Source organism: Pangasianodon hypophthalmus, chromosome 15, assembly GCF_027358585.1.
Source record: "Pangasianodon hypophthalmus isolate fPanHyp1 chromosome 15, fPanHyp1.pri, whole genome shotgun sequence".
Taxonomy (NCBI): domain Eukaryota; kingdom Metazoa; phylum Chordata; class Actinopteri; order Siluriformes; family Pangasiidae; genus Pangasianodon; species Pangasianodon hypophthalmus.
Window position 1 is genome coordinate 4,082,071 of NC_069724.1, and position 66,641 is coordinate 4,148,711.

At 38.4% G+C, this 66,641-nt stretch overlaps 3 protein-coding genes across 9 annotated transcripts; all 3 read left to right on the top strand.

Annotated features, from left to right (window-relative positions):
- Nucleotides 1-11,051: 11,051 nt before the first annotated feature.
- si:dkeyp-72g9.4 (uncharacterized) lies at nucleotides 11,052-16,503 on the top strand. 3 transcript variants are annotated; one of them, XM_026938981.3, is made up of 2 exons: nucleotides 11,052-11,291; nucleotides 14,268-16,503. In XM_026938981.3, the coding sequence occupies exon 2, from the start codon at nucleotides 14,270-14,272 to the stop codon at nucleotides 15,011-15,013; it is 744 nt and encodes a 247-aa protein (XP_026794782.1). In that variant the 5' UTR covers nucleotides 11,052-11,291; nucleotides 14,268-14,269; the 3' UTR covers nucleotides 15,014-16,503. The 3 variants fall into 3 exon arrangements, with proteins under 3 accessions (XP_026794782.1, XP_026794783.1, XP_026794781.1); XM_026938982.3 differs by lacking the exon at nucleotides 11,052-11,291 and adding an exon at nucleotides 12,188-13,331; XM_026938980.3 differs by lacking the exon at nucleotides 11,052-11,291 and adding an exon at nucleotides 12,766-13,351.
- Nucleotides 16,504-19,269: 2,766 nt separating this feature from the next.
- kiaa1191 (KIAA1191 ortholog) lies at nucleotides 19,270-29,241 on the top strand. 5 transcript variants are annotated; one of them, XM_026939023.3, is made up of 9 exons: nucleotides 19,270-19,453; nucleotides 21,160-21,278; nucleotides 22,514-22,616; nucleotides 23,436-23,626; nucleotides 25,054-25,168; nucleotides 25,294-25,418; nucleotides 25,520-25,623; nucleotides 25,713-25,894; nucleotides 28,304-29,241. In XM_026939023.3, the coding sequence occupies exons 3-9, from the start codon at nucleotides 22,589-22,591 to the stop codon at nucleotides 28,513-28,515; spliced, it is 957 nt and encodes a 318-aa protein (XP_026794824.1). In that variant the 5' UTR covers nucleotides 19,270-19,453; nucleotides 21,160-21,278; nucleotides 22,514-22,588; the 3' UTR covers nucleotides 28,516-29,241. The 5 variants fall into 5 exon arrangements, with proteins under 5 accessions (XP_026794824.1, XP_053096363.1, XP_026794823.1 ...); XM_053240388.1 differs by having other exon boundaries at nucleotides 22,518-22,616; XM_026939022.3 differs by having other exon boundaries at nucleotides 21,183-21,278.
- Nucleotides 29,242-44,468: 15,227 nt separating this feature from the next.
- Nucleotides 44,469-62,852, top strand: gfpt2 (glutamine-fructose-6-phosphate transaminase 2). Its single transcript, XM_026938708.3, has 19 exons — nucleotides 44,469-44,602; nucleotides 45,170-45,277; nucleotides 45,909-46,004; nucleotides 46,121-46,246; nucleotides 48,828-48,886; nucleotides 49,423-49,557; nucleotides 51,854-51,915; nucleotides 53,805-53,881; nucleotides 54,717-54,831; nucleotides 55,245-55,408; nucleotides 56,515-56,610; nucleotides 56,845-56,942; nucleotides 57,047-57,167; nucleotides 57,989-58,146; nucleotides 58,238-58,352; nucleotides 59,067-59,194; nucleotides 59,588-59,755; nucleotides 60,206-60,367; nucleotides 61,816-62,852. The coding sequence occupies exons 1-19, from the start codon at nucleotides 44,596-44,598 to the stop codon at nucleotides 61,858-61,860; spliced, it is 2,040 nt and encodes a 679-aa protein (XP_026794509.1). The 5' UTR covers nucleotides 44,469-44,595; the 3' UTR covers nucleotides 61,861-62,852.
- The last annotated feature ends 3,789 nt before the right edge of the window (nucleotides 62,853-66,641 follow it).

Below are 66,641 nucleotides of genomic sequence, written 5' to 3' on the forward strand. Positions count from 1 at the left end.
TTGTTGACTTTAGAGGCAATCATGCCTCTATTAATCACATTCGGGGAAAAGAGCCACAGCTTCAGGTTGTCTTAGTAAACCTGTTCTACACCACATTCCCTTCAGGCCTCAAGCATGGCTCGACTTGACCCACCATCCCTCAAAATCCAAGGAAGACATATATCATGTACCGGCTCGGAGGTGGTGGAATGAACTTCCCCCGGCTCTTCAAACAGCTGAGTCACTGGCTATCTTCACACGAGCACTGAACTCCTACCTCTACAGTAAGCACTTAAATGAGCACCAGTTACAACAAAACAAGTGCTGTACCAAGTTATTGTACTACTTCCTCTCTAACAGGGATTTAGTTTGATAATATTCTCAGAAGCTGACCTGTTTGCACAAGCATGAGGACATGTTTTTGATGGAAACAACGAAGCACTTGTGTGCGTCGCTATGAATAAAAATGTCTGACAAATGCTGTGATTGTTATTTCTGAAGAAACATAAGGTATGAACAATTTTACTATTGCACCACTGACAGCATTTTCGCAAGATGCATCATTGGGTTAAGAATGATGTCCTCATATTCCTACGAATCAAACTGCATAAAAAAATTCCTGGCAATGACTTATACCTCTCTAACACTAAATCCAGCCAATTTCAAATGAAGGCTCGATCTTATTTCTGTAAATAACAGCTCAATGAAGTATACTTTCTTTCATATACCAAAATTTACTGTTTCTCATACAATATACCTCTTATACCATAGGATGTCTTATTGCTTTATTCTACCACAGTGCTGTTGAATTCTCAAATCTGATTGGTCAGAAAGTGTTGATTGATTTTCTATAACTGCAGCTCTGACAGAAGAACCAGCCCTAATTAAAATCACAGGTTTATATTAATGCACTCATTTTAATATGTTATCAGTAGTGGAATAATCATTCTGCATAATCTTACTCTAATAATAATACACAGATTTGAAAAGCATTATTTAACAAAGAAAAACATACAGTATAACCGTCGATTGCTGAAGCTTTTTCCAAGGAGATGTTTATTTATCACTTATGAAAGGAGTCTCAAGAATAGTCAGCTCTTTGTAACAGGAATTAAGTTGAATTAAGTAGATGTCCGTAACATGAAATGTAATTAGAAATGGTTAAAAGTATGACGTGTCATTCGTTAATAAATTTTTTTTTAAAAAAAGGTCATTTTTTGACAAATTGCTTTCCCAAAGGAAAAAAGCACTTTGAGACAATTAAAATAATCAACCTCAGGGTGGTACCAGTATCTCCATGTCCAGTCACTGATTATTTTCCTATAGCAGCATGCCTTGTCATGCTTTAATTCTTTCATACTGTATGATGTATATCAGATTGTATTGATTTATCCCTGTCATTCCCACACTATTCAGCAAGTACTCTATTTGAAACTAGTGAAACTAGTGTACCCGATGTATAATAGTCCTTTCTTTTCTAACTTCCCTTCTTCTTCCTGTCCCGAACTTCCCCTCGACACGTATAAGAGTGCCACCTTAAGATAACACTTTCACAGTATTCTTATGCTCACTGTATCATAAGCACATGACAGTAAATGACTTGACTTTCCATGCTAATCAGCACCTGCATTCCTGCACCAGAAGACTCAGTAGTCACTTCAGCTGTTCTGAATGACAGCCTTGAGCACTAATTACACCGCAATTTAGCTTCTCATTTGTTACCATGTAATTGATATGATGTTGTGTAGAGAGGCACAATGCTAAGTAGCCTGTAATTATGTCCTTTAAGATGTGGTGTAGTGCCACTTAGCTTTAGCGTATTCTATCAGCGTGGCTGCATGTCTTTTCACTGGTTTTGTGCTGCTGAGAAAGACAAATGGAGTTAGTGATGCAAGGACCCTTATCTCAACAGACTTTAAAGCTGGCATTATAAGCAGACTCACAATATACATATCCACAGTCATCTGCTACTTTCATTTGTGCTCTACAGGAACATGTGGCACACAACGATTTGTATGAAAATTGATATGTGATTGGTCCATCCCTTCACCAGCCAGACTGTTGTTAGGCCATGTGTTGAATATGACACAAATCAGGCAGGGGTGTTACTGAAGAGGATGAAAATAGGATGTAAATAATTACTGGAAGCCGACCCGATTCCCAATATATCAAAGCAGACAAGAGGAGAACAAGCCGACATGCAGGTGGTGAAGGACACACAAATTTGGCACCCACTTCATCATGTAGCACCTCCCAGGAAAGCTGACAGGTTAAACACGTGGCTAACAAACAACAATGGTGCCATCTGTCATCTGATGTTTTATTGACTGACCTCTAACTACACTTAAAGTGCACATATTGCAAGGAAATCCAGTTTTGTAGATTACAGTGAGGAGAAGATGTAAATAGTACAAGAGCTGTCAATGGTTGACATATTTTGAGCAGAATACCATTAATAGCCTGGCATTGCTTACTGTGGGTTTGTGATGATGATGATGATGATTATTATTATTATTATTATTATTATTATTATTATATAACACTAGATGGCACCTACATAAACCCTTTATGCTTTCAATTTTATGCCAGTTTGGCATAAAACCTGAGTCAAGCAGCATAGATTTCTTTTGATTTATGACCTAAGGTTGTGAAATGAAAATTTTTCTAATTTTCTACACTGGAAAGCTAAGACAACTAGCTTTGTAGCTCAGTGTACTGCTGGTATGCGTGAGTCACTTGATAACAATATAAATGTCACCAGAAGAGGATCGTGACCACATATTTTGGTGGAGCAGGACATCTTTAATTAACGACATAGCCTCACACAAAATTAACTCAAGAGGCTGTGACACTTGACTTATGCTATAGACTTTATATCTAGTAAATTTCCAGAGTAAAATAGGAAGTTGAGAAAACAGAAAGATATATTCAATTCAATTCAATTTTATTTGTATAGCACTTTTAACAATGGACATTGTCACAAAGCAGCTTTACAGAAATATATAAATTCTAGAAATTTTAATGTATAAATTTATCCCTAGTGTGCAAGCCAGAGGCAACAGTGGCAAGGAAAAACTCCCTGAGACGACATGAGGGAGAAACCTTGAGAGGAACCAGACTCAAAAGCGAACCCATCCTCATCTGGATGTAGTCTAGTCTAAAACCCAGCGCCTCCAGCACAGATGAATACCCTTACAAAAGAAATAAAAAATCAAACAATACATATCCCTTAGTTGATCAAACTGAACATCTCATGACAACACTGCTACGTCACTGTTTTAAACTGTAAAGAAATTTAGCTTGTCAATCTTTCAGTTGTGACCATTCTTGATCAAATGTTATAATTTTATAAGCCAGTGGCGCAATTATGATGTTTCAGTTTGCTGATAATAACACTCCAAAGACACATTCAGAACCTGGCTATTTACATACCTAGCTAGATAACAGTGTAGATTAGATTAGCTAATCACATCCTTTCTAATCAAGTATAGTACTGAAACCTATAGGCTAAAAAAAGACGGTTCATTTTGATAATGATATTTTAATATTAAGATATGCAAATGTGTTCAAATTTTTTTAAAAGAAACTCAACAATGGTGTGAGCATGGGACAGAGCGATTCACAGAGTGATTCCTGCCTCTACTAGCGATTACTACAGTTCTCATTTTTGACCACTACTTACAGTTATAACTCTACAGAACTAAATGAATGAATCAAGCATTTCCAAAGATAACATGAACAAAGGATAGCTTCCTAAAAATGAACTTAACACGCTGTATTTCCACTATTAACAACACCATCACAATGCTAACATATTGTAACGCTGTGCGTCTTGTTCTGTTTGGTTCTTTTATTAACTCTGAACTACCAGGATTCTTTGCATCAGGTAATGTTTACCATTTCATTTAGTTATTGATTCTGTGGAGCTGTTCCATGAAGGTAATTGTTTATGTGTGTGAGAGAGGTGCAGGTCATGTGTGTACCCAAAGCATGTTTTTCCAAGGTTCTTCCAAGAATTGTAGTGGAAGTCCACGACTGGGAACAAATCACAGGCAGACATATCTACTGTCCGAGTTAATACAGGTAGGTAAAGGTGAAAAACAGAGGACCCGAAAAGAGAGTGGGTGAACAAGCCTAGGGACCCACATCGTAGAATCACATTAAACATGAGACAGTCTGGGAAAACAGCTAAACTGCAAATAGCTAAAAATGAAGTGACCAATGTTGCACAAAACATACTTTAACACCTCTACTTTAAGAAAGCATAAGTATATTTCACTACAGTGCAGGCATTTGGTTTACTTTCTAACCTTGCCTATGCTGTGTGCCTGCAGAGATCATGTAGATAAACAAACACGACAATAAAAATGGTCGGCCTGCTTAAAGATGTTTTAATTGCTAGCTTGATAGCTAAGTGTGCTATCCTTATGCAATAAACATAATGCATTAAGTTGTTGGATACATGCCATAACGAAATGTACATAAGCCTAACAGATTCATTTGTAAATGATCTAAACAGCTGTCAAATTTACAGCAGTGCTCGAGATTGCAGTGGCCAAACGTGCAGTGTTTGCTAAAAATGTGGCACATTTAGCCAACTCATTAATAAGCACTTATTTCAGCACTGATGTATGAGCAAACAGTGATAAGTTGAGTCAAGAGCGGCAAGTGTGGATTTTTCATCACAGATTTTTAATCTTTGATAAGGTGTCATTAATGCCTTTTCTTTTTGCAAATAGATTAGGTTACAAATGTAGAGGAAGGCAGGCTGTTTGCTTGATATATCCTGTTTTGTTTTGTTTTTTCAGGATAATATTCAATCAGGATGAGATCATTCCAGCTGAGATATGACATCTAGAAATGACATCAGTGTTATTCAGAACTCAAATCTAGTTTATAATCTAAATATAATGAATTCTAAGAATCTGTAATGTACATTTGCCCTTTTTTATGATATTATTAAGGATATTATTATTATTATTAAACATGGAATGACTACTGAGTGAGTAGGACATCTTAATTATATATTATTACATATTAAATTTAAAAAAAAATTAAATTTAAATCTAAAATACTAGAACTCATAATTTTACTTCTATCTGAGGTACATGCCAAAAAAGAAACATATTTCAGTTCAGGAAAACATGTAGCTTTCAGAATTTCATATAATATAATCTTTCACCATTTGGAGTGTTTTCCCAGACCTGGACACAAACACACATGTACAGGCAAGCATGAATACACACTGACTAATGAGGGTTAATGAGAAACTGGTGAGAACATGACAACAGGGTGTGAAAAGCAGGGAACAAAGACTGTATATTTATATAATTATAAACTGTATAAGTGATGGCAAAACAGGATGGCAAGTCAACGAAGACAGAATCAAGGTGGACAAAAAGTGGAATTTGTGGTGCTATTCTTATCCTGATCTTTCATACATTCATCTTTATCAGTGATTTTCCTCTTGCAAACAAACCGTAATGTCAAAGTGGATAACACTTTATAATACTGTTCAATAACTCACATGTAACTGTGCAGAGACTAAGCACGAACAAATGAGTAGTACTATATTAACACTAGATTAAGTCCCTATTATTAACTACTAATGAATACTGGGAAATTACTCACTAATTAATAATAAAGAAATGGTTTGATAGTTCATTATGAACTAAGCAATAAGTACAGTCTTATATCTCTCCTGGAGAACTATTAGCTAGCTAGTCTTTAGTGTTGAGTCATGATTTCTTGCACTTTACAATACTGTTCTAGGTCATCATTAGCTCCGAAGGAAGGACACAGTAACACTGCCAGGGCCTTTTCTTGCTGTAAGTGGTTTAAGCGATCGTATTGGGCTACCAGCCCACCATGGGGCCCCATGATTTTTTAAAAAAAACCTATCATGCCCTTGTCGTGTTAAAAGAATAGCAACTTACATAATTTACATAATTAAATTAGATAACTAACATAACTATCATCAAAAGACCATGAAGAAGTGGCAATCATGAAGGGCTCGTATCTGTCGTGGAAAAACACAAAAAGAAATAAGCAGGAACAATCCGAAGAAATTAATGTTAATTAATGGATTTACTTCATGTGTCTGCTTTCGTGCTTCCGCTTGCTGATGCAATCGAAATGGAAAAAGCTTGTTAGCTATCTAATATCCTGAGTAAGCTGATTAGTGATATACACAAAAGAGATATGCTTTATTTATAGAGATATAGCCATATACTCATATATCTATATACCCATACAGACCGTGTGCTGTGCACATGACAGCATATCTCTGCTGGGGTCTCCAAAAATTAATCATTTAATTAATTTTATCAATATTAACTTGTATGTTCATTGTGAGTGTTTTTTTTTAAAAATTAAAAATGGAGTCTGATTAAAGGATACCATTTTGACTAGCAGCAGGACAATATATCCAGCAAAGTTTTCGGATCAAACCCAAAAACTGTAGTACTTAAGTAATTAAGTAAGTATTGTTGTCAACAATAAACAGCAGTTCTTTCATTTGGGAAAGGAATCACTGTTTTGAAAGATAGTTCCTTAGCTTATTCAGTCACATTAGATAGTAAGATTTCCATTAGACAGTAATAGTAGATAGTAGATAGTTCCACATGGCATCTAGTTAAGACCGATTATGAACTTGAGTGAAATAGTTGAGGTTGAGGAACTGTAGAAGTTCAGGAGTTTGTGGTTATAATCTGTGAATGAATAATAACTTTTGTAACTAATGTTTTCAGCATTTCAGGGTGAATAGTGGAAGGGTTCACTTAAAAAAAAAAAAACCTACTGATTAATTCCTGCTTAGTTACCTATGCACTATTGAACGGTATTATAAAGTGTTGATAAAACACAAAGTGTAAATGTAAAGTGTGAGGTTTAGTATGTGGATCGCAAAAAATCCAAACAATCAAGATAAAAAGGTATCTATAATTGCTTGTCAGTCATGTTGCCTAATAAATCAGAAAGCTCGACCTTTAGGATTAGCATTCAGATCTCCTGAATGTGGGCATGGCTTTGGCCTGAACACTGTATTTGATTGGATTAATATTTGAAGTGCCCTGTTTTTGGATGAGAAAGTAACAGGACGATAGAGATTGGATGATCAACAATATTTCTTGAGCTGTTTGCTTTGGTACCCTCACTAGAGCAATCACAATAATTAAACCTGTTCTGTTATCATTTCTGTAGCCATAAAGGGGCGACAATATGAAGGACAACATGACATATTGATGAAAACAAGGTGAGAAATGGTTGCTAGTCTGCAAATAGGCTGCCAGTGCTTTGGGGTGTGTGTGTGTGCGTGTGTGTTTGTGTGTATGTGTGTGCGTGTGTGTGTGTGTGTGACAAGTCATTAATCATCAACCAGAATTTCCCTTGTTTAAAGTAGTGCGCTGTATGTTTGCTTTTCTTGTGCCAATCTAGTCACACACCTGGCACGTAATATACTGTGGACTCTTACAGACATTTCCTCCATATTAGTATATTAAGATGCAATGATCAAATAAAAAAACAAGAAACTGGCTTGTTATTAAATTTCTAATCTAAGTTGAGGAAATGTGACCTTTATTGTTTGAATGTTCTGACATTCCTGGACTTTTGACACAAATTCATGAGAATTTCTGTCAGGTGTTTATACTGTAATAGTTGTCCATGCTCTGGCCTCGTGGCTTACCCTGTTTGCAGTATCGACCCATATCAGCCAACATGTCTTGCTTTCCTGACTAACATAGCAACAACTCCCTGTGACACATAACAACACATAAAGACAGAACTGGGTCAGGTGTAACCTCTCCCATTTGTTTTCACCAACACCCTGAGCAGTCTGTTTTGACAGATTTGGTTAAAGGTGCATTAGGTAAGTTAGGTCTATAACAGTTAGGTGGGTTCGACATTTAAACAATTTCAGCCCATGTTCACGAAGCTCCGCCCCCAGAATCTTAGGTGGCCTGTAGAGTGTCTGTAAAATGACTGACAGTAAGCACATCCAAGCACAAACAAATATTCCGAACCGGAAGTCCGTTTTCCAAACGGGTTTTCTCAGTGACTTAATACACTTTTGCTAAGGCTACGGCTTAAACCATGATTTTTTTAATCATACCTTCTACATATTTTCCAGGTTATTTGTACCAAGTAAGGAATTTTAAAAAATCAACTATTGTACCTTTAAGTATTTACATTCCAACCCATCCAAACCATCTGACTGAACAGAATGCAGCGGCACTTGAATAAAAAATACAAGTAAGCTGTAAAATGGCCAAATTCCATAACCAAGTTTTAGTGCAATATTACAAAAACATCATATCATGATTCTCTAATAATACATTTGTTTAATATGAATATTAGTATGCAAATATATAATACAAAAATATAATACAATTTTTTATATTCAACCATTTTTTATTTACATAAAAAGCACATAAAAATATAAATATTTAACACAGAAAAAGATTTGTTTTATTATTTTTACCATTTTAAAGACTATTTACAGAATTTTAACATCACATCCACTTCTTCCACTGAGGTTGTAATTATTCTTCAAAAAGAAATTAATAAAATAATATAATTTTATTATAATATCCAATATTTCAAAAAAACTTCATAACGCCCAGCCCTATATACAAGACTAATAATACATGTGAGAAAAAGCTTCAATGTTTCATCTAGGCATATTTTTTACATAAATTCTTCTTTACTTTACCTAATAAAAATAATAATACTAATACTGACATCTGTAGAGATTCTTTTCTGTGGATTTTAGGCCTCCTGTATTTCACACGTGCATTACCCTCAGTCGTCTCAATGGTATGGAATCTGGCCAAGGGGCCAAAACAAGGTTGATTTTTGTAGGCAAAAGGGCACTTACATCTGTTCTCAAAACATATTTTGTCCTCGGCAGGATCAAAATAAACACAGGTGACTTGTGGAGCAAAGAGCAGTCAGGATGACCTCATGCTGGTACGAGTCTGTTGTGAAGCCAGTCAGGCTGGAGGTGCGTGACATCACACGTGAAAACATGATGTTGCAAGTTAATTTGCTCTAATGTAAAGGTATTAAATGAAATGATTTCATTTATGCAAATATTTCAGAAAGAATATCCAACGTGCTCTGAAAGTTAAGCTGTACCCTTTCGAAAAAGTCCTTGAAATGTTTTCTTCATAATGTTCTAAGAAGGTTGCTCAGACAACCAACAGCAAACACTTGCATTATTGAAAGGTTTTTGTTAATGTTCTTGCAACTAAAACTGTTTCAGCAACATTGTAGGAAGATTTAATCACTATGGGTCATATTCAAAGTTGGTGACTTGAGTCCAAACATTATGTCCATATTTGCATAGGAAAAGTTCTGCGTATTCAGACTCGGGTTACGCACTTACTTCAGTCAGTTTTCTGGGTGCAGTATTCAGATAACACAAATTACCTGAGTGTAGTTCATAGCTACAAGGTTGACTGATTTTTCTTGAGGTGAAGTATCTGAGTCAGGCTTTTCAGTAGCGTCTAGACCACCAATTAAACACAAACACTTGCCTTTAAACCTGGAAAAACAATCAGAGATAGAAAATGCAGAATGAAGAAGGAGCTAGCATTTTGTCTATGTTATCAAATGTAATATGATGTACCTTAAAAGCAAGGAACCATTTAAAAAAAGAAAAGAAAAATATGATGATATATGAATGAGAAGATGGCAAGCTTTGAAATAAATCTGAGTCTAGTATATTCTGAGAATTGTAATCATCACATTTATTACTTCACATTTGGTTGAATTTAACAATATGGCATCTACCTTCATTATTCAGTAGCTTATAAAAGATCCAGCACATCCTATTATTTTGCATTTTATTCTTTTATATTGTGTGCCTCCAGGTTACTTGTGCTTAATGAAACTACAAGATACAAAATCAAGGTCATGAAATCCTAATGTGTGTGCAGGATTTAAGCTAATTTATCATGCTTTTATTTCACTCTTTTGAGTTGTCACGTTAAGAAGATAATGCTAATTTTTTTGCTAATTCGATGAGTTCTTTTGGAAAGAAAATGTGCCTACTGTGTGAAGGACAAGCTGACCAAGCATTCACCTACACTTACAGTGCACTTTAAGTAAGTTCATAATTTTATTCATGAGACTATTAATTAATTAATAGTGCCATTTGTAGGTATTTAAGCTCAAATGGCACTCATTAGATTTTTTTTTTTTTTTAGTGTATTTAAAAAAAGACCAAGACAAACATTCTAGCATGACATATTGTGATATATCAGACTTTCAGATGGTGCTGATGGAGGAACACTACTCCTGCAAGAAAAATAGACTTAAGTCCAAGGTCTCTTGTTTTTTTCAGAAAACTACGTGTGTGTGAGACGCTCACTTAAGTTAGCGCTTCAGTGTTAAATCTTCACTATGCATGCTTAACTCTAAATAAGTGAAAATGTTCTCAGAATATCCAGAAAAACTGACAGATTGAATGTTGGAACCAAAAGCTAGCGACTTAAAGTTCAGAAAATGTTCTGCTAAGCAAATATTGTTAGCTGTCGATGGTGTATAATTTTGCACAGCACATATTATTTAACCCTGAACACTGATTCCTTATAGGAAACCATGAACACTTGGACCTAATAGAATTTCTGTGGTTGAAACCAAACACACACAAGGTTTTCCACAGCAGAGTTCTGCTTCTACAACGAAGGCCAAGATTGACGCAGGATTGCTGAATGTGCCAATTCAGTGGAACCTATTCCAGATTCCTGACTGTATATCTCATTTTATCAATTTTTTCATTCGCCTCTACCTGCGTCTACACGCTGACCAGGTTAGAATCCGCATCACTCTAAAGTTCTCCTTGAATCCATTTTTTTCTTTCTGGCTCCTGCATGTGACCTACTTAGACAGCTCAAGGAGACACGCTCCCCCTTTCTCTCTTTTCCTCCCCTCCCATCTCTTTCTCTCTATTTGTCTTTCTTTCTAACTCCATCCTCCTCTTTGAGACACTCTTGTGTTTAACGTGATAGATCACCCATAACTGTGAATTCGATTTGAACGCATGGAGAAAGGCTCTAAATGGCAGTGAGATGGACGGCGAGGGATCGTATTGCATTAAGTAGGTCTGGTCAGTAAAACGTGCCAAACTGCAACTGCTCCACCTTCTCTGCCTCAAACTACCCAATTTTATCCCCACCCCTTTTTCAAGCTCTGCTTCTCAGATAAGACCATAAACAGGAACATAAAGGTGTGAGACGTAAAAACCCTGACTACTGTCTCAGCTTCACAGCAGGAAAGGAAGGAGCTGCAGACGTTATCACTTTGTACAGGTACAGGATTTTGATTTGCTTAAACATTGAAAATATGCTATCTGATTTTTTTTTAATATTGCTCATTTCACGCAACATATTCATATCTATTTATTGTGCTGTATGTCGCATATATACATTTACACTCCTGTGTATTTGCACTTTATGTAGTCCTGTGTACTGCGTGCTGCAAACTTGTCCTGAAGAAGCGACATTTTGTTCCAATGCACACAGCATATACGGAGGAATGACAATAAAATCCACTTGAACATTTTTTCCGGGATTTTCTGTGAATAGTATACATTTTTATGCCACAGCACTACTGAATTCTTGAATCTCATTGGTCAGAAGTTGATTAATTTCAACAACAAAAGCTCTGTCTGTAGTGACGGCTGTAATTCAGATCATAGCTTTATATTAACACGCTCATGCCAGTATGTTACTGTTTCTATAATAACAGCCAGTTCACGAGGACTTCATAATAATACAAGACTAATAATAAAAGAGTTAAAAATGTGTTGTTATTTAACAAAGATGTGTAAGGTGCCGCTTTCTGTAAAGAGATGTTTATTTCACATTTATGGAAGGAGTCTCCAGTGTCAGCGCTTTGTAATGGTCAGTAAGTTTACTGTTGATGGAACAAAAGGTTATTACAGATGTTCTCACATACAGTAAGTGATAACAGGAATAAGAGGAATAAAACACACCAGGACATCCTGTTATTGGAAACTAATCAACTTCAAATCAATCAGATCTCATCACACCACTGCTTTTTGATTCTTTTCCTACAGCAACACGCCCTGTCATGTTTTATTCCTTACTTATCCTCCTGACTACAGCAATTTAAAGTTAAGCTGCGTTTGGGAAAGTCAGTGCTTTGTCAGCAAATTGCTTGCCGTGTGTGTGTGTGTGTGTGTGTGTGTTAGGAGAAAAACCTGACAAAGTTAAAATTTCTTAGAGTGCAGTTAGAAAGCGAATGAGGGAATGTGTTTATTCTGGCAATACATACATTCTGAGGTGCAACATGAGAGCAATCAGCTGTAGTTTTGTTTCTGTAGACACCAAGTTTGTCACGCAATCATAAGCCTTAGGAACATGAACTGAGTGCGGGACGACTATATACTCATTTTACCTGAGATAAGGATCTCATTCATAAGGTTAATATCTTGAAAATTACAGAGAAAACAAAGATCTGAGTAAGGCCTGAACGAATTTAAGATGGCTTCCCATAAAGAATATACTTAGAAGCAGAGTGTTGATAGTTTAAGAGAACGTAAGTGGTCCTTGGGAGGAATTTTGGTATGACAGATCTTGCTTAATATCTCATTCTGGAAACAAATGATCTAATAAGCCTGTGCAGTTTAATGAGTCTCTAGCTACAGCTGGTGAAACAAACAGCATCAACTGAGCGCTGACTAATCTGAGACGAGTTTCCCAAAATCATCGCAAACTTAAGATCATCTTAACCAGAACAGAGAGTGTTCAATGTGACGCTTGCTCTACCATTTAACGATGATCTTTGTGCTGCGATGCTTTTGGGAAACCCGGCCTTGATCTGTACTATAAGGCATATAGTATATCAGTCCTCATCTTCTAATACAATGACAAAGCCTTTTTTCATTCTTCTCCTTCATTCTCCTACGCCTCATCTTCCTCTTAATCCTCCTACTGGCTCGCCTTTTTGCCTTGTCCCTCGTTCCCACCCTCCCTCTATCAACACTCTCCTCTCCTCGCATCAGCCGAATCCATTTTGCAAATGATTGTGCACAGCTACGGGGACGGGAATGAACCGGTGGTGCTATTTTTAGCCCAAGCCAAAGGAGGGTGGAGGAAGCGAGCGAGCGAGCGAGTGAGTGAGTGAGTCAGTGAGTGAGTGAGTGAGCAAGTGAGAGAGCGAGTGAGTGCAGGAGAGTGCATACGTAGGGAAGAAAGAGAAGGAGAGTGAGGGGGGGAAAGCGTTGTTTTTCCTCGTGGAGCAGCAGTTGAGTGCTGGGCTGTGGCAGGGAGCAGTGGCAGCTGTGAAGAACAAGGAGAGAAGAGGAGGCACTTAGAGACCCCCAGGTACCAGACACGTAGTGGAGGTGGGAGCATCTTGATATTTTTGATATTCCTCAATATTCAACTTATCTTCTCTGGCTTGGTGTTTAGCTCTAGTTCTTGAATATTCAGAGAAAGGAAGCAGAAGTGAAGGATTGAAATATTAGGAGATGATAATCAATATGAACCAGACAGCAATTTAGATTCTAAGCTCATGTGAATTTAATAAATGCTCAGGAGAAGACTGCAAGTTGAAGAAATTCTCTTAAATTCAGCCACTGCTGCTTGGGGCTACCAGGTGTGAACTGTGAGGAGGCTTCGGAGGGAAAAAAGGGAAGACGTGTGTTTTTTTGTGGCTTGTTTTTTAGCCCTCTGGTTCTCAGGAGCTGAGAAAGCAACTGCCAGGATTAGGTGGTAAACATTAGGAGAGAAAGGGGTAGGGAGGGAGAGATGGAGGGGGCGTTAGGTTATTTGTTCTTTCACCCAAATGGTGGGGTTGTGCTAATGTTGAGGAGAGAGAGCTGGTAGCCTTTGAGTATATACACCTCAATATAAATATTGAGAGTATATATTGCGAGGATGTGTCTGTGTGTGTTTATTTGTGTGTATGTGTATACGTGTGCTGTGTGCATGTCTGCGCTCTCCAGTTGAAATGAAATCTGAGATGTAACGGGAAGAGGAGTTACCATGGAGACTGGGCTTGCACATTTTCCCGTAACCGATGTCTCACGTTATGTGCATTGATTATTTGCAGTTACAGTGGGGAGTGGGCAAGATTAATGGAATGAATTGTCCAATAACACAGACAATAGATTATTACTTGCACCAAGAAGCTTTATGTACATACAAAGTTTGTGGAGAACATATGTTAATATGGTGACATAATTGTGCACAGTATACGAACACGTACTCAAGAGTATGAATGAGCAGACAATAATGAAGCCATGTTTGTCTATGCAGTGATGCGGCCCAGGTCTAGACTGCTGGCTAAGCGAGGCCTCCCAACCATCCGGGAGGGTTCGGAGGAGCTCGTGCATGACCTGAACCAGACCAACAGCCAGCACAGCAGTGCACAGGACTACTTCCACTCCATCTGCCAGCTGGCCCAGCCTACTTTTCCCTTGCACGAGCCAGACCGTGACATCCTGTCCATCGGCAGGCTGGACTCTCCAAAGCCATGTTTGCGCCCGCACCGTTTGCGCCAGCTTGCGCAACCCCTAACCTGCCCCGTCGACACCTCCACAACCCAGTCACCCAAGGTAGAGACACCAGGGCCTTCTTCCTCAGAACCAGAGCAAGCCCAAGGCTCAGAGCAGGACTGCCCAACGTCCACTGACCCGCTGGAGTACCTCTACGGCTACAGAGAAGCAGAGGCTTCCACTTCCTCCACCAGAAGGGGCAGCATTCCCCTTCGCAGGGCACGCAGCGTGCCCTGCCCTGGTCTTGATGTCCAGAGCAAAAGCAGCTGTCCTGATCTGCGTCTGCCAGAGTCTGTCCCCTCTCCCGTTGTGCCACAGCGCTCGCCGCTCAGCAGAAAGAAGCTAGATGGCGCCAAGGTCGATGGCGCCCATTGTGGTTGGAGAGCAAAAAGCAGCCGCAGCATGGACAAACAAACAATTGTGTCGCACTGGATCTCCGAGTGCCGGAGTGCATGGAGGGAAGCCCGTATCCGTGCCTGCATGCTGCCCGCCATTGCCGAGAAGTAATGCTGCTCCATTTCTCGCAAGCTGTATCTCCACTCGCTGTCTAAAACATTTATCAATATCACAACTAGAGGAATGATGTGACTTCACGGTTTCAGGTTTATATACCTAACCATTTTTAGGTGTAAACTAAGCAAAAGTGACCCTATAGATGGTGACATCTTAATGCCACACCACAGTGTAGAGTTACGCTAAATGTCAGTGATAAAACTGGTCAGTGTCAGTCCAGTCATGTCCAGTTGTGATCAATAACTGTATTGGTTGTTTGAAGACTTTAACATTGTTTGGTGATTTGAAAAAAAAAAAAGACATTAAAACTGCAGTACTAAAATAGAATGCTCTGTACTTACATTTTAGATGGTAGAAAATTATCCAATGTCAGGACAATGCACAAACAGATATCACTGTGTGTTTATTATAAGATTTATTTGCATTTTTTAGTAAAATCCTGTTTGCGCAAGTCATATATGGCAGCTAAGGCAAAGCAGGTCATCAAGATCTATGCTGACAAAGACATCCCAAGATATTTCAGAGAGATTCAAGTCAACTAATTTATTCTGAACCATACCTACAGGGAACTAACATAAAATGCTGTTTTTATACCTTCCTCATATTTGCCCTTGTGTATCTGGAAGAACAATACATATCAGAAAGACAATCTCTGGGTGAATATATTTAGGGATTACGATATTCCCAAAGAGATCCGGTTTTGCCTAGGTTGCTTGGCAAAAATCCAAGTGCTGAAAGAGTAAAAACAACCAAATGAAAGGTTATAATTCAATTTAACACTGACCCAGTGCTTGTGGTATCACACAAGCAATAACTCGCTGCCATCTGCTGCCTACACAGATGTTTTTGAACATCCATAATTGGCCCATGTTGATATTTCTCAATTTTAAGTCAGTCCATATTCATTCTGATTTCATGATCACAACAGTCATCTTTTCTACGTCCTTGAAAGAACATAATTAATCATTTATTTCTACCCAAAATCTATATGTCCCATAAATATTAGCAAAGATGTCTTTTTCATGTCTTTTCAACGTCTTTGCGCTCACTGAGATATATGGGAGACAAATGTGTTAAAGCAGAATTAATCAGCAAATATACCATACTTTAAATTGTACCCCTGCTCTTCAAAACTCCTTCCAAATCAGAAGCATTTATGTCAAAAGCCAATTACGCACTGTACTGTTATCCTTATACGACTGTTCTTACTCACAGACCCTTGAAAAAAAAAAGGTTCCAGCACTGATTTGGCATTCCAGTGTTTGCAGGTAATTTAACTGTTAAATTATGAACCATAGAAGAAATTGTTGCATGGATTTTGTAAATGATTTTCTATTTATGCATTTGAAATGCTGTAAATTATTATTATGAATGCCACGCCTTTGAATAAAAATAACAAATGGGAAAATAGAATATGTTATTTGTACGTCTTTGAAATTGTGTTCATTTTTCCACTTTTTAAATAAAACGGTCTCTGTGTTTTATGTCTTTGTTTTTGGTCTGTTGCTTTTTTTTCAGTAATTTGTTATATTTGTTTTATGTTGCATTTGTGTAGATTGATAAAGAAGGATCACTGAAAATCATAAGTGAAAATCACAGCTATTGTTTATTACTGAATAATCAGATTAAATCAGATCATGCATTAATGAAAGACCTAAGCAGGTCGATCCTGAGCTCAGGTTATTGTCTGTGCTGTGAGCTTTGCATTGTTCCATTGTTCCCATGTCTGTGTGGGTTTCTTCTGGGTACTCTGGTTTCCTCCCACCTCTCAAAAACATGCTGGTAAGTAAACTAGCTACACTAAATTTCCCCTATGTGTAAATGAGTGCATGAATGTGTGTGTGCATGGTGCCCCCCAGTGGACTCGCACCCCATCAGGGTGTATTCCTGCCTCAGACCCAGTGTTCCTGGCTTTGGATCCACCACGACCCTGACCAGGATAAAGTGGTTACTGAAGATGAATGAATGATTACAGACACTGGGACAACCAAAGAAATATTTTTAGTGATGGCTATAAGGATTATGGCAGTTGAACCCTGCTGAAATATCCAGCTTAGGAGCCTGACCAGCCTGACGAGCTACCAGCTGCCAAAACACAGGCTGAACTGCTAAATCTAGTAGACTATCTTTGCCAGTATGTATTACTTGTCTAAATGAATCAATAAGGGTTTGAATTCTAACTGCTTTACAGTTGTGTTATCTTCTTTAAAATAAATTGTCTATGATGAAGCATTCGTAGCAGTAATTCAGAAACTGTTTCCATCCATTGTGACTTAAAAGAGACTAGTGACGACTCTAGCAACTTTCCGAGCAGATGTTAGCAACTGTCCTGCACTCGATACGACTCTCCAGCTCACAACACAGCTGCTGATTATATGAGTCAAAACAGCAGGTTTGGATGACTCACCACCAGTGTAAAGTATGACTAAGTTGCACTTCTGGGAGCCAATGTTCCCAACAACCAATCACTGAAAACCATTGTTCCCAATGACCAGTCACTGATCACCATTGGTCCCAATGACCAATCACTGATCATCACTGGTCCCAATGACCAATCAATCACTGAAAAGCATTGGTCGCAATGACCAATCACTGATCACCACTGGTCCCAATGACCAATCACTGATTATCACTGGTCCCAATGACCAATCGATCACTGAAAACCATTGTTCCCAATGACCATCACTGATTACCACTGGTCCCAATGACCAATCACTGAAAACCATTGTTCCCAATGACCATCACTGATTACCACTGGTCCCAATGACCAATCACTGAAAACCATTGTTCCAATGACCATCACTGATCACCATAGTTCCCAAAAACCAGTCACTAATCACCATTGGTCCCAATGACCAATCACTAATTTTCATTGTTCCCAACAACCAATCACTGATCACTGTTGTTAATACCACCCACACACTGACCGAAATGATAGAATTCCTATCATGTAAGATTAAGCAATAGACTTTGTCTTTCTATAAGAAAGAAGTTATAATGTTACTTTCTATTCTAATTAACTTTACTCTATTGTATTCTATTCTAAGTGTCTTCAGAAACATTATCCTTCCGCATATAACACGGTTTGATAACAATCTCGTCTGCTCAAACATTTTTGCTTCTACCTGCCCTTGATATTTTCTGTATCTGAAAATAGATTTTAAAGCCTAATTCATTTTAACCACAACAACCCAAACGAGAAAAAAGTTTTGATTTGCAAATAACTATGACAATTCTACTAATATGCAAATTAGTTGATGACATCATCTAGTGATTTCTAGCGAATTTTCCCTTAAAGGAGTTGGCAGCACTTTTTTCATTTACCAGCACTTAACAAGGATGGGCTAACGATTATTTCTTAACCATGTTACACATGATCATAACTATGTACAGCACTTTTGTTGTTTTAAATGTGCTTTATAAATAAAATGTACTTATTAACTTATTTACTTACTTACTCACCAGCTTGATCAGTTTATACATCTTCCATACCTGATATGAGAAATATACATCTTCTATACATGGGCAGCCTTCACCGAGATTCAGTGAAGACCTAAAATAGTCTACTGAGCATAACAACTAATGACTGAAAAGATGATGTGGATTTGGGATCAACAGCACACCAGTCCTATAGTCAAATAACAGAAGATAGATAGATAGATAGATAGAGAAAGAATAAGTAAAATAATTTGATAAGCAGTGAAAAATAGCCTAAAATAACCTAAAATACTCTACCGAGCATAACAACTAATGATCGAAAAGGTGATGTGGATTTGGGATCAACAACACACCAGTCCTATACTCAAATAACAGGAGATAGATAGATAGATAGATAGATAGATAGATAGATAGATAGATAGATAGATAGATAGATAGATAGATAGTGAAAGACTAAGTAAAATAATTTGGTCAGTAGTGAAATAATGTGTAAAGTGATGACTGCAACAGCCTGCCACTATGTCATTTGTGTTTGTGCTCATATGTCTGTCATTTTTGTAAGTTACATGGTAAAATACACCCAGGAGATACTCGAATCCTGTGATAAAACACACTAAACTGCTTCAAATAGCTTTCTGAAGTTATTTATTTTATATTGTAGCTACTGTGCTAATAATTTGAGTTAACTGCACTTCATACGACAGGATGCATGCAATAGTCACTTACTGCCTCCTGTGGCAGGTTGCAGTACTACAACTGGCTCAGCAGCAACCTGAAATATCGCGAGATTTAGCGAGAGTTAAAAGAACCACTCTATACCGGTCTGTGTTTTCAATCACACACAGCTAACGGGAAGTTATGGCAGAGATAAAATCCGGTGCTACGCAAATCCCTTGTTTGTGTTTTATAAGAGCTCTATTTCGTTTGTTCTCGCTACATGGTTTGAATTGTTAGCTACTGAAGTGGGAGTAGCTAGCTCCTGAAACATCTGGCCAGGTAAATTAGCGCAATATTTTACTGATCGGGTTGTTGTGCTTCAGGGTTCAGCGGTAAAACAAACCGTGTTTCCTTTCCTGCACTTAATCTCACGTGATTCATGCGATTCCAGTTGGTTGTACTGTTAATTATTATTATTATTAATTAGTATTCGTTTTTGTATTAATATCATTTCAGCCCAGTGACAATGTAAGCTCCATCTGCTAATAACATTACATCATGGTGGCAGTGTGTAGTGCTAGCGTTAGCTAACAGCTCCATTAGAGGACTGCATTGGGTCTCCATGCTTCACTAAACATCTTCAACACAGGCTACATAAAGATTATGTCTGAAACTGTTCCAGTTAAATGAGTTATCTAAGGCATGATCATTAGACCCTGAAGGTTGTTTAAAGGGCGTGTTGTGGTTTGTTGCAGTGTTCAGCAGTGTGAGTCAGCCTCTTTACTCCTCACAACATGCACAGTGGATTTGCTGTAACTCGTCAAGTGTTGTACTAATTATTGTTAAATTTATGCATGTGACTCCTTTACTTTTAGTAGTATTGGTATTTCTCATTGACTTTCTATTGTTGTTTGTCTAGTTACCGATTTTCTAGTAAATTTATTACTTAAACTTTTGAATGGTTTGTCCTTTTGGTGCCACTACATCAAAACAGCTCCAAAGCAAACCACAGGAGGAATCAATGGGACTGTGCGTTAAGCCCCAAGCTCCAATCCCACCAACTCTCACAGGATGTTTGACCAATCCCGCCAACTCCCGCACAAAGTTTACCCAATCCTGACCACTCCCGCACGAAGTTTGACCAATCCCACCCACTCCCGCACGAAGTTTGATCAGTCCTGCCCACTCCCGCACAAAGTTTGACCAATCCTACCCACTCCTGCGCGAAGTTTGTCCAGACCCACCCACTCCCGCACAAAGTTTGACCAATCTCGCCCACTCCCGCATGAAGTTTGACCAATCTCGCCCACTCCCGCATGAAGTTTGACCAATCTTGCCCACTCCCGCATGAAGTTTGACCAATCCTGCCCACTCTCTCATGAAGTTTGACCAATTCCATCCACTCCCATGCAAACTTTGTCAAATCCCACCCACTACCGCACAAAGTTTGACCAATCCCACCAACTCCTGCATGAAGTTTGACCAATCCAGTCCATCGTGGAAGAAGTTTGACAATCCTGCCCACTTGGATTTGTTGAACTTAACAAGTTAAAAGCAAGTAGCAGCCAAGCTGCTTTAAAATATTCAATTAACATTATGCTGTCTGTCAATTCATGCATCTAGGTAGCTGGGAACCAGAGCTAAAGTCTGAAGTGAATGTAATTCCCTTCACCACCATTGCATCACATTTCACTTTCATCAGTTTATTGCAGTAGTGACACACGGAAATACACTGTCAATTTGCAGTTTTAAGCTGTATCTAAGGCCGTGATTGTAATCAGAGAAGGGCATGAAAGCGGGCGGAGTGCAGTTAAAGCGGCGAGTTGAACGTGCAGGAAGGGAAGGGCGACGTTCATGTTGCATTCTCACGTAATGGTAAAGTCAGTCAGGTTGCACTGCTCCCAAATCTGTGCAAAAATACCCCTTTGTGCTTTTAAATGTTATTATTATAATTACTAGTATTAGTATTTTTCTAAGATGAAGAATTATTTTAAATATCACATAATACAGTTTAGTGCAGTTTTAATGATTTGTCTCTCTTACAGTTCTCTCCCTGTGCTCCTTTCAGTATCCCACAATGCTCAGCTTGCAACCTTCAGCTTGTGTGACTCAGCAGGATCCTGCACTATAGCAGCAGTACCTCAGGCCTCAACCCCCTGCACTGGTAAATACACACTAATAACTGCGTTTCTGTCTCAGCGCCATCTGCTTTAGCCACACGTTCCTGGACGCCTGCTCTAGCACAGTATCACCTTTCACCAAGAGAGGGTGAATGTTCAGCATTGACCTATCGTATGGAACAGTAGAGTTCATAGAACATTGCTGTTTGTACTTTTTGCTTGTCCCACTTGGCCTTCTTCCCATTCAGAGCTATACTGCTTGTGTATCTGTGTCCTGACTACAGTTTTTACAGGAAGATGATGTAACTATCTGCAATAACCCATAGCTCTTGTGACTGGCATTTACAGTTTACTCAGGTGTGTTCCCAGCAGATGAGACATTACTGCTAATCACTATTGATACAAGTATCATTATCAGTTACCTGAACCGTAAATTATGCAGGTTCTTTTTTAAAACAGTCGTGAAAGTAATGCTGATCCTCGACGAAATTTTCCAAGGTTAGCAAACACTTATTGGTGATTAGAAAGGAATTTTTATTGATCTACACAGCATTCTTGTCTGGTTCGTTAGGTCAGTATGGGATCCAGGAACACCAAGGATCCATGAAGCATAATCATAAGGTGGTCTGCTATTTTGGAAATTTCCTTACAGTGGTGGAAATCGCAACCCCCCCATTATCAAAGCAGTTACATACATTACTGAGATTTAATCATTATTTAATATAATAATGAATTGACTGAGTTTAATCCAAACCTCAACAACTCAAAAACAAGCCTATAAATGTGTTCAGTTGGTGGAAGTTTCAAGAATTAAAAAGCTCTCTGGCTCTTATAAATAGACAAAAATATTACTATACAGTTTAAATGTTTAAACAACGTTCATGAAATAAATCTGTACTGAATTGTGGAATATATGTGGTTACACGTGGAATTTATTTTATAGCTAAAGGGGTCCATGACTACAAAAACTTTGAGAACCCCTGCATTAGGCTTCATTTTGTTGTGTATTGTATTCATTTGTGCATAATCAGCCTTTCGCAAAGAAATATGTGATCATCTGTCCTGTGTCAAAAACAGAGCTGATTTAGTCTACGAGCAGTGAAGAATATTTGAATTGTACATAAGTGTTTGTAGTGTCATTCAGCTGATTAGTGGATACTTGAAGGAGGTTTGCTGATTGCACTCAGCACTAAGTCAGTAGATGTTAAAACATGCTTTAGAATATGATTTGCTGTGCGTGGTAAACTGGTAATTTTAACATTTTGTCCCCTGTACCCAGACAGGTGGGAGCCAGTCTGCCAGTTCCTACCTTTTCCCACATTTCTGCTGAACACAGACTCTGTCCTGAGTAGTCATGGTGTCCAGACCCGGAGACATTCCAGGTAAGAGTGGACTAATTTTGCTTTAATTTTGTTCCAAGGTTTGTACCAAACAAATTCCTTCAACTGTATAAATGTAGAAACCTTGGAGCCTGAATAAGGCTGGTCTTTAGACACATTTAGTTGATGTTTTATTTAAAGGCTAATTAAGAACACGATTAGACTAAAATATTACACATTTGCAGCATTTTTATCCAGAGTGACTTTGTATTCTCGATCAAAAACATATCCTCATGCTTATACAAATAGCTTAGGATCTGAGAATATGATCAAGTTAAAACCCTGTTAGAGAGATGTTAGTACAGCAAGAAGGTACATACAAGTCCAAGGATTTTTACAGTTTTTTATAGAAATAAGTGCTTGGTGACGAGGTAGGTCTTCAGTCTTTGTGTGAAGACAGCCAGTGACTCAGCTGTTCAGGCAGCCAGGGAAAGTTCATTCCACAGCCTGAGTGTTAGTCTTTGAGAGGTGGTGGGACAATTCGAGCCGTGGTACAGACAGGAACAAAGCAACACGGTGGCATGCTAGAACTTTGAGAACTTGGTCAGATGGAACCCAGGTAGCAAGTTGCAGTAGTCCAATCTCAAGATAACAAGGGACTAAACAAGCCCCCGAGTGCCTCCTTGGATGGAAATGGTCAGATGTTGTAAAGGAGAAACTTGCATGACCGAGTCATGATAGCTATATGGGGACAGAATGATAGTTGATTGTACAGAACTACCCCAAGTTTGCTAGATGGTGTTACACGAGACTAGTCCAAGGATATCACTGTTCTAGTGATGCTTATACAGTCACCTGTAATCTGTGGTGTTAATGTTGCAGCCCTGGAGGCGGGCTCTGGGGTGAGCGAGGGTCTGCTGGGGGGCATGTCTATCCCCACGGGGATGACCCGTCGAGCCCTGAACTACGATGACAACCTGGAGCGGCCCATGTCTCCACCCAGTGACATCAACATCACCAACCTGTGGAGGAGGCCCGTCATTCCCGAGAGGAAGTTCTCCCGACTGGCTGAGGTGCTCTGCTCGCTGTGATTTTAACTTAATACTTCATGAATGTAAATGACTAATGGTGCGAGATACATGTCAGCATCTTTCATGGCCATGGAAAATACTTGTTTGTGATTGGCTGGTGTCCTCTATTTTCTTATTTCTGGCCTAGCTTGGGTCCTGTCAGAAATTTGAATACAGGTTTAATTAACGCTACAGAAGTGTTACTATGAAAACTAGCCTAAATATCTATGTTGCCTTTTCTATTGCAGTATGCAAAAGCCTTGCACAGCAAAATGGAGTATTAGAGAAAACAATTATTAAAAGGCTCCAGGAAACGCAACCATTACAACAGTCGTGTGTTGATATGCAGGGCGCTTGAAAGCTAGCCAAGTGAAAAGACAGTGTGCTTTTTTCATATCATTTAGTTAATAAATAATAAATAAGTAATCAAAATGGCACCCAGTTTCATGTCACAGTGATCTTTGTATCTGCCTTGTCTGTTCATTTCTGGATTGGAAATTATCTTTCAGTCTTATCTAATAAGGTTTCTGTGACAGTCTGCTACAGAATTATTGGCACCCATGGTAAAGGTGGGTCAAAAAGATCATGACGAAATGTCTTTGTGGTTAATTAGCACATATGCAAATATGAGAGGAATCTAAGTTTAATAGAATTTGATTCGTTCTGGGGAAATAAAATCAAAGAATATTATTTTTAAACAAAACCATGTGTGACAATTATTGCCACCCCTGTACTTATTATATGCAATTTGTGAAAATTCCCTTTGCCAGCAGAACAACACTGAGTCTTCTCCTATAACGTGCGATGAGGAGATTACAGAGCAAGCAATCCGAGACTGTTCCTGAATACAGAATCACACCAGATCCTCCAGGGTTCTAGGTCCTCGTCTTCCTCCTCTGTGAATTCTCCTCATCAGCTCAGTGATGTTTAGGTCAGGGGTTTGGGACAGCCATGTCAAAATCTTGATTTTGTGGACATTGAACCATTTTTGTTTGGATTTGGATGTATGGTTTGGGTCATTATCTTACTGGAAGTCCAGCCACAGCCCAGTTGTAGCTTCTTGGCATACATCGACATCCTCTGGCAAATAGCTTCTTGGCATGGAGTTGGTGTCTAATTATAGATGTGGGGATTTTGCTGACTTCACAATGCTGCCATCTTCTGAGATTAAGTTTACGTTAATTAAAGGATAGATCATATTTCGGGTGTGAGTTTAAGCTAATTAACCACAGACATTTTTTCATAATCTTTTGTTTTATTAATAGTTACTAATGGTAGCAAAATTTTGGCACCTTGAATTTAAACTAACTACATGAGATGTGGAAAATACGTGTGTATAAACTGTGCACACTTTTTATTTTGAATTGCAGATTCAGATGGGAACACACTTAAAATGAATTAAAAGCTTGTCTTCTTTTGTTTGATTTCAGGAGGCTGAATCAGAAAACACCATAAAGAACACCTCTGCGCTTGAGCCCCACCAGCCTCCAGCTCCTGTGGTGAAAGCCAAAGCTTCTTCAGTGCTCATGAACTCCCTCATCATTAGTAAGACCTCTGAGTGTTTGATAAGCAAAAAAATAAATAAATAAATCTAAGCAATGCAGACTTTTGTTGCCTCGAGTTTTCTAGATGCTGGTTGAATTGTGGGAGAATTTCTGCGTGTGTTCCAGAGCAGACCCAGGAGAGCATGCAGAGTTTTGAGAAGAGAGCAGGACTCACTGACACAGGCTACACACCACACAAGGGCCTGGCTGCTGAAGAAACCCACTACCACCGCATGGCTCAGTCCCTGCAGGTCAGTTTCCAGGCCATGTCCAAAATAAGTCACAGCCGTAAACGTACCTAATTCTGCTTTCTAGAATTTATGTTGTAACTTCTATTAAATTGTAATTGTAGAAATTGCACATGCATACTGTCGACTTTAAAGAGGAGAAGCAGTCATCCTCTGCTCAGTCTACACCAACAGGAACTCCTCAGTCGTCCCCCAAACAGAAGCGCAGGTATGCAGTCAGTATTATCATGTCTTATTAACTGACATTGGTGATTTACTTGTGGAAAATAGTTGGCTAAGTGTATGTGTGTGTGTCAGGAGCTGGTTCAGCAGCCAGGGCTCAGTGGCCTCCCTCACAGGCTCAGAACTCAGCTCCAGCTCTAGCTCCAGCATGGATCTGGGATCCAGCGAGGGAGGTGTGGAACGCTGGAGCATATTTGGACCCCGGCCTCAGGTCCACAAGTCCATCACTGACCCTGGAACAGACCACGGAACAGCAGGTACATCACCCAGCACATGCTGCATTTAGAGAACTCGTGTGCAGCAGTGGAGGTTACCAAGACTGCAAGGACTTTTGTCGTATCTGCGAACAAAACACCTTTTGTTGATCTCAGTAGGAATAGGTTGACAGACGGGATGCATGTCATGCTGAATCATAAGAATTGCACTGCGTTGTCTGTTAAAGAATTGATCGAATGACAGTACTTGATTCAGTCAAGGCCTAACAAGTTACTTGAGTTCTGATCTTTTTCTGATCTTCAAAATTTGGCCAGGGCCTAATTTTTTTTTTCTATTGTTTAAGTTAATCACATATAAAGTAACTGTGCGTTAACATTTGCTGAAAATGTTATTTAAAAAAATTAGTCATAATAATACATCTTTTCTTTTTAATATGTAATCTGGCCAGGGGTGACCAAACTTTGGCATACAACTGTATGTTTGACAGAAACCCAACACTGCTTATCACCTTGAGAACACCATCCTCAAAGTGAAGCGTGGTGGTGGCGGCATCATGATGAGGGGATGCTTTTCATCAGCAGAGACAGAGAAACTGGTCAGGGATGAGGGCAAAACTGATAGAGCCAAAGAAGAAAATCTATTCTAGTCTGCAAGAAATTATTTCTGAGAGAAAAAAAAAATCCTAAACATACCACCAAAGTGACACTGGAATGGTTCAGAACCAAAAACCTGAATGAGTAAGAATAGCCCAGGCAAAGCACAGACCTCAACTGAGAGGCTGTGGCAATTACTGAAGATTACTCTTCACCAACAGTCTCCACCCAATCTGACAGAGCCTGAGCGATTTTTGCCATGAGAAATCGAACAAAATATCAGGATCCAGATGTGCAAAACTGATCAAAACACATCCCAGAAGACTTGCAGCTGTAGTTTCAGTTAAAGGTGGTTCTACCAAGTATTGTACAAGTGTGGTAAATGAAATGGTCCAAATAAGTCCATATCTTAAGACCATATGGACAATTTCAAAGGGGAGTGAATTATTATTCAAGACATTGTAAGGTGTATCTTTTCTAAAGACTACATAAAGTAGCAGTGGTTTCTTAGTGAATTAATTTGTTTCATGCAATAAGGCGTGTCATGATTTCTTATATGTATGTTATAGGGTAGATCTCCTTTTTCCATTCTTTCTCTCAATTTCTTCTGATATTTTGTATAAAGAATATTCAATTTTTTCTGATATTTTGCATAAAGGATTGAATATTTCATTTGTGCTCACATCTTCCCGCATAGCCGGTTTGGGGAAGTTCTAAAGTTACATCCTGGTTGGAGGTGTCTCCCATTTGCAGCTAAAGTGGCACTGAGCTAGAAAAAATCACACACAACTGAAATTAAGACTCTGGGTTAACTTTGTGCTGCGCATGAAAGCCAGAGAAACTATATTATATATAATGTTTGGTTAATATTTGGTTTGGAGACCAGGACTTTTAAACAATTCAGAGAATAATTAACTCCTAAAAATGCATTATATTATATCCATATTTTAAACGTATGACCATCCCTGAAACCATGATACCATAGCAAGGCTCCATACACAGGGTTACACATTAGAAAGTTTGCTGCATAAATTCCCAAAATGTCACTGATTTCACATTCTTTGGAATATTTATGTTTATGACTTGGCAGAAGCTTTTATCCAGTGCAGCTTGCCCATGAGGCAGAATACAATTCAAGCATTGTGCTCAGCAAGCTGAGCTGTTGAAGGTGAAAAGTCCAGCGATGGCTCTCTAGCAGCGAAACCACAATCTGATCTTTGAGTCGCTAGTACAGAACATTACTGCTGAGCCGTCACTGAATACCTGCAGTAGGTCAATGCTCTCAGCATACACACACTCTGGTTTAATCCTCTTTGGTACTAGTAATGTGAGTACTCCTGAAATAAAACCATCCCTTGTTTTGGAGAGCTTCTTTTTTTTTTTTTTTATTTAATAGTTCTCAAGTCTGGGGGGAAAAGATTGCATTTTTTTAATGATGCGTATTTGTGTAAATCTTGGTGTTTGTCCCGTGAAATGCTTTCCAGAAGCTGTATTGCTCAACAGTAGCAGTTTGTTTGTTACCTAGTTAGCAGCAGTATTGATGTTGAAAAGAAAAAAAAAACAAAACTGTCCTTGTTCCTGTATTCTTCTAATTCTGATTAAAAGACCCATTTTTTTGCTTGATTAGATTAGACGGACTAAATAAAATAATTATCCACTTCCTTCAGCTACATTGACTGATCACTAAACACAGATTGACATTTATTTTTCTTGGGCTGTTTACAAAGCTAAGGTCCAGCTCTATAATGACGCTCAGCAGCAACCGCTCCCCCGTCCCCCTAAATTCTCTGGATGTTTTGCTGATGGTTCAGATGTTGTCTTAACCCTCAATCTCTTCTTTACCTCTGTGTCTCACAGGGGGTTTCGCCTTGCAGTCCTATAAGGGTGCCCAGAAGCCCACCCCCATGGAGGTGATGAAGGTTCAGGCCACTCGGCTGGCCGAGGACCCCGCCACCTTCACAGCTCCACCCAAGATGGAGATTCCCAGCGTGGATGGCAAGAAGCAGGTGACGCGGCCCCACAAGCTCAAACCGCGCGACATGAATGTTCTGACGCCATCGGGTTTCTGAGAACCCATCGCAGACACACCTCACATTTCAGCAGTGCACGCTCTCAACATGTAGCTGGACTACCCTGCTGTTTTTCCTTTTTAGTTTTTTTTTTTTCCTCCCCTTGCTTAAAACTAGTCATGATTCATAATGACAGCTTTCCTCTTGTGTCTTGTGTAAATGTTAAGCCTCGGATTAAGACTGTGTAATGAGGTGCAATGTTTTTTGTTTTTTTTTGCTTCCCCCCCCCCAGTTTGCCTCCTTGTGCTTCAGCCCTTTTATGTGCGTACTTCTAGTATATCGTTTTCATCTGGGTGTGTGTTTCTTCTATTCAAAAAAAAAAAAGAAAGTCAAATTACCTCTGATTTACTTCTTTAATCCATACTGTACTAGCTTCATGTTTTGGGTGTAATCATTGGCTGTGCGTGTTCTATAGTTCAGCGGTGAGTTGATGGTTGGTAGACGCCTAGTTTTCTACCTTGTGACTTGCTGTAACATCATGATGGCTCTGTGGTTGTAAAATGTCTCATAAATATGTCTCGGAGAAATACACAGTATCTTTAGACTAGTTTTCTCATTGCAGTGTCATATATGATCCACAAGAAGGCACAATTTTTCCTTGGCTGAGTATTCATTTTTAGTGTTTAATGTTGATGTAGCAGCTCTACATTAGAGAAGTGTTTTAATTTTGTCTAAAATTTCTGTTACAGCTCAGAAAGTTCAATCTGTAAATAAACCCAAACACAAGTTTGGTCTCTAGCGTCATCATTTATGCAGCCTTTGGCAGCCATGTTGCAGTGAATGCTGGTAAATGAATATTAGAAAACTGTAGATACAGATGGAAACAAGGAAGAAAAGTTTGTCTTGGCTGGTAGTAGTAATAGTAGTGATACACAAAAGCTACCACAAAGAGGAGACATTGTCTCTAAGAGACGTAATGCTACACCCATTACTGAGTCCATGCATGAGATCATCATCCAAGAAACTCGAGCAGGGGCTCTCAAATGATTTCTAGCCAGGAGGTTTTTTTAACTCAAAAATAAAATTCAGAGAATATTTAAATGTGTACAGTTATAGTCTGGGTATTTATTAGTGCTTCCTATTACTGAACTTTCTACCAACAACACATTCCAAGCTGACTGTATTTATAGGCGGCTTGTTTTTTAGTTATTGAGGATTAAAGCCAATAACTTCAAATCATCTGTCAACTAAAAAAATGTTAATAATAACCTTGATAGTGGTGGGTTATGATTTTCACCTCTGTACCGAATGCAGAAATGCTTTATGGACCCCTAGGAGTCCCTGGACCCCACTTTGAAGATACATTTTTAAATTGAGAAGGGTATACTTGTCATTTTAATCTAGTGTCCTGGATAGGAGAGCTTGGTAAACTGCGTGTTGAGACTATAAGTGTGAGTTCTCACACAAGCCCTGCTGTGTTTCTTCTGCTCATATGCGGTGTCGTTGGCAGCCCAGCTTGTGTCTGAGGCTGCCATGGTAAACACGTTTTCCTGGAAGTTCTCCCCCCTTTCGCCACCCCTCGGGCTCGCTCTCCCTCCGTGACGCTGGAGTTGCGCCCTGTGACACACTGTAGGTCATTTCCTGCATCTGGCAGCCTCCCAGCGGCACGTCTGGAGTTAATAGAGAGCCTGGTGGTCCACCCACGAGCAGAGCTTGCCAGGGATTCTGCTGTGTACGATTCATTGTGATAGAGACCATGAGATCACGGTCTGAGCACCACACTGGACGTGTGTTTGGGGTTTTGAAACAGGAAGGACACACGAGAGTTCTTCTACGGTGCTTTGGAAAATTACAGGTTCTCTGCTTCTTAAAGTTATATTACTTGGAACCATCTCTGACTGTTGCAAGGGTTTCCCCAGAAGGACAAGCTGAAAATTAGTTTAGAGTTCTGAAAACAGCACTTCTTGTCAAAAACACTGTTCCTCAAAGGTTCTTTGAATGGTTTGGGGTGCTACCTTATTTAAAAAAAACATTCTGCAGAGAACTTTCAAGCATTTCCCAAGAGAACAAGCCAAAGATCCTTTCAGAGTTCTAGATTTGATTTGTTTTCCAAGAGGGCATTTCTTGCTGAAACAGTGTTTCTTAAGGGTTCTTGGAATGGTTTGTGGTTCTACCTTATTAAAAAAAAGCATCATACTTGGACTGTTTCTCTGTCATAGGGTTCTACATAGTTTTAGGGTTTTAGTTGTACTTATTTTCTAAGTGGAAAAAATACATTTTCAGAGCTTCCTTCTGCTTTGTGTTGTAGAAGGTGACTTGTTGCCTGCAGAATTATAGGAAAAATATTTTCTATATTGATTTTCCTGCTATAGTGAGTGTTTAACTATTATATAACTTAGATCTTTCTGTGATCAGACATGCAGGAAGTTCATGATGAATTCTCAGGAATTTAGGCCTGTTGAGGAAAATGTTCAGGTTTAGGTTATGCTTTCCACACTGGAAAGGAAAAAATAACGTTATTAACTGGTTAAGCACTTTTTTAAAATAATGATTTTTTTGTATGCTCTGGAACAATGTGATTTTGTTGGCAATTTCAGTTAAATTGAGCTCATTTTCTGTTTTCTTTTCTCTTCCCTGTAACATTTCAAATCCCTTCTTAGTTTATTGTTGTGAAAACAAAATGTTCAAAGAATCATGGACCAGCAGGTTCTTAAGGAAACCAAACATTATTGTTCTGTGGTCTTTTCTGGAACCTTTATTTTTAAGGAAGCTTAAAGATTCTGTACCAAAGCATACAAATAAATTTCTCCTGATCATCAACGGTTCCAAGTAGAACCCTTTTAGGAATATACGAATCCTTCATAGCACTTGTGAAGCTCTTATAAAATTAAGATTAAAGAAGGACAGACGAACGTTTAAGAGGTTTTAAGAGTGTATCTTGTACACATGTTAATCTAGATAACACATATCACATCAAGCATTAGAGGAACATTGATATTTTCCATTCATGCTGACGTTTTCCAAAAATCATCCCACACAATGACTGAGGTCCAGGGAAGCACTTCTTGAGCCAGACGCTGCATCTCTACAGGGCTTTTGGGTGGGAAACACGCTGTTGCCTTTATTTCAGACCACATTTTGGCAGACAACTCCCTCTAACAACCATCACAACGCTGCATTTCCTGAGTTGTGATTTAGGAGAAAGAAAGCCCAGGGATGACTGACCTCAGTGGACCAAACACATGGTCCATAAATCACTGTACAGCTCTTGGCGTGTATTTATTTCCCCATTCCACGCTGGCCGAAGAAATGTTGTTTAGTTATTTTCATTTGTACAAGGAGGGCATTGAAAAACATTCTTTCTACTTCCTTAAACTTTTTTTCATTTCCTCATATGGTTGTGATTGCTAGATCAGGTGCACTGTGTGCCTGCTTGTTATCTGGAAAATCAAAATTTTTGCATTAATGAGAAGGTTTGAGAATAAGTCAGTTTGACAGATCAAAGAAAAGGGTTGGTGATGAATTACAGTAATGGGCACCTGATGAGTAAGGTGATTGGAAGTGACTTGCATAAGCTAGAGAATATCTTAATTTATATTAATGAGTTACTAGCTTGTGAGTTTGTTCAAATCGTCGGAGGAAATGTTCATTGTCACGAGAGCAAAGCCGAGCACCCTACGGGTTATCTCAGTGAATTGTATCCATGTTGGCCTGCAATTACATAAAATTGAACAGCACTCCAAATGACCTTTGTGCCATGGGTCTTACAGAAGCTTGCAGGGAATTTTTCTCACAAAGAAGCTGAAGAGTTTAGCTCTTAAAATAATATACTTTGAAGAGCAGTTCCTATTACCTTTTTTTTCCTACTAAAAATCCCTATTGGAATTGAACTGTGTGGAAGGTAATTAATTCCAATAAAGCAGCAAGATAACATTATTGTGAAATGCTGATCTTCAATGTCGACTCATTATTCATTGGTTTTTAATCAGATCTTTTCTCTAGAAAGCTTTCTGAGCCTCTTGTTTGCTACCTTTCTCAGGAAAAATGACGATGAGTTTACAAGTGCACTGTGAAAGGGACCTTAACATCAGAATTCACATAATCTTTCCATTATGTACAGTAGATTCAATTTCAGTACACCTACAGTATGTGGCACAGTTAGCATTATTATACAATTAGCCTCACAGCTCCCTGGTCCCTGGTTCAATCCTGAGCTTGGATTGCTGTCTATGTGGAGTTTCACATGTTCTCCCAATGTTTGTATGGATTTCCCCAAGGTTCTCCAGTTTCCTGCTTCTGTCCAGTGACATGCATAGAGGTGGATTGGCTATGCTAAATTGCCATTGGCTGAATGGTGCACTATCATGGACTGGTGTCACATTTGGGCTGAATTCTCCAACCTTGTGCCCAGTGTTCCCGGGATAGGCTCAGGATCTACCGCAATCCTGACCAGGATAAAACGCTTACCAAAGATACTCTATATGGCCAAAGGTTTGTGGACACCTAACCATCACACCCATTTGTGCTTCTTCTCCAAACTGTTGCCACAAAGTTGGAAGCACACAATTGTATAGGACGTCTTTGTATGCCGTAGATTTAAGATTTTCCTTCACTGGAGCTAAAAGGCCCAAACCTGTTCCAGCATGCCAATGCCCCGTGCACAAAGCGAGCTCCACAAAGACATGGTTTGCGAAGGTTGGACTGAAAGGACTCGAGTTTCACTCCGTCTAACATGATTTTATTCAGTCAATAATCAACCAGAACAGGATGTACTTCATATGTACTTTATTGGTCTCTCCAAGCTACTGTACACAAACGCACTATACCACAGTGCTATATCTTTCAATCTTTCTCTGGTTTCCTATCAAATGTAATGCTTCTTAGCATGTTATAGGGGTTAAAGCCTCTCTGATAGGGACACACTTAGATGTAGGGTTCTACATAAAACCTTTGAGGTGTCCCCCAAACTGGACCCTTGAACCTTTTTTTTCCTAACAGTCTAGTAGCTGGTCAGTTGTGCACAGGCCCACTGCCGCTATAGAAAAACTATATTTTTGGGTTGTCTTGCTTGAACATCTGCTTTAGGTGCTGCAGAGTTTCACCCAGACTGAGGTCTTAACTTAACATGGCCATATTAAAAATAGACTTTCCTTTGTTGTATGACTTCTGTGATTAAAACCACTGTCATGCTGCCTTGCTCAGACTTTTCTGAGATTTAGATTATAACTGTTATGTGGTTAGAACCTTAGGATTATACCCACTGCCCACAGAACCCTTATAAGCCTCTGACTTAGTGATCAGATGGTTGGGGGTTCATGTCCGAACACCACCAAGCTGCCAGTGGGCACTTGAGCGCGGCCCTTAACCCTCTCTGCTCCAGGGGCTCTGACCCCATCTTCCTAACAATCTTTGATATGCGAAGAAATGAATTTTACTGTGCTGTAATGTGTATGTGACAAATAAAGGCTTCTTCTTTCTTCACTGAATCCATTAAGAAGAGTGGCTCATTATTATTTTTGACATTCTTGAAATTCATTGCTGCCTTAGTGATTGCAATCCATCCATTAGGCAGCATAACAGCCCTTAGGAAAAAAGTCCAATCTAGAGCCCTTAAAGGTTCTTCAGTTGTCCTGCTGGGGAGCTCTTAAGGGGTACAAGTAGAACCCTACAACAGATTACTCCATCGTCAAGGGTTCCAAAGAGCTATGCAAAGAACCTTTAATAAACCCTTGAATTTTTCTAAGAGCACCGGGTTCCTTATTATTATTATTATTATTATTATAATTATTATTATTATTGTTGTTATTATTATTATTATTATCATTTTTAACCATTTCTAATTTTAAAAGCTTCAAATATTTTGACACTTTGAAATCTCTTTGGAACAGGATTTGTCGCGAAGAAGATACAGCTTCTATTTGTGTGGCGTTTCTTATGTTCTCCTCATGACCATGTGGGTTTCCATCAGGTTCTCCAGTTTCGTTCCACCTCCTAAAAACATGCTGTCTACTCTAAATTGCCTGTAGGTGTGGATAAGCGTGTGGGTGTGTGGGTGTGTGTGTAGATGGGTATGTAAGTGAGAGAGAGAGAGAGATTCCATGCAATGGAGTAACATCCCATCTAGCATGTATTCCTGCCCCACACCCAGATGTCCCAGGATAGGATACGGATCCTCTGTGACCCTGACTAGGATAAAGCGATTACTGAACTTTAGACTGTACTTTGCATAGTAAAGTGCTTGTACTTGGAACTCCGTTTGACAGGGAAACCCCCTTTTGTAGCATTTTGGACAGAATTATTCAATGGCTCTAGATTTCACCTTTTATAGCTATTGAACACTTGAATCAGGAAGTCTGTTTTGGCGCTTAGTACGCAATGACTTTATATAAAAGCCACTTGATAAGTAAAAGGACATGCCTGTATTCTTAATGCCAAAGTGCCTGATTTTTTGAGATTGTGACTGTAAGAGATCACGCAATTTGGATTTCCTGTGCTGCAAAATTATTTGCAAAAACATGCATTTTATCGTTGATTGATAAATCTGCATAGTTTGATATGATTGTGAAACATACACATAACATATGATTGCATTCACATTGTTATAAGAAGTAGGTATTACTGTCATTCATCGAAAGCCTATGTTTAGCACAGAGCTCTATATAAAACATACAGGCTAGGAAAACTTGCTTGAATTGTTCATCTGAGAATCAGCACCGACTTCAGAAATGAACGTTTCCAAACTGGTTCTCTGAGAATTTCCAGTCTTTTGGCTTCACCTTTAACCAGCAATACCAGTAAAAAGGTGTGCCAAAGGCAAAGAAAAGCAAATGAAACCTGTGCCATGATGTGCAATAAAGCCTGTCCGTACAGTATATTACTAACCTGAGCAGATAATCCTTAGTCGTGCTTCACAGTGTTAACTATTTTATTAAGCACACTTACCTGACTCAGAGGTTAAAGTACCACAGCTGGGAAGTTACAAAGTACTTTATTACTGTAATTAAATCTGTTTTTTTTTTTTTTTAAGTAGCTCTACTTTAAATGAGCTTTTCTTTCCCCAAATACTGTAGATTTTTACTTATATTTTAAAGGAAAAATCTCTATATTCTACTCACTACACTTTCAAAAACTACATTAGTACATCATTCCTCTATAATCATATAATTGTAATGTCATGAGCTAACTTTTTAGCATCAGGTAGCTTCAAGGATTTTAATTCCTAACTATTGTAAAATTTAACTTATGTAACAGCATGACTGAGACCTAATACCAACAAACACGTTGTATTTATCAAGGCAGTTTGTATTGGGATGGCTAGCTAGTTTGTATCATGTATGCTAGCTATCATTTGAGAGATTAGCAGTAAAGCTGTTGTTAGCTAGCTTTAGTTCCTTGATGAAAGAATTTCTTGGTTCCTTGGGACCAAGAAAGAAAGACTAATTTACCATCAGCATCTGAAATCAATGCGATTTGAGGCAGATGTCTTTTTCTTTTGTGAAGTTTTACTTTTACTTTCATAATTTCAGTAAATTTCCATGTATACTTTCCTATTTTAAGTCGAGTGAAGAATACAAAGCTGTACTCCACCTTTTACCAGACTATTTATTCAGCCGATTTTCACATGTACTTGAGTAAAAATTTTGAGAATGTTTGCCAACATTGGATTGTTTTGTCTTGAATAGGTGTAGGCAGTTTTGTTGTCTTTGAATATCTTGGTAGAAAGATAGCAAGATAGCACATTGTGTTGAGCTAAATATTCTTGGGCAGTTGTGATCTTAGCAAAGATATTTAAGGACACCAGGACTCCTTTCCTATTCCATTCTTTTTCATTAAGTGCTTTTTATAATCGCATAAAAATCAATACTTGTATTGTTAATAGGTTCTCAAATAGTGAAAGATTTCAAAGCAGTGATATAGTGGACATTTTACAGGAAGCTAAAGTTATAGTGCTGGTTTGCTGGTGATTTTAAAAGTGTACTAAAGTGCACTCCGTTCAAAATTGTCTTTTTTTTTTTAAAGCTTACCTATTTCCAGCTGTGGCACATCTGTGGGCCCCCCTGGGGAGGCACAACTTTTCAAGTAATAATACAGAGCACTAGGGACCAGTAATTCACATGGGCTTTGAATTTAGCAACAAAGGTCTTTGTTGTTATGCTATATGAGAATATAAAGAAACCAAAGATGGTAATCTGCATACCTGACAATACCATAACTGAAGTAGAGTCTGATTCTTCTAAAGCAGAAGAGTCAGTCTGCTCTGGAATATATCAGTTCACTTAATAACATTATTAATTGAGGGACTTTAAGGAAATGAATATTCATGTACAGTAAGACTAGGTTTGCACAATTAATCTTATCATGACTTTTGAACCTTTCAAACTGTTTTCATTAAGGCCCTATGTGCTTAGTCATGTTATTATCTGTTTATGTGTGTCCATTACCTGAGTTATGCAGGTCAACAACCATTTTACTCTTTTGAATTAAAAGCTCTTCGATAGGTAGCAAAAGGATTTTTATGTGTACAACAACCTGATATCTATACCCTGGGAAATGACACATAAAGACAAAATACAATTCTTATAGGCTGAGAGCAATGTAGCATTTTTGAAGGATGACAATTTGCATTTATTTTAAAAACATTTTAAGGGTTTAAATAATTTTAACATGAGAAGCAAAATGCTATAATTTTTAATAAAAGGCGTTACTTATGTGAATTTTTTTGGAAGTTTCTTTAGTTGAATAATTGTGTGTAATATTTATTTAATTACTTTATTTGTATGTTTGTTTGTTTGTTTATATATTTAAAATTTTAGATTTTCCCCAACAAGGGAGGGTGAAGGTTAACACACACTTCCTTCAAAACACGTGAAACCAGTGTAACACACTCAGAGGAAAGTGCTATCTGCCCTCTTCTGCATACATAAGCTCAGATGCCCAGGAGTGGTTAGTGTCACACTGATTGACAGGGGAGAGAGAGAGACTGCCATCCCACCCGTCCAGTGAGCTCAGCCAATTTTGCTCTCTGCCACGGATGGATGTGGCAACTCGCGATCTCCCAAACCGCTTTTCTGTTGTGTCACTTGGGAGCCCCATGTGTAATGTTTATTTTATTTAGTCATTCCTGCCATTTCTCTTGAGACAACCTAATAATTCTGGAGTTGACTATATTTCCATGATGGAGACATCAGACTTTGTGAGTCCTTGTCCTGAGACTATGCAATGTGTCTAGATGCAGCCCTGAAGAACTTTAAGGTGTGTTTGTCTTGGTCCTGTCTCTCAGGGGAACCCTGTGTAGAACTCTATAACAGATCGTCTCCCTATCAGAGAGGGTTCCAGGTTGAAACTCTTTAGGAAGTGAAAATCCCTTAGCTATTAAAAGAACCCTTGAAGAACCCCTTTTCTTAGAATTACCTGTATACCTGGTTTCTATGGTTTTACTTTGCTTCCTTTCCATGGTTTCTCTATCAGAGATGGCTTTAAAAAATCGTAGAACTTTTAACTATCAAAAGAACTCCTGAGAAAATCTTTTTTTTTTCCCCAAGAGTTTATTAGTTGTACCATGGCCTCATCCAGCTGTTAGTGGAAACCAGTGTTGTTTGTCCGTTGCCCCACCCTGTTAGTGGTCACCGGCACGCACAGTGTTCGTGGGCAGAACGGAAGCGTCTCACACAGCATGGGTGTTTACAATTATTTAGTCAACAATGTCAGAAAAAAATGATAGTCATTCATGTTTATGTACTAACTTCATAAAAATCCTGATGCTAATGTGATAAAACGAGAATTTCCCCCGAAAGGTATTATGCAACTGCTTTCTCTGTAACTCGCACCTTTTTCATTTCCTTGTTATTATTATCATTTTTTGTGTTACAATACACTACACCCATGTCAGTCATTCGTAATCACATTCTTCATACCCACCCTGCAGAGTCTAATTTTAGCATCAATTTAGAAAATATAGCTTCTATTAAAAGTCTTAATTTCCTGGATGAGGTGTGTTTGATTAAAAAGTGAATTAACTCTGTAGGAACGTTGAGCTCCAGGAACAGGTTTGGGCAACCACATGCTGCCATGTACTAGAAGCATATTCTAGCATATTCAGAGAGCAGTTACTAAATCTGAACCTGAGGGATGTGTTACGTAATGCCAGGCAGATACACTAACATTTCATACGACCTACATGTGGTTTTCATTCACAGTTTTACGGCACGCTCTGTCCCAGGCTACCCTCATTCTCTCCACATGGGAGTCTTAGACTCATGACTGCAAAGTAGTTAGAGATCACTTTTCTGTAACATGTAAGACCCATTAAAGTGAGCATGCACGTGGCCATGCAGTGAACTCATTTTAACATGGTACAAATCTTCCTGAAAACTATAACATCTTAACCTTGTTCTATTGCTCCATCTGAATTTACAGTCTAGAATATTAGCCTTATTCAATCTCCATAGGCAACTCATAAATACATTTGGAGAAATGGTTTATTACATGACATGGAAAAAAATAAAGGCACTAATGTCTGGCAAACTCCCGCTCCTCTGAAACTTCCTCCACCATGTATTTTATTTGAATTTTATTTATTAAAATTTTAAATCAGAGCACTCTATTTTCAGTGAGAAAATTTTTACAGCTAGTTTAAATGACCATTAGGCAAGATTTTTTTTTACCCCTTGAGCTCTCTGCCCATTCCCACCCATGTACACAAAGCTCTGTCCCAGAAACTATAATGGTTCATCTAGAGTTAGCATTAGCTTAGTTAAGGACTCTCAGGACATCACTTTCAAGCACATATGTTCATTCAACTGCTTGAAAGCCAAGTTATAACACCATAAACAATGCACAATTTATCTCGTAATGATTTATGAGAATGGTCACGAGTGCCATCACTGTCCTGTTTTTCTTTGTAATAAGCTCTTATGAACTCTAAGCTTTCGTATTAGCAGGTGAACCTTGTTAGCATCACTATCTAAAAGATAGGCCATTCAGCTCCCTGAAAGCCAAGTTATAACCCTATAAAGACGCTAAATTTGGCTGGTAAATGATTACTGAGTGCTTTCACTGTCTTTTTCTTTGTTATTAAAAAAAGATATGCACTTGATTTGTTATGTAAGTCCAACAATTCAAACAGTTCAAACAAAGTTTTATACAGGGTGCATTTACAGACCTGTCTTGAAACATGGTTAATTCCATGTCCAGCTTTATCCCCTTCACCAGTAATAAATGACCCCATCACGGAAAAGCGCTTTGAGTGTTTATTCTGGTTTTACTGCAGTTATGTTTTTGCTCACAGGAGAATTATCAGGGTGTCCTGGGCATGTGTTGGTTTCAGATAGTGATTGGGGTGGAGTGAAGAGGTGTTGCAAAGTGTGTATAAAATGACTAACAAGAACCCTGTCCGAACACAGACAAGCGCTCCAGACTGTGAGGCGAGATTTCTCAGCCACGTGTGCACTTGTGCTGATGCCATGGCTTAAAGATTTTTTTTTAATCTGTTATATATGTTCAACATAATTTTCCGTGTAATTTGTAAAAGTAAGAAATAAAATAAATCTACTGTTGTACCTTTAAAATGGTTGAGCTCTTCAATTTTAAAAGAGCAAAGAATGATAACAGACTCAGCAAAAAATTCAAAGCTTTAATTTGAGATAAATAAAGTTAAGTTCACTGTAATATTTCCCAGAAATACTTTCTAACATATACCTGATGAGGAATTTTAGTGTAAATAGTCATTTTTATATGGCACGGAGTATAACCGTAACACACAATTATGTAACTAGTATCTATCCGACATCCATGTGATCTCTAGGTCACTGTTCTGGGTCAGTGATTTCACAATCTCTACTCTATAAGCCTAGACTTTATTGCCCACTGTGGTTATGGTGTGTGTGGGTGAGTTGTGACTTCACGTTATCCGTTCCCTAGCTGCTGAAAAGAGAAACACACAGGGGGGGTCCAGAGTCCCTTTCTCAACCAACTTAATGCTGCACAGATGTGTACAGAGAAGCAGTACTGTTGGTCAATAGAAAACCATTAAAAGCTTATATTAAAATAGGAAAATATGACATAAAATCTCTGGACTCTAAACATATTTATTAAGATATAAGATTTCCTCAGAACAATAACTGTATTCTGTCTATTGAATTCAACCCGGGGGACTTTAGCCCTGAGATACCTTTTTTTTTTTTTTTTTCCATTAGTGCAAGATGAATAGAGCCCAAACCAGTAGGAGAGCTGAGATTGGTCTTCATGTATTTATCATAATCATCGATTAACTATCATAACTATACAGATGTCACCACAGGAATTGTGTTGGTCGTCATTTATGCCACAAATCAAACCAAACTACTAATCAGTTTAATATGCTTTGAGTCATTTTCTAAGGAACAGGTGAATATCTAAAAAAAAACTCAACACGCCTGCAACTGAAGAAATGAAAATGAAATGCAGAAAAACCTGAAATATATTCACATGATCACTGTGTGTGTGTGTGTGTGTGTGAGAGAGAGTGAGAGAGAGAGAGAAACAGAGAGAGAAAGCGAAAGAGAATAATCTTGATCATTAACGGGTTGGGTCAGTGAATGCAATTATAATTATACCATTCATTTTTAGTTACGTAATTATGTAATTATACACCTTTATTGTTAATATGTTTTAAACTGTTAAATATACAGATTTCACCGTGTAGTACATTAGAAAAACAATACTAGAACAAGTGCTTGATGATTAAAATAAAAATGTAAGTTTACACAGGTAGAGTAGTCTTGGCCTTGACATTTTTATGTAAATAAGAAAATGCTTTAACGTAGAATTTGGTGTATTTACAGGAATATGATTCTCTGGTGACATTAAGAGAAGCTTAATAGTATGAGATAATTTGGTTTGTATTTGTCATTTTTCAAAATCATTTTTTCAAATGTACATAGTTACCTGTCAATTAGGAAGTATACAATAAATGGACAGTTCTTCAGAGCTGCAACTGGAAGATGATGAAGTGTTCATTTTCCTTTCATATATGTAAAATTCCAAAAGTTACTTCCTGTAACATGTTATTTGTACTCAAGTTAAAGTGATGATTATGTTCCTTTAATGATTATAATTGCATGCTACAATACTCCAGCAGGTTTAAGTACAAAACTTCTGTAAATAATCTTGCTAATATATTAGCTAATAGATTTTTACTTGATGAGAGACACTCATGATTCAGGAAGCAATTTCCTTTTGAAGTTTTCGATAGCATAGTTTGATAATGATATGAAAAATAGTACCCCAGTGAAACTGGTGAAACATTATTATTAACCATCTCTTCTTATAAAGGTGTTCATGTCTGAACAGCTTTACAGCTTGGTTTTTGAAAAACAGCATTTATGTGGAGAGAACTTATTAAAATATATCGGTGACTTGAGGAAGTTTAAGCCACCCTAAGTTCAAAAGAGATTATTAAATTAGTTTCCCTATGAAGGAAGTATTCAAAGGGGAAACACCTAAGACATCTAAGAGCAAAAGTTTCCCATACCAGGGCAAGTTCATTTTTTTCATCATACACCTTTCTGACACATCAAGTATAGATAAGGCTGGACAGACCTTCAACCTCAGACTTCTTCCGGTAATAAATGTGACCATAAATTGAATTCTTCACTGGAACCAGGGGGTTGGAGTTTTATATTTTTTTATGCAATGATACTAGTAGATTGGTATGACATACCTGGGGAAAAAAAAAAAAAAAAAATCTTCTGCTATGAGTAATTCGCATTTATTCATGTGCTGACTGAGTCCTGAGATCTGTGAGGACATGTTGATAGCTCTGATTTCTTCATGGTATTAAAAAAAACAACAGAACAGATTTATTTCATGATCCTAATCAGACTAAGCTCATAATTAAGCACACAATCGGGCAAATGCATACCATTATATTTATTAACAGAAGCCGTGAGAGCTTTTTTTTATTCTTGAACTTTCCACTTTAAGAAACCAGCTACACTGAGTACAATCAGAATGTACAATCCAAACATTTTGGATCGCATTATGAAAAATTATTAATATTAGTTAATAAAGCTTGCCATGAATTATGAAGTGAACATATTTTGGGAAACATATTAGTATTTCACTGGCATGATTTTAAACCAATTCAATTGCAGTCAATCAGTTAATTATAGCTATAATTACTGGATAATAATTACTGCTGCATAATAACTGACAGTTAATTATAATCTTAACCACCATCAAGATTGAATATATGCTTGGATATATGTAAAGGATCCCAATTTTAAAAGGTTCTAGTGCTGTATTTCTCCAGTGGAGGTCCATGAACCATATCCAGGCGGGGTCTGTTTGTTGTTTTTTTATATTATTGTTATTACAGTGGTATAAATCAGAGTCCACCCTTTTCAAAGTTATTACAGTTATTACATTCTTACGGTTATTAATCATAGTTAAAGTTATAGTTATTGGATGTAATGGTATGTAATATAATCCAAACCTTGTTAACTCAAAAACAAGTAGCCTATAAATAATGGAATAAAGGAATAGGAATTAAAAAGAAGAAGAAGCTCTAATGCACTAATAGCCATAATATAATTATAATAATGAGCCTAATATTTGGATAAGTGGATGATGTGCGTAAAATAAATCAGTGCTGAGGAGGTACATGAAAAAGATTTAAGGGGTCGCAAGGGTTCTATGGAGGGCTAAAGGTTCTTATTTCCTACTTGAATCTCTTTCAAATAGAGAAACCCTCTGTAAGGTTCTGTGTAGAATATTTTAAGGATACTGAGAGTTACTAGCCCAAGAAATCTTAAGGGTTCTAGAGTGAACCTTCTTTAATGAGTGTAGTTGCATGGCCAGGAGGAAGACATAATTAAATGACGAGGCAAAGTTAAATCCCTTGGTGGTATTTAAAGGGATGCCTTTAAAATAAATGTAAAATAAATTCTACTGACCCTCCTCTGCACAGATTTACTCCATGAGCATGATTTAAAGATGTAGAGCTGTAGAGCTTTCAATTCCTAAACTTTCCACTGACAGAACTTATTAGGTCCGAGTTGACATTATTTACAGCTCGACCCGTTTTTGAGTTGTTAAGGTTTGGACTAGGCAGCACGGTGGCTCCAGGGTTCCCCACTTCGATCCTGAGTGGAGTTTCTGTGCATGTTCTTCCTGTCTGGGTTTCCTCCAAGCTTCCTCCATCCTCACTAGGTGGATCTGATAACATCATCTGCCCTTTGGTGTGAATATGATTTGGTGTGTGGTGTTCTGTGATGGATTCGTGTCCCATTCCAGCATGTATTCCCGTCTCACTCCTAGTGTTCCTGGAACAGGCTCCGGATCCAACACGACCCCGATCAGGATAAAGCATTTACTGAAAGTCAGTGAGTGTGTGAGGTTTGTGCATCTATGCAACAATTTATAAGGCAACGATTGAAATGAATCCATGCGACAATCATAAATTGGGTATTACCGATTAAGACAGGACAGACGAATGGTGTATAAAATATGATTCATGTTTTTAAACTGGTGTGTAAATATTCTAGCAAGGTGATCTGGCCAGAACTCTGATACTTAAAATAGCACTTCTCTACATCATCATCATCATCATCATCATCATCATCTGCAAGTTAATGATAGGCCTACCATTAATATCGTAACATATTAATATCGATTAGAGGCTACTAAATCAAATCGTACTGTATCAATGGTATCAACAAATATCGAATTGATGCCTTAAGAATCAAAATTATATCCTATGCTGTGGAGTTTTACACCAGTACTAATAATTATATGAACTCAGTGTAACATAAATGTAATAACTCTGATAATGCCTGGTTGTGATTTCCATCCCTGTGAATAAAATTTAAAGAAAAATTAACATTAATATAACATTGCATTAACATACAGAGTTTGGGTGATTAATTAATGATGTCATGGGCGCGGCCGTGCGCGCTGACGTCATTACGCCACCTATGATTTTTGGTTTGTTATGAGCAGCAGTGGGCGTGGCCAGCGTAGGGCAGGCGCGCTTATAAGTTGAACACACACGGTGTGTGTGGGTGTGTTCGTTCGAGAGTGTGTGTGAGTGTGTGAGCGACCCGGAAAGCGACTTAAAGCAGCGATTTATTCCACTTTGCTTGAAAAGAGGACTGCGTTACGATGTGTGGTGAGTGAAGGAATCTTTTTTTCACATATAGACTAAGATCCAGGAGATCTAGAAGATCCAGGAGATCCAGGGGATGAGGTGTGTAATGTCGTCGCTTTGGAAAAAAAACAAAAAACATGTAATAATCAGCGATCGGATTATAGAGAGAGAGATTAGTCATTAGTATCATCCGGAAATGAGAGTGAGGAATGAAATGATATAACAGTTATATAACATTCCTCATGCTGGGAGCATGTTAGTGTGAACAGGGACAGATCCGGATGCGCGCGAGCTGCCAGTGCTGCAAATCCACAAGCTACGTGGCTGCATGAAAAGTCTCCTTGTTTTCTCTTCCTTCCTTTCTTGTTTGCTAAAAAAAAAAAAAAAACCTAAAGTCATGTCTAAACCATGCATTACTTTAGATTTGGGAGAAATCCTGTTTTCTTACATCATATGATTCACATGAACCACTTCATTTTTGTCCTCATTTCCCTTATTCATTCATCTGCAACCTACTCAGGAAGCCCTTTCACCTGTATCTGATATCCATTAACATTTCCTCCCTCCTTTCTGTAAACCTCCCTCCAGGGATTTTCGCCTACCTGAACTACAGAGTTCCCCGGACGAGGAAGGAGATCTTTACTACACTGGTGAAGGGACTGCAGAGGCTGGAGTACAGAGGTTATGACTCTGCAGGTGAGCCAGCTCCTCCCAGCTCGCTGAATGTCATGGCAGTGTGTTCTGCTCGTAACAGATACGACTCAGAGCTGAACAGAGGGCCTGTTTCATGTGCTTTTGGCAGCAAGGAGGCCCAGGTGCTCCTTTTCTCCTGCTGCTAAACGAGAAGTAGTCGACTGATCCATTTAACTGGAGATTTAAACGAATACTTTAGTGTTTTGGGCTTGTTGTTTTTTTCAAACCTAATGAGTATCTATTACATTTGTAGAGTGCAAGAAAACTGAGAAAAGAACAACCTGTTTTCTACAAGCAATAAATGAAACGACAAACTGTACCAATGTAGAGCTTAGTTTTCATGAGTGAAGAAATCATGGGTGCGTCCTACAAAATGTTTCACATAAACATTTATTGACTGTCCTTTGCAGCTGCCCTTAGACTTCCATTATGAGTAAATTTTGAGCAAACAGGCTTTTCTTTTTTTTGTTTTCTTCCTCATCACGGTACAATGTTGAAATTCTTGTCCTTGGTAACCTCCCATATGCTAAAGAAGAGATAGATAGACTGATAAATGCTGGAGTATTTCTTTAAGCTCTGCGTGAACAGATGACTTTTCCGGGTTTTTAATGATCTGATTGTCTGTTTTGTCCAGGTATTGCAGTGGATGGTACTGGGAAACATGACAAAGAACAGATCTGCCTGTTTAAGAAGAAGGGAAAAGTGAAAGCACTGGACGAGGAGCTGTACAGTGAGTCTTGTCTTTTTTTTTTTTTCTTTTTTTTTTTTTTTTTACTAGCTCTTGTTTACTTTCTTTCTGATTGCTTTATCACTAACTCCTAATCCAATGTTCTTTGGTCTTGTCAGAGAATGACGCGATTGATTTGGGAATGGAAATGGACACACACTTTGGCATTGCTCACACTCGCTGGGCGACACACGGAGAGCCCAGCGCTGTCAACAGCCACCCTCAGCGCTCTGACAAGAACAACGGTAATACACACTTGCAGAAGTTCAGATTTCAGGTTTCACAATGAATACACAAATTCAACATTACATTACTGTATCTAGTAACCTAACCATTACATTACCCAGTAATTACTGGGAGTGTAACATCTGGAATGTTAACTGACCAGCTGTTATGTAGTCATTTGTCAGGCCACACTACTCACTGTCACTTAGGGAAGTCTACACATCCTCATCCTCAATAGATCAGAGCAAACATAAAAGACAACGGCTTTGCCTAGTTCAGTGCAGATGTGACAGCTGACCTAAGCAAATAAACGGGCAGTAAGCAGAAACTGTCCATTAGACAGCCTCAGGCAGAAGAACCAGTTAGAGCTAGTGATTTAACATCCAGTCACCCAACTACTTTCCCAAGCAAGACATATTCAGTAAAAATAGAAGCAGCATTTAAACTATGCTCTTAATGATCTAAAGGTATTCAAATGTATTATAGCATCATACATCCCTGAAACATGCTTACACATGATTACAAACCTAATCTCTCTCTTAACTATAGTCTATCTAATTACTATGTACAACAATTTCAATACAGTTTCCTGTACACACTAACGAAAGAAAACTCATACAACTCAAAACATGGTTATAGAGTAAGTCTAAGCGCAGTTGGTGAATTCTAGAGCAAGTTGTTCAAACTTTGTTCCTGTTCAAACAAGGGTATAAACATGGTTTATACCCTTGTTTGAACAGGAAGAAATGGAGGTATTTCTGTTTTAATGTGTAGCTATGTAGAGTTTTTGGAGTTTTAAAACTTAATTCATAGATATCTTTGACGTAAGAATTAATGAAAGCATTTGACGAAAATACATAAATATTTTTCTCCCTAATAGTGAGATTCAAGTAAATGTCTATTTTATTCGGTTCTTTTTTCACGGTAACTGCACAATATATGCTACAGATGTCGTAGATAGACTTTACTTTGAGAAACGCTGAAATATTCCTTTAATCCCCAAGCTTCTGACTTTGTGTAATATACATATCTTGGCTAACTGTTAGATTTTTTTTTGTTGTTTCCATTAGGTAAGAATACCTAACTGTCCATCCTCCACCTTGTTAATTAGGATATACAAACATACATACAAACATACTTTATACAGTGGGTGTGTATGGTTATTTAAGCTATTAGGTGAGGATAGACCTTTCAACATAACCTGTTGAACCTGAGTTTAAAACACATTTATACTGTAAAATGCCAGTGTTCAAATCGCTCTGACATCATCATTGGAGAGGGCGTGTCCTTTAATTCAGAGGAGCTGAACATGACTTTATAAAGCCTGCTGTGTTTGTGCCCTTGATGTAACTTAATGGTTAAAAAAAAAAAAAAAAAAGGTTTTTGGCAGTTCTCTAATGTCTTGTCTCTCTTACTTTTGTGTTTTTGCTCTGCATGTGTGTAAATGCGAGCTGATGGAGCGGTGAAAAGAAGTTAAAAGTGCATTGAAGTGAAAGAGACAGCATCTCTCAGTTTAAAACCAGTGCAATTAAAAATGGCTTTTCACACACTAATCTTATTTCATCTAGCTGTTTGATTGTATGCTGTAGAAACGCATGTTTATTATAATCAGACCAACGCATGATATTATATTTACTTACCTGTAGTCAGAAAGCATCTAAATGAAGCTCCATGCTCTAATGAAGGAATAATGTCCCAGCCAGTATGAATTAAATGAATGTGTCACATGCAGTGTGTAAGAAATAAATGCTTTGTGATTAATAATCACAAATTACAGCACCATTTCTTAATTTTCGTAGCTCGACGCTGGACTTGACTTGACATTAAATCTGTTTGAAAGAGATTTACTTGACACACAATAGCAAAGCATTTTGATTTTTGGTGATCTTTCGCTAGTCTTCGGTACACGAGTGTGTTTTGTGTCTGATACATAAGCACAAAGATGTGTTTTGACCAGGGATTAGAAACAACAACAAACTGAATTTTTCATTGAAACTGTGAACAAAATCACTTTAAATTGTTCCATAAGTGATAATGTTATTTTAAAAAGTGATTAACTAGTGAACAATGTTATTTTTCCATGCCAGTATGGTTTCAAGAAAATATAGCCATTTTCCCAATAGGCCTAAATTCCTGTCCAGAATTCATCACTTCTTGCACAGGAATAAATATGTTAGTAAGAAGGATGATCTGACCTAGCAGCTGCTGATCACGATGGTAATCTGCAGCGACATGTTCAAAGAAAACTTCCTTCACTCACTTTATATGCCATTTTATATGCCTGTAAACGTTAGAGCTAAGAGGATGAATGACTCTTGACCATATCTAAAGGACATTGTTAAATATTCTTTTATTTCATTCTAACTGATTTCCGACTATAGTGGGGCCTAACGTTTTGTAAAATATGCTAGTAATGGAACAAGGTCAGAAATAATAAAAATAAGAGATGCAGCTTAAGATCAAGGTTTTGTTGTATTTTTTTAAAAAAGAAATTGCTATTTTATTAAAAAAAAGAAAAAAGACAAAAATGAGCAGGGTATGCATTGACAGCTATGATATTAATTCATTCATTCATTAATAATGTCTACCTTTTTTCTGCAGAGTTTGTGGTGATCCACAATGGCATTATCACTAACTACAAAGAACTGAAGAAGTATCTGGTGAGTGAAATTTTCACAAAACTTTGAATTCAGCGGGAAACCTTTACAGCAGAGGATCCAAGTGAACTGTTTGAATTGTAAAAATGCAGTCTTTTGAATTAGAAGTCTGAGCTGAACTAAGGAAGTTGTGAAAAAAATATTCTGTGAGAAAAAAGTACAGATGTAGTAATAATAATGTTTTTTTTTCCTGTGGATAAAATGATGCTAGACTTGGCCTAAAGTTGAACAGATGACTAATCCAGCAAGCCATATGGCTCTTTCTTCATCTCTCAACACAACATTTTAGCACATTCCCCAAACCTCTCGTTATGAGGCTGCAGTAACAGAAGACAATGTGTTAATACACTATCAACAACTAATTCTCTCTGGGGGTGTGAGATACTACCTTATCTGCCTGATGAATATAGCTATTAGAGTTTAATACTCAGAATCCATTGTGAGACCATTTTTTTCTTTAAGAAAAACAAAACTTTTGTGTATTTTGCTTTTGCTTGGTTGTGTAACCATGGCACTGCCGGATCCCACCCTTTTGACAGATCTCCAAAGGCTACGAGTTTGAATCAGAGACAGACACTGAAGTTATCCCCAAGCTGATCAAGTATCTTTATGACAACCGTGAAAGCGACTATGTGTCTTTCTCCACCCTGGTGGAACGTGTCATCCAGCAGCTGGTAAGCAATACGGCTGTGAGTCTGTGGGTGTACGCGTTTGTGTGTGTGTGATTGCGTGTATGTGTATGTGTGTGTGAGTCTTACTCAGACTCTTCTGGGACTTTTGCTCATAATATTGGGAACGAAGTCCAGTTGTTGCTCAGTTTCTGCGTGGGTTTTACGAGGCAAAGATAGTTCCGTAACAGTCCTTTATTTCAGGGGTGTTATTACCAGGTTTATAGCCTGTTGTATATCTTAGGTTATAATAACTCTCAGTAGATTACAATGTTACATATTGTGTCAACATTACCTTTCACATCGTATGTGTAAAATTTAAGTTTTATTTAAAACTTTGAATATTTAATTTAGTGTTGTTAATTGTCAAAAGCCTTAACCTGCTTTGGCTATATCACAGTCAGTGCAAACTAAACTCTTGCTTCATATTATTCTTATTCTGTACTGTAATAAGCATATATGGCTTTATCAGTGATCAATACCACCTTTGGTCAGGCTTCAGGACCATAATTTTTTTTTTCAGAAGGTTACGGAGTCCACGTATCTAAGTAAACGTCTCCCGTGAGAGCAACATCACATCCGTATCCTTGTTATCCTCCTGTCCTTCTCCTTACCGGAACCTGTTGTTTATCATTAGTTTATAAAGAGCAGCACTCCCTATCAGCTGAGACCTGTTTGACTTTCCCCTTTCCTCTACCTCACTAAGAGAGACTCATCTCGCTTTATGGCTTCTCCTATAAAATGAATTCATTATCTAAATTGTGCTTGGCCGTGTCTTCTTGGGTTAGCGCTGAAATTCTATGAGATGAAAGAGCGATAATGGTTTTGAGCTGCCTCGAGTCTTGTAGTATGTAGGATTTATGGGTCTTTTGTCTTCCTTATAGCAAGCTGGGCTCAGGGAGGACTCTTTGGCGTTAGAGGGGCCAGAGGGAGGGAGAGAGGAAAAGGAGTTTTGGTCTGAGTAGAAACAGACTGTGACTTCACTGTACATGTTTGAGCGATTTGCTTTTGGTTTTTTTTTCTAATTTTGTGTGTGTGTGTGTGTGTGTGTATATGGTTGTGAGTATATTGTAGATTAGAATGTTTTTGTGAATGATGAATGGCAAAAATCATGATACTTTCATGATATACAATATTCAGCTTTGTTAAAGGCAGCAGCATTAAGGGGGTGTAACAGAAGAGAAGAAGAGCGAACTATTTTCGGGAGATTTGGGGTAGTTCGAATCCTGATGTTGCCACAGCTGTACAGGCAAAATTGGCTGTACTTTACACTCTCCCCTGTCAATCACAGAGACATTAAACAATCCTGGGCATCTCTGAGCTCATGTATGTGGAAGAAGGTAGATAGCACTTTTCCTAATAGGGGTGTAATGATTGGACGATTTGGATCGATACATCGATTATAAGGCAACATTTAGAAATTGAAAAAGCACAGATAACTGGTCTGTTTGTTTTAATATATATTGCAAGGCACATAGTGACCGTAAGCTGGTCATAAATGTAGTACGCTTACTTTATCTACGAGTCATAATATGTTTGTTCGGTGTGTCAAGACTGCGTTACCCATGGGCCCCTCCACCTCACGATATCACACACACCTGAGTCACCTTTATGTCTATTGAGCACGGGTATTCAAGTTCTGTCTCTGGTAGCACTCTTTGTCTTGCATTTGGCAAGCTCACGTCATGTTCTTGTGTTCCTGTGTTTACCTCGTTGTTGTTGTTCTTGTTCATGTAGCGTGTGTATGATCATATTTTTTTTTATTTCAGTAATTCAATAAATCACATTCCTGTACATTTTAACTTTGTCAACTATATTTAATGCATCTATATCAATCCATACAGATTCCACAAACACTCATCATCATGCACAAACTGCCTAATTAGTTGCAAACTCTCCTCACACATTTAAGAAGGTAGTTTTATGGAAAATACCTTACTACTACTAGACAAACCAAAATGACCTGGATGAGTTAAAACATTTATAGGTGTGTGTGTGTGAGTGCATGCGTGCGTCTGTGCATGTATGTGTGTGCGAGTGTGTTTGCGCTTGTGGGTTTCTCTCTTGCACACAGGGCTGATATATTCCTCCTTCTCTCAGTGCTCACTGTGGCTTTCTGTTCTCTCAGCACCTCTCACTCGGCCCCTGACCTCCTCGCTGCTGCACATTAGTGCACCGTGACAGGACTTTACAGTCGAATGCAAGAATCTTTGAAGACGCATTTCCATTTAGATTTAATATGTATGTAAATGAGTCTCATTTCTAGGAGTGTACTAATAATGTTCTTTTATTCTGTCTGCAGGAGGGGGCTTTTGCTCTGGTTTTCAAAAGTATTCACTTCCCAGGAGAGGCCGTCGTCACCAGGTCTGTAGCAATACAGTGTCTAAGAAATGCTTAAACTTTTTTACCCACTCACTCCATCACTCTCACTATATAATGTTTCTCGTCTACTGTAGATTAGCAAACCACAGAAGCTTTCTAAACTCTCTAAAGTCATTTGTAATATTTGGTATAGTTCTTCTCACATTCTGTCAGCTGGTAATAATTATTTGGCCAGAGGAAAAACCCTGGTTCTGTAAAATGGGAGGGAAAACCAAATGATACGCACCACAAATATCCAACCAATCAGGACTCTGAGGCTACGCGGCCTGGTTTTTTTTTTGGTAGTTGTGGCTTTGATAGAAGCGAAGTGCGAGATGTATTAGTTTCAAATATCACTGACCATACCTTTAACCCCTTAAAGTCCATGAATTATTCAGGAACTACAATAAAACTAATAGCAAAATGTAGGAAGTTACAATACAGACAGGTAAGGGTTAATGCAGCAATTCAGTGCTGATGCAAGGAGCATGATTTCTCCCCAAACTAGCAGACAATAAAATAAATGTGGCAGTTTGATAGCCTAAGACTTACTGCCGCTACATCCTCCTGGTGAATGTGTTCCATTCACCGCCAGAGGAAAAGAGCACTAGATCCAGACATATGAATATGTCTTACTCAAGAAGAGTTGTGCTGTAACCCTTTAGAAACAGTGTAATATTGATTTATACATATGGAAGCGAGCCGAGTGGGACCACGTACAGAGTTAATGGCTCCCATCTGCCTTTGTTTCACTCTGAATGAGCATGCTGTTGGTTGTGGTCATTTGCTTTCTTCAGATCAGGGAATTGTGCAAGTCAGTACATGGATAATCTGTTTTATTCTTCAAGTTTTCTCCTAAAATCTAAATTGCTTCCTATAATGCGTAATCGAAAAACTTGCTTCGGCTAAATCTGTTCAAGTGTCCAAGAAAGGCTTTCTCTTTCTCTCTTTCTCTCACTCTCTCTCTGTCTACTTTCCTTGTTGGAAAGCTCTCTCTTCACTTTTCTCTTCCTATCTGCATAAGCCTCTTGTCATTTGACTTCATTTGAATCCACATCTCACTGAGCCTGTTCAGAAATCTGTACATTCTTTTCAGCGTTTGTCTTTTTCCTGTATCCGAACTGATTAAGCTCCATTGTCCTGAATTACAGTGCCTTACATTTTGATAGACATGATTTAGTTGGCTGAATTTATTTTAATCCAAAACCTGTTTAAACAATGTGGATTGTGAGAATGTGTACCAAGGAAGCTTTGGCACAAGTCACCATACAGTCTTGCATTCCACAGTAAACTATATTTATCAGGTGTCATGTTCCCTGTGTCTTGCCCTGGCGGAAAGGATCTGAACACGGATGTTAGAACAAAGTAAACCAGCTTTTATTTTCACACAGGCATTATTTGGTTTGTAGGTTAAACCCGAGTCCCACTCAGACTATCAGATACTCCAGGAGTTTCTAATATCTTCTGTGTTGCGAAAAACAGGGAAAGAAAAGTCCTGTAAGGACACGGAAGAAGAAAGCTGGTGCCAATTTTAAGACTACTTATCAAAGCGAAGACTTTTATTGTGAAACTTATATTGTAGTGCACTAAATATCATATATCAGATCAATCACATTTCTGAGTAAATACACTGCACAAACCAGTGTTCAGGGTCATGTACGTAACTGATAGCATTCCAAGACACCAAGTGTTTTTAGTTAATCTTTGTATATGAGTTTCTTTCATTCTCTTTGATTAGTTTGTAGAATATCATCTGTGACTTAAGAAGGATGGGTTAATGAGGGCCTGGAGACGGCTTATTTTTTCTCTCCATCTGATTTTTTAATACTTTGTGACATAGATCACACGGAATATTGCATAGAATTTGAGAAATTCTGTTTTGCGTCTCCTAGGAGAGGAAGTCCTCTGCTCATTGGTGTCCGAAGCAAGTACAAGCTCTCCACTGAGCAGATCCACATTCAGTACAACGGTGAGCCTCCACTGTCCACCAAGCTATGTGGCACACATACACAAACATACACACGCACATACACACAACCATGGCTTGCCAAACCAGTTCTGTTTCACGTTTAATGCTCTATTTCATTGTCCTCTACCCTCCCACCCAAGGGGAAAGGCACGGCTTTATGACGAAATCAAAGTTGGAACCACATGCATGTTGTAGTTCAGGACCTAGCAGAAATGTGAGATCAGAGGCATTAAGAATTTCGACACTGAGAAACAATAGAAACAAAATAACAGTCTTATGATGAGCAATACAATAATAAGTAGTTCTAGCTAATTTGCTTTTCCATAAGATTTTATGACACCATGCATGAGCAGGCTGAATGTGTATACTCTGAGCTTGGCAACACATAACCACAAATTCTTCCACACCTCATCCTGAGAGATTGAGTTATACAGATTTAGGGCATAATCTACAAATACTGTACCTCTGACTGAAGAATAACTCCATTATAAGGTTGATTATGAGTTTCAACCAAGTTCTTTTCTCAATTCGGCAAAACGTGTCAGAAAAGTTTTCCACAAATCGCACATGCACTTTAAAAAAATTTGCTGTAAGAGATACAGCAATGTACTGGCAGCACTTACTGGAAATTTACAGTAAATAATTGTAAAGCATATTTACTGTACAATCCTGTACTATGCCATTTTCTGTGTAGTAGATATAAAATAAAGTGTTTGCAATTCTAAATCCAAAGTCCAGATACTATATAACTCACACGTCCTGCTGCTCTGAATGTTACACTAAATAATTCAGTAGTCTTTTATTTTTAGTAACTGTGACATCTTTTTATTTACAGGAGAATCAAGAGATATTCAGAATAAGAACTACATCAACAAGGTGGACAGCAGCAATGCCCTGCACTCTGTAAATGACAGGATGGCTGTGGAGTTTTACTTCGCCTCTGATGCCAGGTGACACACACACACACACACACACACACACACGATACAGTCATAGGAGACGTCAGTATAGAGTCATGAGTCTCTCTCCCTGCGTAAATAGCTAGGATAACTTCAAGAGGGACTTCGCCCATGAAATTCCATCTTAAATGACTGATGCGATGCGTATGCATGGGAAGCTCAGGGCTGCCTCTGTGTGGCCACCAAGTCTTACTGCAACTTCGGCTTAGAAATTGTATTGCCACAAGTGTTCCCTGTTTGGCTCAGTTTGTCGCAGAATTGCTTTGAAGTCATGATTTAAAGCAGTTACCCAGAAGATTCCTGTCTGATATTTTTTGTCTATTTGTCAAATCAGTGCACTCACATCTCTCTTTCTCTTTCTCTCTCTCTCTCTCTCTCTCTCTCTGTCTTTCTGTGGTTCTCAGTGCCATCATTGAGCACACCAATAAGGTGATCTACCTGGAGGATGATGACATAGCGGCTGTGGCGGAGGGGAAGCTGTCTCTGCACCGCATGAGCCGCAGTGCTGGAGAGGACCCTGTCCGAGTCATCCAGACCCTGCAGATGGAGCTACAGCAGATTATGAAAGGTCTGCAATAGACACACACACACACACACACACAGCTTTACTCCAGTGAGAGCTTTTCAAACACCATTTTATTAGAGCTTCATCATAATTAATGCCACAGACTAAGCAAAGGGACTGGCAGTTAAATAATGAAAATTATTAACCAAGTGTTCCAGCACACAAAGACCTACATCTAAAGAATTATTAACTTTCAAGTTTTCAGGTACTAAAAGAACTCTGAATTAATATTTTATTAATAGTCGATTTACTCTGAGAGCAAATTATACTGTTCTCACCATCCACTTTAACAGGAACACCTGTACATCTGATCACTTATGCAATTATCTCATCAGCAGCGCAATGCATAAAATGATGCAGATACAGGTCAAGAGCTTCAGTGATTGTTCACATCAAACATCAGAATGAGGGGAAAATGTAATCTCATAGACTTGGTGATGCCAGATGGGCTTGTTTGAGATTTAAGAAACGCAAAACATCTAGTAAACAGCAGTTCTGTGGGAAGAAATGCCTTGTTGAGGTTAGAGAGGAATGGCCAGACAGGTTTGAGTCTACAGTAACTCTTTACAACCGTGGTGATCAGAAAAGCATCTCAGAATTCACAGTATGCCAAATCTTGAGGTTGATGGGCTGCAGCAGCAGAAGACCACATCGGGTTCCACTCCTGTCAGCCAAGAACTGGAATCTGAGGCTACATGGGACACAAACTCACTGAAACCGGTCCGAAATATTGCCTGGTCTTTTTCAAATCTTCTACTGCCCAGTGTATGCATTGCGCTACTGCTACGTGATAGGCTGACCAGATAATTACATGAAAGTCACAAACATTTTTCAGTTCTCTTATACCTATTCTTTGTTACGGTTTCTAAAAGCAAGCCCATTTTTGGAAGTAAGTATAAATGCCAAAATATAAAACTGTGTATGGTGAGAACTTGTGACCAATAATTCTAATGAATGAATAAACATATTATAGTAAAAACCATAACTGTATCATGTATCTTGCTCTCTCCTTCTTTCCTGCTCTCTGACCGTATCTGTATATCCATGTTCCTAGCTACATTACACCTGTTCTGTATGCTTATGCTAGCTGTCATGGTTTTCTCCCTCAGGCAACTTCAAAGCCTTCATGCAGAAGGAAATCTTTGAGCAGCCCGAGTCTATCTTCAACACCATGAGAGGCCGGATCTGCTTTGACACAAGCACAGGTAGAGTCTGAACCCAGTCACCAGCAGCTGTGAACCAGCACTCACACTGCACGTCCTCTAGAGCTAAAAACGCCCCAGTGATTTAGAGGAGCTCATACAAATGGACGCCATTTTAAACATTGGTTGTTTCTCTTAAAGCTTGGACTTTTTCGCAGGAAATATTTAGATTTCAGACAGGGGCGGTAGAGGATTGTGGTAAAGGATTCTTAATAACCCATGCCCTTGTGTGTGCAGTGGTGCTTGGTGGTTTAAAGGATCATCTGAAGGAGATCAAGAGATGCCGCCGCCTCATTATAATTGGCTGTGGCACCAGCTTTCACGCAGGAGTTGCAGTAAGTTCCATTCAGCAGTTTATCAACATTAATTTTTTTCGTTTTTGCACAGGGATTAAAATGTTTTCTTTGATTGATTTGAATGTGCTTCTGCGTGCGCTCAGACACGGCAGATCCTGGAGGAACTAACAGAGCTGCCGGTCATGGTGGAGCTGGCCAGCGACTTCCTGGACCGCACCACTCCGGTCTATAGAGATGACGTTTGCTTTTTCATCAGTCAATCAGGTACAATACTCCACCCTGTGCTGACTATACTTCCTTATCAGATCTCCTTAAAGGAACATTTCAGTGCAAAATCTAATTTACACAGTTTATTCTAACATTTGCAGAATGATTAGTGAACACAAACACCTCATTTATATATTGTTCCTCCTCTGAACTTTGCCTGTAATTCCCACAATTATTTTTTGTAAATAATTAGAAACCTAAAATTTAAGAAATAAAAGAAATTGCAAATCTCTGCTATTTTATAAGAATAATGCTGCATTCGGAAAGTAGGAAGTCTCAACTCCTAACGTCTGACGTATTCAAGCTACAAAGTGGGAAAAAACATGGATGCGTCCTGAAAACACATTTTTTTAGCAACAAGCTAGCTAGCTAACATTAGTAATCATGAGCTTATGATGTATTTACTTTCTCAAAATAGCAAAGTGTACAAAGTGTCAGTGTTATAGATTTAACCAACTAATGTGTCCGTGTTGATTGATCTAAAGTAAATACTACTATAAGCTCATTTAAAGTAGTGTAGTGATATTTTATTTACTGCGAGCAGCCATGTTGATTTGACGTCAAATGCTGAACTTAAGGTTGAGGACGCCTTTCCGGCTTTCCTAGTAGTTGACGGAGCATTTTCTTTGGTTTCTCCTTGTCCAAAATACTGAGTTACAAGCTTAGGCACGTATGTGCCAGAGCAAAACCAAAGAAACAAACAGCAAACATTTGGGGCAAGTGTTTCTAGGGTAGTGTTACTAAGTGGATGATAGTAGCAGCTATACTGGCAGTAGTGAAATAAGATGGTGTGTGTATGTGTGTGTGTGTGTAACTAGGTGAGACAGCTGACACTCTGATGGCTCTGCGCTACTGTAAGCAGAACGGGGCTCTCACCGTGGGCGTCACCAACACAGTGGGCAGCTCCATTTCCAGAGAGACAGACTGCGGAGTCCATATCAACGCCGGGCCTGAGATTGGAGTAGCCAGCACCAAGGTATGAGGCTGTGATCTACTACAGGTTGGGTTTTTCTCCTTCTCTTTGTCTCTGTAAATGAGTAATGAGTCTGTCTTTTGCTCCTGTGCAGGCCTACACTAGTCAGTTTGTGTCTCTGGTCATGTTTGGCCTGATGATGAGTCAGGACAGGCTCTCGCTGCAGAAGAGGAGACAGGAGATCATCGATGGCCTTCGTCGACTGCCTGGTAAATATAATGTGCATGCCATAAAAATGCATTGTTTAGTAGATTTAATTTATACCCCAAATGTAATTGCTCAACCAAGATAAGAAGTTTCTTTTTTTCTTTTTTATCTGGGGCTACAAGACAAATTTTGCTAACATGTATGGAACTTACATGGTTGTATACAGCATTGTGTATTATTTGCACATATGTAGAATAGTTATGTGGTTTCTTATACGTTATGGTACACAATGATCTATAAGAACAGATAACACATAATAAATAAAGGGTAGGTATTATGTATGTTCTTTAAAAAGCCTGCAGAAAGGGCACATGGCATCTGGTGTAGACTAGAGGTGTGCATTGGGAAAAAGTTATGTGAGTGGGAGGTTTATACATTCATGCAGTCGAACGGTTACTTATGAAGCTTGTGGGTGTGAGTGAGTGGTTGGGTTTAGTGGCTTAGGACGCAACCACTTCAGGTATAAATCTGAATACAGACACAGCTACAGATAGTGACATTGTGTTACACACCTAATGTGAAGTCATGTAGATTATGTTCTAGTCCCAATTTCATTTGCATATTCATTGTTTAATATTCTTATTATGAAATTTTTATGAAACTCAGATGGTATTGCTTAGCTTAATTATTTCCTTTGAGGTTAGTGTGATGATTTAGGATGCCATATCTTTTACTTGTTAGCTACATTCGACTTTCCTTTCTCTATATTCATTCAGAGATGATCAAAGAGGTTTTGGCTCTTGATAATCAGATCAAGAGCATTGCAGATGAGCTGTACCAGCAGAGGTCTCTGCTAGTTATGGGTCGTGGCTACAACTATGCCACCTGCCTGGAGGGGGCACTGGTGAGTACACTATATTTAGAGTATGAATGACATTTCACTCATGAGATAAAAGTGTAAACATATCCCTTCTAAAGTAGTCCAGGTCACTCAGAGAGACATTCAGGAGCCTTTTTTTTTTTAGCAACACAGGTATATGCAGTGTAATGAAAGAAATATTATTGTCACTCTAGATCAGGGCATTCAGTCTTATCTGGAAAGGACCGGTGGGTGCAGGTTTTCATTCCAACCAAACAGAAGCCACACCTAAGTCTATTGAAAGCCAAGATCAACTGATTAAACAGGTGTGGCTCCTGTTTGATTGGCATGAAAACCTGCACCCACACTGGCCCTTTGTTGATAAGATTGCAGGCAATTCAAATGTCATTAATGATCACGTAATAATGCATTTTGCAGAAAATTAAGGAGATCACGTACATGCACTCAGAAGGCATTCTGGCTGGAGAGCTGAAGCACGGCCCCTTGGCTCTGATTGACTACCACATGCCTGTCATTATGGTGATCATGAGAGATGCCTGCTACACCAAGTGTCACAACGCCCTGCAGCAGGTCACCGCCAGACAGGTAACACCAACAAATAAATAACCAGATAAATTACACAGATAAATTACTGTTCAGTACTATTTAACACTTTCTGGATTTTTTTTTTTTTTTTGCAAATTGACTATTGTTATTTGGTGTAGGAAAAAATCATCAGAATAAATACATTTCCTTAAGAATTATATAAATAAATCTAATAATTTTTGCCAAAATTATGATCTTGCCTCCATGTGAAGTGACACTACATTCACCTTATGTGGTTTAGCAGCACTGCTGTTAATGTTGACTTTTTTTGTGGCCGTTCTAGAGTAACTGCAGTTCGTAGTGTCAAAGCTTGTGAAATGTTAAAAGCTTTTGACAGGAATTTTGGAGGAAATTTGCCTTCATTCTACTAAAATTATGAAACCAGTTATGCACTTTCCAAATGTTTTTATTCATCTTTCAACAAGAAGATAAAAAATCTTTGTCTCTTAGGGTCGTCCCATCATCCTGTGCTGCAAGGATGACCCAGAGATTAGTAAGATGGCATATAAGACCATCGAGCTGCCCCACACAGTAGATTGCCTGCAGGGGATCCTCTGCGTCATCCCCATGCAGCTCATGTCCTTCCACCTGGCTGTACTCAGAGGATATGATGTGAGTCAACACCTTCTAGAAATTAGAGCGGTTATCTTGACATGCATTATCTTAATCCTTTGATGTTTGTATTATTCAGGAATTATTCAGGATAATTTCCTGTGCAGAAATGTTAAGTAATTCATGTACCCTTATAGGGGCCATAGAGAAGTGCAGGTTTTTCCTCAAGAATTACACAAAACCAAAATATATTATAGAATGACTAAAAACTACAGTGGGATTAAAATCATTAGATGTACTCTAATACGGATCCAATAAGAGCTCCAATTTTCAATGTATTCTGCAGAGTTACATAAGATATCTGCAAACTTTTAACATTTTCTTAATATGAAAAGAAGTTGAAATGATGTTGAATAATGTTATTAATCGGAGGAGTTTATTCAGAATCTTTAAACACACAGAAATATGCTGTCCGGTATAGGAAAGCATTACACTGACAGAACACATTCAGTGTATTCACACAAGATATTCGGTGTATGAACAGCTGTGCCCAAGTTACAGTATGTAATAAATGGAGCCAGAATGTATGTTTGTGTACATTTAACTAGAAATTGACTGAGTGTCCAATTTGAGAAAATATTCTCTTTGCTTTATTTGCTCTTAGTGGATTATTACTAGTGAATATTCTAATCTCAATATCATTTGAAATCTGTCTGAAAATGAGTATTCTGCATGTGTAAAAGGAATTTGACATCTAAAAGTGTCTAATAAAAGCTCAAAGAAGACAGGAAGTAGAGGAATATGTAAGGAATAAAACAATGAATCATGCTGTTATATGAGAATAATCAGCGACAGAGTGGCGCCATGTTACCCCAAAGTTAATTATTTTCCCATAGCGCCATGTCCAAAAGTGTTGTATTCCTTTTTGCCAAGCGCATTTTTGTTATCAGTTAAAGACTGACACGTCCTACTTTTTACAGGTTTTCGTTACATTTAATGATGTGAATAACATGTTATAATGTTGTTATAGCAGCTCTAAACAGTCATTCCCTCGCCAGTTGAAAATGTACGGTTACAAAGCGCTAACACTGGAGACTCCTTCCATAAATGATAAAATAAATGTCTCCTTACAGAAAACTTCACCATATCAAAGTTTTTTCTTTCTTTAATAAACACAAAGATATTTTCTTAGTTTATTATTAGTCTTAGATTATTACAAGTTCCTACGTTCTGTATGTTGTTACTATAGAAACAATAAGTTAGAATGAGCACAATAATATAGAAAATGAATCCCCACCTTTTGACTCAGATTTGTGACTTCAGCAGTGCTGTGGGATAAGAATAGAAGTATTACAGAATTACAGAAGTATCATTGATGAATAATGCATCAAATGACTCCTTTAGGAACGTAAGCTCTAAGCTCTAAGAAGTTTATGACATAATGCATATGTCTGAGTATGTTTTTTTCGCAACATGCACATGCTAATCTAGTACTCTCTCTTCATCAGGTGGACTGCCCAAGGAACCTGGCCAAATCAGTGACAGTGGAGTAAACCATGATAGGAAAAATGCATGTCCTAGTAGCATTGAAATGGAGAACATCTCCCATCCTAGTGCAATTACAAGTGTGCGTGTTTACGTGTGAGAGTGTGTCTGTGTGTGTGTGTAAACTTTTTGCATATTTATGAATTATGACCAAAACCCGCTGAACCAATGTGAAGGTGGTCCAATTATGTGCATTCGATCACCTTTCTTTCCATAAGTGCCTAAAGTGAAGGGAACCCTAAACTGTGCCTTAAAACCTCTGTGCTCTGGAGAACGTGCTCCGCTCTCCAGAGAACCACAGCCAGGTAGAATGTTTACTTCTTTCATACCAATGTGCAATACTTATAAGGTAACGGGAACCTAAAGACCCTCATGGGGTCGAGTTGGTGAAAGAGAGCTGAATGAGACATCAAATGGTTTTTGCTTAGAATGAAGTGAAAGTTTAACCTTTGATGACAGCACAGAAAAACACTGTAAAGCCACCTGCCCAAAAGTCATCTCACTTTACTTTTATATTAATATTAGCTCAAGTAAACAAATCTCTTTTTTTAAAAAAACATTTTTAAACGTTATTACTTACATACTGGATAGTATAGGGTCAGATTCTTTACATACACTTTTCAATGAGGAATACTGAATACATTCCATTGTATTATTAAGTGTACATTAATTTTTTTTTTAACTTTGAAATATTTACATGATTTAAGTGATTGCATCTATTTATGTTTTGTAGAAATAGATAACTTATTTTATACTTTCTGGGGCTGAGCTTGATCGCCAGCTTTCATTGTCCCTGGTTGGTCTTATGTAATTCATTCTATATTCTACTGTTAATGTTTATACTCTTGAATGAAAATCAGTTTTATTATACTTTTTTTAAATATGGGATTATGGATGAATGTTTTGCATATGAAGAGCAATGGAAACATTTGGAAACATTTATTATTTCTAACTGTGATCACTTGTAATGAGACAAATGAATAAATCATATATGATTGGATTTGTTGTTGTGTTGATTTCTCTTTGGGGACAAGAAGCTCAGAGGTCAGGATTTTGCTCTAGCAGCTGAAAAGTTGTGCATTTAAATACCAGGACAACCAAAGAGTCACTACACAGAAACTCCACATGATACTTTTCATATAATGCAAATATTCAATCAATTTCCAAAAAAAAAAAAAAAAAAAAAATTCCAAAAATGGTTCCTACCGAAGACTGCTTATTTAAAATGAAAGATCTGGTGTATGTATATGACGTGATTTGTTTCGAAACCAAAACTGGATGAACACTATTCTTCCAAAGTATATTCCCTCACTTGCTGTTTTGATGATCATGGTGGAGATCTCTGTCTAACACTCCAGTCCAAAATCTCTCATAGATATTTAACTGTGAACAAAATTTACATCATTTCCCAGTCATCAGACAATGCAGTGAGGCCTTGTTCCCTGTATATGGGGGCAGAGTCATCCTGAAAGAGACCACGCCCATCAGGATAGAAATGTTTCATTATAAGATAGTGGTCAGAAGAACTTTATACACATACAGCCTGGTCATAATCTTAATTCAAATGGTGGTGTGGAACATAATTGAACTGAAAGATTAAAAAAACAGCTAGGATTGGGTCATCAACTGGGACTGTGGTCTGGCTCTGGACCCAGCAAAGTATTTCAGCGGTCTGAACTGAGTAGCGGAAAAATGCTGTAACAGAGCTGATAAACATGCAAAAACTGACTGTAGGTCAGTGACTCTATACCTGAAACATCACAGCTTCTGTAGCACTTCCCCTGTTGCAGTTTATCCAGTCACATGCATATGTAAATTATTTCGCTGATGGTCTGGGTAAGGGCAGACATTCTGGCAAACCCACATACATGCACTTTGAGTGTGCAGAAGCAGCGGATTTGGCAATGGAGAGGCTCAGTGGCAAACTGCTCAATGACCATAAAGCACAAGCCATGTGTAAATGACTGTGTTTTACCAGCCTGGGTTCAAATGTCAGGGTTCTTTTTACATTTGATATTTTATGCTTAATTAATCCATTTGATGTTTATTGAAATCTTTATATTGTTGATATAAAGGTTCTGTTTGGTCATATGAGGGTACTTCAGCAACAGCAGGTTGTAATGTTGGTGGCATAGGCATACAGACTAACAGCAGTGTTAGTGTTAGAGACTCTAGGAGCAGTGTCTCTGTTGTGTTACAGCTTCATTGAACACTTTAAGTCTCATGAGGAGTTTGAGGCTGAGGCAGGCCACTGCTCCCAAGTCTTCCCCAACAAGCAAGTGCACGTGGGCCGAGCGCACACTAAAATAGAGAGACAGACCAAACTCAATCACTAGGCTGAGCAGGAAAACACACACACAAACACACACACACAGGATGCTGACTCTGCCTCCTCTGCTCCAGGGTCTACTTTGATGACAGTGTAAATGACAAGTACCTGCACATGGATCTGCTCTGGACTGCACAGACCATCCAGCCACAACGTGAGTCACAGCTGTCTGATTGTATATCAGTGTTACAATTGTTACACAGTGTCACAAACCACATACTAGCACTAAATAGTGTGTTAGCTTGCTAGATTAGTGTTTAGCAGCCAGGTCACTATGGCTGAACCCTGTCTGTGTGGCTACAAAACAAACTGAATGCTAGAATACATGAAGTGTATCAAAACAAATAGGGCATTATCTGGGTAAATACCCTTTAGCATTCAGTGTTAGCTCATGACTTAGGTGGTAATCTGACTGTTTCCTGTGGCTGTGTTACAAACCGCACACTACTGTGCTAAATAGGGTGTAATTTGTGTATGACACCTGCTGGTAAGCTATAGTGCTGCACTATTTAGAGCGGTTGAACACGGTTTAAGACACAGTCACAGATAGAGCTTTTGTGTAGCATTTAAACACTCTAGCCAGCTAGCAAACTGTTTTCTGCTGAATAGTACTAGCATAGGAGAATATGGTTTAGGATGCAGCCTGTAACCATATGGTGATTTTTTCTGTATGCAGATGTCCAGAATATGCCCGATGTGGTTCAACCTGCACCGGTGCATCAGCAGACCCATGGCACCATCACACCATCAACCACTCAGGTGCAATGTACGAATGAAGAGTGTACAAACATGACTACACCAACATCTGCAGATACTGTTCCAGTGGCAGACACAGTGCCAGCTGTAGGCACAGTTCAGTCTGTAGACAGTGTCCCAGTTGCAGACACTCTTCCAGCTGTAGGCACAGTTCCATCTAAAGAAAATGTCCAAGCTGCAGATACTCTTCAATCTAAAAAAAAGTGTCCCAACTGCAGACACAATTCAATTAGTAGAAAGTGTCCTAGATGCAGACAAAGTTCAAACAGTAGAAAATGTCCCAATTGCAGACACTCTTCAATCTAAAGAAAGTGTCCTAGCTGCAGACATTCTTCCATCTAAAGAAGTGTCCCAGCTGTAGACACAGTTCCACCTGTAGATAGTGTCCCAGTTCTAGTTCCAGCTGCAGATGAGGTTCCAGCTCCAACTCAAGCTCCAGAGGCAGATGAAGTGCCTTCTACATTTGTGAGTGAAGTGCAGCAGGACAAGGACACGACATTAAGAACAAAACTAATTGTGTAAGTATAATTTTGAGTAGGGGTAGTAGTAGTAATAGTAATAATACTACTACTAATAATAACAAGAAGAAGAATATCCTGAGTTTGCAGGATTTACCCATGTATACACCATCTGGGAAGCATCTGACTATCTACATTTTGGAGTCTGCTCCGGTAAATGACCAGATCCAGATGGCGCGTGAGTCTCACACTCATATATACACACAAACACACCCATAAATATGGCTCATTTACACTCCTTAATGCACTACATATATATATATATTTTTTTTTTTACTTCCTCATTATGGTTTGGAAAGTGTTTCCTTGTGTAGACTCAGAACTTCTACTTGCTTTCAACAACTCTCGCTTTTGTTACACAATAATAGAAAGAATCTGGAGTCTGAGCCCCACCCATGTTACATGGATGGCTGTGACCATTCTCTATTCTCTCTTCCTCTCTCACATCTCACTCTCTCTTTCTCTCTCTGTCTCTGAAGATGATTATATGAAACCACTGGTCGAGAAAATCCACCTGACTCAGGCTCATATGATCACCTGGATGATTTTGGAGGGTGAGAACAACTATGAGATCATGAACATGATTAGAGATATCCTGAGCTCCTGCATACCTGGGTGAGCACACACACACACACACACACACACACACACACACACACTGTAGACTAAAACTCTGCATTTCTCTTTCAGGAAACCTTGAAGATGTTCTACAACAACATCAAGAAGAAGAAGAAGAAGAAGAAATAAACATTGCAATTAAAATTGATTACTGGCATTTAAATTTAAAGAGAATTTTAAAAAATTTAAAGAGAACCTTTTTGTAAATTCACTAAGTCAAGCATATTAAAATAATAATAATAATAATAATAATAATAATAATAATAAGTGGTTAATCTTAAATGTGTTTATAAGGAAGCAAAATGGAGGAAGTTTAGACTTCTATACTTGATTGACAAGTAGCCTATGTGTTTATTCTCCAAGTTCTTTCTCTAAACTATTCTTCAAGTTTAAAACTGATGTGCTTTATCTATTCAGAATCTGTGGAATTACTAAAAAATTACTCAAAAATGAACCACAAACTTCAGTTCTGAGGACAAATGATACAAACCAAAAGTGCTAGTGCATGCTGGTACAGCTAAAGACTGTAAATGAATGACTAGCCTGTGTTTAGCAAAACATAACAGTC

Coding starts and splice junctions, on each gene's coding strand:
- si:dkeyp-72g9.4 (XM_026938981.3), top strand. CDS start 14,270: ATGCGGCCCAGGTCTAGACTGCTGGCTAAGCGAGGCCTCCCAACCATC.
- kiaa1191 (XM_026939023.3), top strand. CDS start 22,589: ATGGTGTCCAGACCCGGAGACATTCCAG. Junction 25,169..25,293: donor CATGAACTCCCTCATCATTA/GTAAGACCTCTG, acceptor CGTGTGTTCCAG/AGCAGACCCAGGAGAGCATG. Junction 25,419..25,519: donor GCATGGCTCAGTCCCTGCAG/GTCAGTTTCCAG, acceptor TTGTAATTGTAG/AAATTGCACATGCATACTGT.
- gfpt2 (XM_026938708.3), top strand. Junction 48,887..49,422: donor AAGAACTGAAGAAGTATCTG/GTGAGTGAAATT, acceptor CCCTTTTGACAG/ATCTCCAAAGGCTACGAGTT. Junction 56,943..57,046: donor GCTTTCACGCAGGAGTTGCA/GTAAGTTCCATT, acceptor GCGTGCGCTCAG/ACACGGCAGATCCTGGAGGA.